This window comes from Dipodomys ordii, unplaced genomic scaffold, assembly GCF_000151885.1.
Source record: "Dipodomys ordii isolate 6190 unplaced genomic scaffold, Dord_2.0 Scaffold59, whole genome shotgun sequence".
Classification (NCBI taxonomy): domain Eukaryota; kingdom Metazoa; phylum Chordata; class Mammalia; order Rodentia; family Heteromyidae; genus Dipodomys; species Dipodomys ordii.
In genome coordinates this window covers 3004707-3076795 of record NW_012267275.1, presented here as the reverse complement: position 1 = coordinate 3076795, position 72089 = coordinate 3004707, and the positions used below count along the sequence as shown (strand labels likewise).

The 72089-nt window shown below is 38.3% G+C and overlaps 4 protein-coding genes across 10 annotated transcripts in view; 1 reads left to right on the top strand and 3 right to left on the bottom strand.

Moving 5' to 3' along the window:
- The first annotated feature begins 2558 nt into the window (after positions 1–2558).
- Spata9 (spermatogenesis associated 9) lies at positions 2559–29577 on the top strand. Its single transcript, XM_013022025.1, has 5 exons — positions 2559–2619; positions 2829–2917; positions 10413–10643; positions 24057–24152; positions 29293–29577. Exons 1-5 carry the CDS (start codon positions 2559–2561, stop codon positions 29575–29577), a joined length of 762 nt encoding a protein of 253 aa, XP_012877479.1.
- A 3370-nt stretch (positions 29578–32947) lies between these two features.
- On the bottom strand, positions 32948–43225 carry Rfesd (Rieske (Fe-S) domain containing). Of its 7 annotated transcripts, none has more exons than XM_013022009.1 (6): positions 43162–43225; positions 41445–41575; positions 41051–41167; positions 35510–35703; positions 35342–35376; positions 32948–33237 (listed from the first exon to the last, which is right to left on the bottom strand). In XM_013022009.1, exons 3-6 carry the CDS (start codon positions 41053–41055, stop codon positions 32974–32976), a joined length of 498 nt encoding a protein of 165 aa, XP_012877463.1. In that variant the 5' UTR covers positions 41056–41167; positions 41445–41575; positions 43162–43225; the 3' UTR covers positions 32948–32973. The 7 variants fall into 7 exon arrangements, with proteins under 7 accessions (XP_012877463.1, XP_012877461.1, XP_012877464.1 ...); XM_013022007.1 differs by having other exon boundaries at positions 41445–41610; positions 43162–43218; XM_013022010.1 differs by lacking the exon at positions 43162–43225 and adding an exon at positions 42076–42093.
- A 16143-nt stretch (positions 43226–59368) lies between these two features.
- On the bottom strand, positions 59369–60643 carry Gpr150 (G protein-coupled receptor 150). The gene has a single exon (XM_013022026.1). The coding sequence runs from the start codon at positions 60641–60643 to the stop codon at positions 59369–59371; it is 1275 nt and encodes a 424-aa protein (XP_012877480.1).
- Positions 60644–70125: 9482 nt separating this feature from the next.
- Arsk (arylsulfatase family, member K) overlaps positions 70126–72089 on the bottom strand; it is a 30033-nt gene continuing 28069 nt past the window's right edge. Inside the window, exon 8 of the mRNA XM_013022085.1 lies at positions 70126–70896. Within this exon, the coding sequence (XP_012877539.1) occupies positions 70598–70896 (299 nt within the window). The 3' untranslated portion in view covers positions 70126–70597. The remainder of the gene's footprint in view (positions 70897–72089) is intronic.

The window sequence follows — 72089 nt, the reverse complement described above, 5'->3', positions numbered from 1 at the left end:
GAATTATTTTCAGTTTATGCTACTCAGAAAAGAGCTCTCAACTCAGTCTTTTTACATGTTACTATTGAGAATATTTTTCATTGAGATACATTACAGGGTGACAACTGGCACTGGTTGTTATTAACATTTTCCATTAACTTAGATCTGCACAGTTTCAAAGCATGCTGAGAGCTGGAAGAGTATAGTCTGGAGTCCACTAGAACTAATCTTGTCAGGGAGTGAGCATCTGAAGGGAGTGGCTTCCAATTCAAATCCTCGATTTGGGCCAAGGACAAGTCTGAATAGACACGTCTGAAAAATCACATGGTGGTGTCTTGTTCTCAAACAATTCCCGTGAATAGGCCTCCAGCCACTGCAGCGTGGGCCAAAGACAAGGAGATGGTGGGTAGGTTTTGAAATTTAGTAGATAATGAAGCTAGGCATGCTGCTCTGTGTCAGTGGAGTTTGAAGTAGGTTTTATGGAAGGATCCAGTCAGGAAAGTTGTTGGGTTCTAGCCACTTGGGTACAAACGCTGAAACATAGGTGAACAGGGCCAGCTTACTGCTGACTTAGTCCCAGGTTATGTAAACTTTCCAAAGGCAAGAAAGTGTTGTATAACAATACTTTCCATTTATTCAGCATTTCATCTTTTAAATGTATGTAACTTTCTTAAATTGGCACAGTCTGGTTGACAACAGAGTTGAAGTCACCCATGTCTCACTGAAGCCCAAACTCCTTTACTTCTGTCATTAATTTTTTTTCTGTCACTGTTACTACTTTCATTGAACTATTTATTTTCTTCAAAACTGTGTGCAAATCTGAAGTTCTATTTTTCTGTAGTAAAGCTTTCTAAATACAGATAAACCTAAGTACAGATAAACTTGAAAGTATTTATAAGTTATCTAATTTATTTTGTAAGTATCTAGCACTCTAAGGCACAAAGGAGAATAACCACTGACATTATTTATTTTATCTAATTTTAATTAGATAAAATGCCTAAAATATAGGTGTGAAAATATAACTAAATGCCAACCAAACCATAGTAAGATCACAGTAGAAAATAAGTGTGACAGGGTAGAATTTTTTTCTTCTCTTCATGGAAACCTTTTTATTTATTTATTTTTTATTGTGAGAATACTGTACAGAGGAATTACAATTACATGGGCAAGATAATGAGTACATTTCTTATCAAACATTGTTGCCTCCTCTTTTGTTTCCCCTTCCCATCCTTTCCCATACTCCCCCTGCCCCAACCGGGACCTCCCCCCACCCCCCACCAAAGTTGTAAAGTTTGTTTTTCGACATAACGACTTGTACGTACATCTCATTGTTGCAATGGGTCCACCTGTATCCCTAGTTAAAGGATTTGTTTTTACCCTTCCCCTCCACAAATTATACCAACATCAAATACAGTGAAAGCATGGGTTATACCATGGGGGAGGGACATACAAAGCAACAAAGAAATCATCTTATAAATATGTTAGAAACAACTGCATGAAAGGAAAAAAAACAAAAAAACATTTGAATACTTATCTTGGGGTTCATTCCCCTAACATCAACTTATCTGACCTTTTCTGCTTGTCTCAGACATATACTAGTTATTGCAAATAAGGGAAACCATGGGACCTATGTTTCTTTGGGCCTGGCTTACTTCACTAAATATAATTTTTTCCAAGTCTTTCCATTTCCTAACAAATGGGGCAATGTCATTCTTTCTGATGGAGGCATAGAAACCTGGCTTTTTAAAAACCACACTTCTTTCAGGGAGAAGATCATTAAGTAAGAAAATCAAGGATCCAGTAAGCTTTATTTACCAGAGAAATCACATGATGATTTCTCATTTTCAGACAATTCCCATGAATAGGCCTGAAGCCACTGCAGCTTCAAGCTTATTGAAAATGGTCAAGCTACAAACAAGTATAAATTTTGAAATTAAAATATGATTTGAGCTCACCATCTCTTAACTCTTCAAAAGTATAACTAGATAGGAATCAACCAAATCTCCTTGATACAAATCTTCCCAGGTATAGTGATGATTGTTGCCACTGGGAGAGTCCTACATAGATAAACACTGAAGAAAAAAATGTGATTGCAAAGAAGAGGAAACCAAAAATTTCACCGTTTTGTCTTCACCAAATAAGAATTTGGTGAAGGACGTAAAATCCATTCAGAAGTTTTTCTGAATTACCTGCTTGTGTTTCCTTTCTGTTTAGCATCATATGGAAAATCTTTTTTTTTTTAAAGCACATGTTAATTCTTCAAAAGGACCTTTATTCTCAGATGATCCACTAATGGAAGTATCATTGCAGAATGTGGGACATAATTCAGTTTCTATTGTAGACTGATTTAGTGTGTTTCATTTTTCCTCTCTCTCCTTGCCTCATCCCTTCAAACACATTCTTCCTCCCACTGTCAGAATGACTTCAGAAGATTCTGTAACAAGTTCTCAGAGGCCCATTGTGCAGTAACAAAGAGTCCCAGCAGTTAGCTGCAGATTCTGGCCTTGCTGCTTTCCTGAGTTTCCTAAAGGCTGCTCTCATCCCAGACCTATAAGCTTGCTAAGCACTAGAAATCCACCATGCCAATCAAACCTGTTGGATGGATATGTGGGCAGGTGTTGAAGAACTTTTCTGGAAGAAGTATATACAATTTTTTTTTGTAAAGGGGATGTGGGTCTGGGAAGAACTAGGAATAGAATCTCCCAGTGGTCCCTAACTTTCCCAAACACCTAGGGAGTAGACTCTGTGTTCCACTTTCTTTTTAATATTTTATAGGGTATTTTTTAAAGTTTTATTTTTCCTAACTTTTTCTTTTCTTTTTTTTTTTTCTTTCTTTTTTTTTCTTCCAGTTGAGGGGTTCCAGAAAGCCATCATGGACCTTATAGATGAGTTTAAAGATGAATTTCCTGCTATCCTAAGATTATCACAATCTAACCAGGTAATTAGATATCATGTTTCAAAAGGAACACAGAAAATATTTTGTAAGTTGTAATATATATGAGTTATTTTGATATCAGTGCTTAAAACTAAAGAAAGAATGCTAATTTTGCTTCAGAAAAACAAATTTCAAATCTAATTCTGAGAGATTGTAGACTGGGAAGTGAGATAGATGAATTAAATTTAAAGGCAACCACGTTATCATTAGATGGAAGTCTGGAAGTCTTTTATAGCCACAAGAACAATGTAGCTTTTTAAGACATAGCAAAAATGAATGCAAAATTAGAAAAAGTAGCTTAGATATACTTTAATATCTAGGGCAGTTATATCAGTACAAACAATTGGCATAAATTGTTACAATAGAAAGATAAACGCTGTGTGTCTGTCTTAATCTAGAAAGAAAATACTGATATCTGCCAATTCAAACAAAATAACTTGAAATATTTTAAATCTCTGTTGAGAAAGGAGTTTGAAAAGTAGGCCAGTAAAAGCCCTGCTATCCCTTCCTATCTCCACTATTAGAAAAATTAGGATTTTATTTAATCAAAGAAGTTGCAGCCTTTTTCTAGAAATCCTTTTGAAGTTTCTACCTAGAATTCCCTTTGTATTTCTACCCTCAGAATAGCCTAGAGCTCAATCACTAGAGCTAAAAGCATAGCTGATGTTGATATAGATGGATAGTCTGGCCCCCAAAGAAAGAACTCTTCATTCCCATTTCAAACTCCTTGAAATCTCCTCCTTATAAGAACTGTACTCCACCCAGAGAAGAATAAAATCAACGTTTTTTTCTCATTCTCAAACACACTGTTCTTTTTCTCCCTGTTACTTTGAAGAATGTTTTACAGAGATTGGTGAGAAGCCTGTAGAACTGATATGTTATAACACATTTCAATCTATTTGCTCTTCAGTAATAAATTGTTATTTTATTAATTAGCAATTAGTGGTTAAGCCAAATAGATTTTTTTTAAAGGTCACATTGTGAGAGCTATACTTTTTGTTTTGGTAGTTTCTAACATGATCCACAGTTCTCAAGCATGGTGAAATGAATATTTTTAAGAATGCTTAGAATGCTTTATTAACTGGGGTTGAACTAAATTTTGTGATTAATATATAAAAGCTACCCCAACTATAGACATTTATTCATTTAAGAAAAGGCCTGTGTCCTCACTAGAAGTAAAAGAGATGTTGGGAATCATGGTGAAATGTTTATAGAGGAATATACCAAGAATAATGTTTGTTATTAAATAATTTTAAATGATTTCCCCCCCACCTCCGTCTTAGAAAGTTCATTTTCTAATCCTGACGTATGGTAACAATTTTTGAGGCCTGCCCTGTACTCTTCATACATTGTATCCCAACCAGTAAAAACCCCAGTACCTCTAGTACTACTTTTTAAATAAAGAGTTATGTAGCTGGGTGCCAGTAGCTCACACCTGTAATCCTAGCTACTCAGGAGGCTGAGATCTGAGTATCTGGGTTCAAAGCCAGACTGGGCAGGAAAGGCTATGAAACTCTTCTCTCCAATAAACCACCAGAAAACTGGAAGTGGTGCTGTGGCTCAAGTGGTAGAGTACTAGCCTTGAGCTGAAGAGCAGAGGTACAACACTCAGGCCCAGAGTTCAAGCTCCATGACCACCAAGAATAAAAAAAAAAAAAAGAGTAATGTTCAAAGGTTTATATTGGCTAACTGAAAATTACTTTCAAATGAGGACTTAGTATTTTGTATGTGCTGATACTGGATCTTAAACTCAGGGCTTTACATACTGTCACTTGAGCCACACCTCTACTTCCAACTTTATGCTAATTACTTGGAAATTAAAAAAAAATCTTAGATTTATCTACCTGGTCTGATTCTGAGTCCCAGTCCTCAGATCTCAGCCTATAGCATAGCTAGGATTATAGATGTGAGACATTAGTACCCAGCCAAGAACTTTAAAAATACAAGCTTTTAAATTTAAACACAAGAAAAGTTCACTACAACCAAAAGAACAAAAGATTATCCTTACTGGAATGAGAGAATTCTTTTGCAGCAAACAATCTGTTATTTTTTTTTCTTTTTTCTTTATTATAAAAGATGACCATATGGGTTGCTTTGCATGATTTGGAATTATAGAATACTGGCATAAGCCCTGTGTCAAAATGTTTGATTTTTGTATCTGTTAATGTACTTTTTTGTTTTTTTGTTTCTTTTAAGTGCAGGATCAAATCTGTTAACTATGCATTAATGTCTAAAAATTACTTTCTGATGGCATTAGACTTTGAAATATACAAGAATAGTACTGTAACTGTATTAAAGATATACTTACACAAATCTGCTCATACACTGGTGATAAGGTATGGATTGTGTATAGATATTGAGAAGTGTCTGAGCTTTTATTAGGTTCTTAGGAAAATGCTTAACTTGGACATACAGCCAGAAGCCCTCCCGAGAGGGGAGCTTTGCTTTAATTTTGTCAGTCGTGGGGCTTAAACTCAGGGCCTAGGTGCTGTCCCTGAGCTCATTTGCTCAAAGCTAGCACTCTACCTCTTTGAGCCACCTTACCTCTTCTGGTTTTCTGGTGGTTAATTGGAAATAAGAGTCTCATGGACTTTCCTGCCCAGGCTGGCTTGGAACCTCAACCCTCAGATCTCAGCCTCCTGCATAGCTAGGATTACAGGTGTGAGCCACCAGCACCCAGCTTTTTTTAGGGGGAGGGGGTCCTGGATATAAGAAGAAAGATTTCAACTTGATATCTGAACTTCACTTTGACAGAGTACTTAATAAGTTCAACAAATCAGTATGGAGTGAAAGGCCAAAGAGGTAAAAAAGCTAAAGTTGCTGTAGGGCCTATGTGTACTTTGCTTTTCTAGTTAGTACAAGAAGTCACTAAAGCAATTGAGCAGATACAAGATGTGATCTGACACGAGTTTCGGTTGGGCCTCTCTGGCTGATGTGTTATTGGAACAATGAAATCAAACAAGGCTGGAAGCAAGAAAACTATTAAGTGGCAAGCTCACTAATATGAAAAAGAGATAATGTTGTTATCTAAGTACAATGAACTGGGAGTTGTAGTACTGGGGGTAATGAGAAGTAGCCAGATTCTGGGACTATTCAGAGAAAGAATTGAACAAGATTTGCTGACAAGCTGGTTTTATAGATAAAGGATAGTAAAATGCTGAGGTAATAGAAATTGGAGTTCAGCATTAAAACTGCTGATGACAAAGAAATAGGCCTGGATCTAGAAAAAAAAAGAAAATGAGAAAGGATATATGTTCAGTTGGAGGAGGTCAAATGGAGAAATCTGGAGCATGCTGCTGTTTCTTTTCATTAATGGCCTTTGTGCATTTGTGCACAATGTCTTTGTGCATCTCTAAGTTGATGAAGATGGGAGCTGGAAGTTGTTCTCTCCTCCTATCACATCGATGATCATGGTGATGAACAGGATTATCTAAAATTACACACTTCATGACCAATTCCAAGCTGCTTAGGCTGAGTCAAAATAGAAAAAATCTGGGGAAATATGAGGATGTCTTTTTTATTTTTATTTTTTTATTGTGAAAATACCATAGAGAGGGGTTACAATTACATGGGCAAGGTAATGAGTGCAGTTCTTATTAAGCATTGTTGCCTCCTCCTTTGTTTCCCCTTCCCATCCCTTCCCATATCCCGCCAGTTTTCCTCCCCCCCCCCTCATTATTTACCATAGCTAAGATATAAGGATGTCTTAATTTAGGTGGTCAACATTTAAATTCATATACATGGTTTGTTAAGAGAATATATGGTATTGGTAGAAGACAAAAAGGAATTAAAAAACTAATATCTCAAGAAATTTTATTTTTAAAATTTCCTGTTACAACCAGTTGAACAAGTAATTCACTATTAGAATTAATTGAAATCAACATAAATTGGTGACTGTTATATGTAAAGGAACTCTCATTCTGCATCTAAAAGAGTCTAATTTCTTCTCTATTAGCACTTTTTTGGAGGCAGTATTGGGGTTTGAGTCAGGGTTTTGTATTTGCTAGGCAGATACTTGCTTGAGCCATGCCTCCAGCCTTTTTTGCTGTTGTTTTTTTTTAGATGGGATTTTTTTTTGCCAGAGGTGTCTCTTTTGATATTATATTCTTCCTATTTATGCTTTCCTACAGCTGGGATGACAGGAACATAATTTCTTTTTCCTGAGCTGGTCTCTAATTGAGATCTTCCCATCCTCAGCATCCCAAGTTTCTGGGATGGCAAATGTGAACCACCTCACCAAGTAACTGGTTGAAAATGGGGTATCATGAGCCTTTTTGCCCTGACTGGCTTTGAACCAAAATCTTCTTGATCTCTGCCTAGCTAAGATTACAGGTATGAACACTGATGTCTAGTTCTATTGTTACTTTCATGTCACCAGAATCAGAAAGAGCCACCACAATACATGCACACTGGTGCCTAGATTTGCTTTCTTAGAATATTCCCAAAATCAGTGAGGTAGTCTTGGGAAGGAATTGACCATATGTTTTATGATGGAGAAGATAAAGTTGGTCAGTAACATTCTGTTGTCAGAAGTAACTATTCTTTCAAAAGCCTACAAGAAGCTGGGCGCTGGTGGCTCACACCTATAAATCTAACTACTCAGGAGGCTGAGATCTGAGAATCTCGGTTCAAAGACAGCCCTGGCAGGAAAGTCTGTGAGATTCTTATCTCCAATAAACCACCGGAAAACTAGAAGTGGCGCTTTGGCTCAAGTGGTAGAGCGATAGCTTTGAGCTGAAGAGCTGAGGGACAGCGCCCAGGCCTAGAGCTCAAGCCCCATGACTGACAAAAAAAAAAAAAGCATACAAGAAAGTATTAAGAATCATGAAGGTAAGTCAGGAGGTCAAATTGTAACAACTGATATTAAAGGAAAATAAGGGTGATAGTCATTAGGGAACAGATTTAGGGGTTGGAAACAGCCGTGAATTTATGATGACACTAACTAAGATAACATAAACTATCAGTACTGTTACACACATTTTCATGAAAAAAAAATTGTTTATAAAAAAACATTGCTTATAATATATTTTGGTCAGCCCAAATTTTATGAGCCCCATGTGAGAGTTAATAAATCACCAATGACAGCCTTATTATTTACTAAAAAAATGAAATCAGAGAGTAACTATAAAAGAAGAGGAACATTGAGTGGATTGACTACTGAACTATTTTGGGAGAAGGAATTAAAATTGGTTAATAAAAATAGATATATAAACCTTCTCAATCTAAGTCATTTTATACAAAGCATCAAGATTTTGTAAAGACTGTCAGGCCTGGTGGTGCATGCCTGTGATTGGGAGGCAGAGGCAAGAGGATTTGTGTTTGAGTTCGGCTTGGGCTGATATAGAAAGTTCCAGGCCAGCCTACACTATGCAGCAAGATCCTGTCGCAAAAAAGAAAAAAAGGAAACCTAAACAAAAGGACACGGCAAAATATCAGCATTTTATAACTTCATAAATAAGAGTTCCCCAAAATACCAAATGCTTCAACAGGCAGACAGAGCTTTAGTACTGTTGGACTTGCACACACTCACTTCTTTGCTCTGACAATATGGGCCATTCCTCATGTTAATAAAAGATAATGAGGGAAGTCATAATCAAATTATAATCAATTAAAGCCCACTATCTCCTGTTGTTCTATGTTGAGGTAGAGTTGGGAGAGATTTGTGTAACAAAGCATAAAGTCACAAGAAAACTAGAATCTTTATGCGTGAGAGTTTTGGACACTGCAAACAACACAGATTCTTTTCCAGGTTTACTTCGAACTAAAAGTGGTAGATGGTAGAAAATAATACCAGGTGATTGTACCTGCGTGTTATTTTGCTTGTTCTGCTTCTATATAACTGCTTTCACAATTGTTTTTCTCTAAATGGCTGGGGATTGTGGCAATTTCAGCAGTCCACAATTTATATGATACTCTCTTGAGACCACAGATGGATAATGGACTTTTTTCAGTGCAAGAGGACATCAATTGCTACTAAAACATCTTCAGTGACTGACAAGAACAGCTTATGGTCACCAGCAACAAATGCTAAATAGTAAAAAAAAGTATTGAACCTTGATGAGAAATAATGGTAATAAAATTTTAGGATAAAAGTTGAGGGATTCAAAATAAATATATAGTATGCTACCTCTTAAACAATTATATGACATTGGTTATAGCCAACAAATCCATTTAGTATTTATATATTTAGAGTGATCAAATATTTAGGGATTCAAAGTTGATTATTTGCAGTCAATACTAATTAGCCAATACTTTGTGCTAAGTTATAACAAGCTAAAATAGCTCACAAAATTATGTAAATTCTTAATGAAAACTATGCTTGTTAAATTCCTAATGAAAACTATAATGTTTCCTAGAGTACAATTAAACCACATTGTAAAGAAGTTCTCTCTGTAATGTGTTTTTTATAGTAAAGCTGAGAAAGAACAATGTGTCATATGTTTATGATAATGTCACAAAGTTTTTATTTCTCAAAATATAGACTTTCTGAAGTTTTAGAACTAAGGTTTTCTTAAACTTATTGAATAGCATACATGATATTTGCTTTATTTGTCTTTACATTATAAATATAAGTTACGTGTACATATATTCTGCATTTAATCACTTAAATGTTTTAATGAAAACTAGAAAAATATTTGTAACATTTTCAGCAAATACTGTTGTTTTAATAATTCAAATAACTAATGTTTAAAGAAGAATCATTGTTTACCTTTTTTATTTATTTATTGTGGGTCATAGAGCTTGAACTCTGGGCCTGGGCACTGTCCCTGAGCTCAAGGTAAGCGCTCTATCACTTGAGCCACAGCGCTACTTCCTGTTTTCTGGTGGTTAATTGGAGATAAGAGTCTCATGGACTTTCCTGCCTGGACTGGTTTTGAACTGTGGTCCTCAGATCTCAGCCTCCTGAGTAGTTAGAATTACAGGTGGACTGGCTCGTTGTTTACTTTTGAAAGGACTCTTTTTTTTTTTTTTGCTGGTCCTGGGACTTGAACTCAGGGCCTGGCACTGTCCCTGAGCCTCTTTGTGCTCAAGGCTAACACTCTACCTCTTGAGTCACAGCACTGCTTCTGGCTTTTTTGAGTAGTTTATTGGAGATAAGAGTCTCATGGGGACTTTTCTGCCCAGGCTGGCTTCAATCTGCAGTCCTCAGATCTCAGCATCCTGAATAGCTAGTAGTGAGCCACCAGTGCCTGGTTAGAAAGGACTCTTTTAAACCGTCAGTGCAAAGAAGATATAAACCCTGAGTGAGAAATTTCAAGACTCCAAGTTTTGGCTAGTTACTTCAGTTGTAGATATTAATTCAAAGAGAAAAAAATATGTTCCTACAAAAACTTAAGTGGGGCAAGCGAGTCTTATAGGGTTATGTAATTATTGCACAGGGAGTATATGTAGGATACTGTACTCAATGTAGTTGTATTTTCAGCTCTGCTAGAAGTAGATTTTTAGCTATGCATTGACAAGTCCTAGAGCAGATACTTTTCGAAGGATTCTATTTCAGAAGAAAGAAGCTACGCAGAAAACATCCAAAGTCAAAATGGCTCTCGTATTAGCCAAGATCAACCGGGGAACACTGATTCAAGGATTAAACAGGGTATCTAGATCCTCCAAATCAGTGGCCAGACTTCTGCAGCCTCAGCTTACATGCAGGCTTTTAGAGCTAAGGGGCATATCTCACCGTCTGCTCAGAGATGTTAATGCACCAAGGCAACCCCTGTACAACAACGTGCAGGTAAGCATTTGCACCAGATGTGGATCCTTCTTAGGGGAATTGTTTTAAGTGCGCAAGATTTGAAAACTGAAAATGTAGTGCATCTGATTGTCTTTCATGTGAAAAAGATGTACTTGGATAAGAGAAATAATGGTTGGGCCTTTTCAAAATATATTATTGTTGCAAGGGGAAAAAATGGAGAATCTTGGAGTCTTTATTAAAAGGCCAACAACTGCATAGTGGACTTTTGTCTCAAAGACAAATGTCAGCAAATGTACCTAACAGTGTTAGAAAACTGAGCCATGAAGGTCAGAGAGGAAAGAACAAAAACAATACCAATAAACCAATTCAACTCCAATGGAGAGCTGAATTGGGACACCATGGTGAATGGAGAAGAGCCAAGAGCCAGGCGACAGGACACGAACATGGTGACATCGTGACATAATGGCGCCTGAGTTATTCCAGGCCTAAATAGGGTCAGACAAGGGGGCAGGGTCACAGGAAACTCCCAGTCCCAAGCACTGGACTGACAGGTTTAGTAGCCTATCATCTAAGTGGCCTCCCTGTTTCGATGGATTCAGGCACGCCCATCATCTGGGAGGTGGCTGCTTCAACTTTCCCCACCGTGAAGACAAGATGCCAGATCCTATTGTAAGGTAAATTAAAGAAGGTAGCTGATGAATGAGAACATCATACCATATTCAGGCAGGAAGAGAAGTTGTATTTCTGAACTGCTGCCCTGCCATGCATGGTGGAGATGCATATGGCTGAAAAGGGATGAGCCACCCCAGGGCCAGGACTTATCTAGGCCAGGGATGTGGAGGTATGGCCAGGTGTGGCCAGATAGGGGAAAGGTGTGGCCACATTGAATTCAATGTGACCTCAGGGTCTGGGACCCTCCCATGGTCCCATGGAGGGTATGACCAGGGGCAACCCAGGATGTGACCTTGGGGGGGGGGATGACTGCTTCCAGGTGTGCCAGTTACCTGGATGATGAAAGTACTGGGCAGAAACTTAGCCAAGAGGAGGGAGGAGACTGCACCACCTTCCTGGGATGGACCTTACACCCACCATCCACCATGTGGCCAAGATGGCTCTGGCCAGACCCGAATGCACTATTTCAGTATGTTTTCTGGTTTAAATAAGTCTGAAAAGAGAAATAATGATGATTTTTTTGTGTGATTGAACTATTTGAAATGGCCAATTTCAAATAATTCAAACTCAATATAAGCATGCAAATGATCACTTGTGTCAAACCTAAGAGAAATCCCTCAATGGGTTTTTATAAATGGTTGTGTTTTAGCTGGGTACCTGTGGCTCCTGCGAGTAATCCTAACCACTCAAGAGGCTGAGATCTAGAGAGGATCATAATGAAGAACCACCCTAGGCAGTAAAGTTCAGGAGATTCCTATCACAAAAAAACCCAAAACAGAAAACTAACAAAATTTGCCAGGCTGGTAGAGTGCTATCAAAGCAAGCCAATCAGGTGCACAGCCTAATTCAAACTCAAATACTGGCAAATAATAATAATAGTGCTGACGACGATGATGATGATGATGATGATGATGGTGATGATGGTGATACTGTGTCTCACTCCTGTCCCCCATAACTTATTTTCCAAAATAGTCTTTAACATAATATATTGAAGATATTTAACAATAAACTCACTTGGATAGACATTTAAATATTTAAATACATTTCAAATTCCATTTTCTACATTGTTTCCTTAAGGCTTTATTACATTTTTGGAAGGGAAACAGTCATTAACATTTTCAGGAAGAATTTTTCTAAACCTTTTAGCGTAGAACTCTGGTTATTTTAATCCAGATCTTGTAAAAAGTATCTTAAATTTCACTACAGACCTAGAATCTCATAAATCTAGCATCTAAACCTAGAGTAAATAAATTTCTCTAAGTTTAACAACTTTTCTCTTCCTGTAACATAAAGGGAGAGGAAAATCAGGCTTAACCTCATTGTCAAACAGTTAAATGTGAAAGAAGATGTATTACTTCATGTAAACAACTCAGCATTGTTAAGATTCCAGACATAACTGGGTATAGGTACTCAAATCTTGCCTTAGGAACCTGTTTCTTCCATTCTCTCATGTTTGAGTTTTTTCTGTGCTTGCACAGTTCTTAGACCGACTTTCCCCTCTTGATTGCAAGATGCCTCAAAACTATCTCTGGGACTCTACCCATCCAGGCTCACTTAAACAGAAAAATGATAGAGTCTGTGACCCAAATCTTCCTAGAAAATTCCTCAAGTTTGTTTTGGGGGAAGGGCTTACTTCTCAATGCTTGCCTCTAAACCAGGGAAATGGTATATTAATATACCTAGGACTCAATGCCCTCCATCTCTAGAGTTGAAGTTGGAGAGGTCTAGACCACATAGACAGAAAGTATTATCAAAGGAGTAAAACACAAATTAAAATCTATATGGTTTCTGAAAGGAAATTATCTTAGAAGATCACGTGGCCAAAGTCACATAGAACAAAGAGGTTTATTGCCAGCAGAGCTGACAAGGCCAAGTTCCCACAAAGTGAAAAAGAAAATGGCCCATGTCTGTCTTACACTAGGATTCTTATCCAGTGATGAGGCAGGAGGTGTGAGGTACCTCACTTGAGGCAAGAGGTGGAAGGTGGCTCACCTGCCCCACAAGTACCATCATTGAAGGCGGAGCTTAGTTTCAAGAAGACGATTGAGTGGATGCTAGATGACCCAAATCAACCAATAGCTAGCAAATAGCACATTATATAGAAATCTCTTGTTAGTCAAAGAGTTGATACTTCCAAGAGCCTCAGATAGTTCGACAATGAATTATCAGAGAATGGCTATTTTATTTTTGTTTACATGGTGCTGAGGAATCAAACCTAGGGTCCCAGGCATGCTAGGCAAGCACTCCACCACTAAGCCATACTCCCAGTCCAAGAATGGCTATTTTTGTTGTTGTTGTTGGTCATGGGGCCTAAATTCTGGGCCTGGACGCTGTCCCTCAGCTCTTCAGCTCAAGGCTAGCACTCTACAACTTGAGCCACGTGCCACTTACAACTGTTTCTACTTATGTGGTGCTGAGGGATCGAACCCAGGGCCTCATGCATGCAATGTAAGCACTCTACCACTGAGCCACCTATCCAGCCCAAGAATGGCTATTTTAAAAGGTTCTTTTACAATATCTGATAGAGAAGAAAACAAAAAATGTTTCGTGTCTGCTAACCACTGGATTCTCTAGGAACTCCATGCCCCATTCCTATATCATTACATCATCAAAAAGAAGCTTGTCTACACTCTATCTTAAATTTCCACTGAAATACCCTTCCAAATACAATTTTTATCTTGCTATTTCTTACCTTGCACTTTGTCAAACCCATAGTTCCAATAGAAGGTGGAGAGTGGGTATAAGATGTATTTTGAATAGTATTTCTGTATTTAGTATGAGATCATATTCATTATGTTATTCCTAGTCTTCCTTTTTCTTCTCTGCTAAATCAGAGAGGTAAAGAAAAGGGTCTGAGATTTTACACTACTTGCAGGCCAATAAGTTAGCCTGCTGCTCTCTCTTTCTCTGTCTCTCTCTCTCTCTCTCGCTTTGAGAGAGAGAGAAAGAGAAAGAGGTTGAGAGAGAGAGAGGAAAGAGAGAGATTCCTTGGATCAGAGACCTTTGTTATAGTAAAAGCATTAGCCAATGTCTTGTGTGAGTTTTTTGTCTTGATTCCTACAGGGCAATGAGATGAAGGTCATTTAATATCTATGAATGGTAGCAGGTTGCATCACATAGGAGAGGAACTTTGAAATGAACAGACTGAGCTTTTTATAGGGACACTGACTCATCTGCCCAGCCTACTCACTAAGGGCAGGGGTGTGTGTGTGTGTGTGTGTGTGTGTGTGTGTGTGTATGTGTGTGTGTGAAGGGTGGATTAGTCATACCTTGGAATGTAAGGAAGTATGGAAGAGATATTTTACCTATCATGGAGCAGTTTATCTTCAGTGACCATGAAATGTCTGGTATGGCCCATCTCTAGATCTTTCCAGAGGACACACTCTCTCAAGCTACCAGGGCTGTTTGATATTCAAACAGGCCCTTTGCTCAGAAGCCCCAGTTTGTACAGGGTGAGAAAAAAATCCATTGAGAATAGTCTTCCAACACTCATAAAAATGCAGTGGGAGTATAAAAAATTGTATCTTTCTATTCCAGTTGAACTTGTATCAATTTGTTTATTTTCATTCAGTAGTGGAAAAACTAAAAGTTACAAATATATTTGCCTTTTTGCCTCTACTGACATGATGAGTTTGTAAGCTAAATTTAGAGTTCGGTTGTGTTAACTTTTATTGATATGTGTAGCTAAAGTTTCACTTCCCAGTGCAAGTTTCACTTGCACAGTAAGAAAAATAATCCAGTTTATTTCTGGGCAGATGGATACTTCAGTTTCTCTCTCTCTCTCTCTTTCTCTCTCTCCTGTTATAAGCAGTGCTTGGTGAACAAGCTTGTTCATACATATGAGATTCTCTCTAAGAATATATGGAGACCTTGCTTTAACTTTATTAGCTATCATGCAACCATTAAAAGGGTACTTTTGTGAAAATCATTCTGGCTCCTGAATCAGAGGGAAAATTCTTTGTCTGGAAAACTCCTGGCAAATAATCCTTCAAATATTACCTGTCTTTATTTTCTTGTAAGTCCCTTTTTATCCTTTATAGGAATTTATCTTCATCATGCTTTCTTTCTATTCCTTTCGATTCATCTTGTATAATTAGTAATTTAAAATATTATGTTAAGCTGGGCACTGGTACCCTATACCTGTAATCCTAGCTACACAGGACTGTGGTTCAGAGCCACCTAGAGTAGGAAAGTCTGTGAGAATTGTTTGGTGGTGGTGGAGGTTGTGGGGTTTAAATTTGGGTCCTGAGTGCTGTTCTTAAACCTCTTTGTGCTCAAGGCTAGTGCTCTACCAATGAGCCACAACTCTACTTTTTTTGAGTGGCTTTTTGAGTGGTTAATTGGAGTCTCACAGGGACTTTTCTGCCCTGGCCAGCTTCAAACCATGATCCTCAGATCTCTTGAGTAGCTAGGATTACATGTGTGAGCCACTGGTGCCTCGCTTATGAGAATCTTATCTTCAGTTAACCACCAAAAAGCTAGAAGTGAAGCTGTGGCTTCAGTGGTAGAGCACTAGCCTTGAACAAAATGTTCAGGGACAGTGCGTAGGTCCTGAGTTCAAACTGTAGGCCTCATAATTACACACACACTCACACTTACACACATACATTCACACACAATGTTAATCTTTCTAGAACCTGAAACTGCTGTTTTTCCCCAAGTGTCTTCTTTTTTCAAAGTATATTTTACAAGTTTATTACTTAAAAAACAATCAGTAGAGGCGGGCACCAGTAGCTCACATCTGGAATCCTAGCTTCTCAGTTGGCTGCAATTTAGGAGATTGGATGGCAGAAAAATCCAGCAGGTTCCATCTACAAAGTGGCCAGAACAAGGCTGGAGGTGTGGTTCAAGTAGTAGAGCACCAACTGAGCAAGAATGAGGCCTAGTTCAAAACCTGCTACCACAAAAATTTAAAAAAAATCAATTTAATCATTTTAAACATACTTACATATGGTCTTTTAAGTGATTATTCTTTTTGAACTATTAAGAGAATGCTATTTTTTTCTGACTATTGTGATCCACACCATAAAATACTCAGAGTGGATCATTTCCTCTTATACTTTTTTTGAACTAGAGCTTGTCAGATTTTTTTTTTGTACTAGGATTTAAATCAGGACCTTGCATTTGCTGGGTAAACACTATACCACTTGAGCCTCACCTATATCCATTGTTGCTTTAGGTTAATTTCAGATACGTTTTCATTCACTTTTTGCTCTGGGTTGGCTTCAAATTTCAGTCCTCCCTATCTTCACCTCTGAAGGAGCTGAGATTACAGGCTTCAAGCATTATGCTTTGCCAGCTTTTGAGGGATGAGGAAGAAGCTTCACTCAAGTGAAGAAGCAGAATTGTCACTAATGGGAAACTAAGTTGTAGCAAATGAGAAAGGAACACACGACAACTCTGAAAGCTTCAGCGATGACAAACAGAAGTCTGAATATGAATACACTGGCCCAGACAGTCAAAGGCACAAAGGAGAAATATAAGGAATGTATGTGGCAGAGGTCAGCAGATTGCTTTGTGGATGGTGATCTATGATGTCAAAATTTGCTGAGACAAGAATCACATTGGTGATGGGAAGGTGGTTCAGTGGTAGAATGCTTGCCTCACATGCACGGGGCCCTGAGTTTGATTCCTCAGCACCACATAAGCAGAAAAAGCCAGAAGTGGTGCTGTAGTTCAAGTGCTAGAGCACTAGCCTTGAGCTGAAGAGCTGAGGGACAGCACCCAGGCCGAGTTCAGGCCCTACAACTGACAAAAAAAATCATAACATGGGGAAGCTATGACAGAGTTCATCTTTTTTAAAAATGTGTATTATTTTCAATAGTTGTACAAAAGAGTTTCAAGTAACCAAATCAGTTTGTAAGTATAAGGCATCTTGATCAATGTCTCCCTTTACATCATTCTCCATCTTTCCCAACCCCACACATACCCTCCAGTTACATGGTACAGTGTTAGTCTTAACCAGAGTAAATTCCAACATGAATTCCTACAAGAATTACCAGGTTGCCTGCATGATAGTAGAACTTTGTGGTGTGAGTAAAGAGGCACGAGAGCTAGAATGCAAAGGGACATGCTTTGTGAGTGCATGAAAGATATCACTGTACGAGAACTTGGCTGTAGGAAGGTAGGTAGCCTAGTATCCTGTTTAAATCATGCTCCAAAGATCTTTTTCAAGTGATCTGTCTGGTCACTGATCTGAGAATGATAAATGATTGAAAGATAAATTGGTAGCTGGAACAACTTAAATAGCTCTGCCCCAAACACTCTCATATCATATTCTCTTCTATTATATGTTTGAGAATACCATTGAAACAGATTACTTCTTTAAAAAATATGGAAATAGAGGAACATTTTCATTAGTGCTTTGACAATACCCACGATAATGTGTCAGCCCTTTTATGTACAGTGTCTGAGGTGAAGCATACAGTAATGATACTTAGGGTAAGCAGAGACTGGATGCTGGTTTAGGGGCTCCCTAGACAACATACTATGGGCCTTTCTGGTTGGATGTTCAGATCTAGCCAGAACATGTCCCTAATTTCTTAACATATTAAAATATGTACCAAATATGCTCCAAAACACACTCAATAGAGGTGAGTTGAAAAGATTCTGGTGGCCTTTCAACATGAGCACAGAGGGGCAGGGTCAAGCCTCCTCTCTAACCATCGCATTAGAAAAGGTTTCCTTTGTACCTGGCCACAAATACTGTGTCAGGGTTGCTCCTCAGGGTCTGCAGGGCTGAGGCTTCAGGGATAAGGTTTTGGCTAGTTCTGTGAGGCTTTGGGAATGGAAAAGCCTGAGCAGAGAATTCCCTGGAGGTTTCCGACTTTCCCATGCAACAATAGTGTATCTATCCATCCAGCTTTGTGAGCTGAGTGAAGCCCGCAGCTGATCTGCAGTGACCTAGATAATCAGCTTAGATGTGACTTCAGCCAAGCTATGTCAGCTCCTAGACATAGTTGTTGATTCGAGCAGGCCAATGCAGGGCCATGGGACCAGGAGCTCTTCCTGTGACTGTAGCATCCCCAATCAAGGCATTTGAAATGATCATTTCTACTTCATATAGATCCTGTGGACTAGAATAGGGCAAAATCCAGACAGAAGTGAGGTGAGTCCTGGGCTCCACAGCTGGCATTCTGTTCTACCCCAGTGAGCTTGTGCTGACACTTCAGGATGGAAGTTGGAAGCTTGCTGAAGTAAAGATCTCTTCTCACCTTCAACCCCCCTGGTAGATTCCAGTTTGGAATTTAAGTCATCAATCCTGAAAACATCAGGTCCTGCTGTGGGTTCTTCATGGGCCTTGCACAAGGCTAACTTGGCAGGTATGATTCAGACCTAGGAAAATAAGGTATTTTCCAGAAAGTAGAACCTCTCAAAGACAAACATTTCCAAATTGGCAGAGAGGTAGAGACATTTGACCCTCCCAAGACGGTCTGATTAAAAGCTTGCTTAGGAAAAATGTTCCACAGTATGTGAATATGGGTAAACAAAGTCATACTGCTTTTAAAACATTCTTTTCAATTTCTTTAAGTAGTTGTACACAGGATTTGTCACTTAACAAAGCAGTTTTTGAATGCAATGCATCTTGATCAATGTTACCCCTTTCAAATTCTCACCCATCCCTTCCCACCCACCCCTTCCTTTGCTTTTTTTAATCTTGTAGGATAAGCAGAACTCTTGACAGCTTTCTTTACTGTGAACTGCTAATAACTTTCCCCTTCCCTTCCTTCCTTTCCCTTCCCTTTCCTCTCCTCTTCTCTCCCATTCTCACCCCTCCCCTCTCCTCCCTTCCATCACTCTCCCCTCCCTTCCCCTCCCCTCCCCTCAACTCCCCTCCCCTATTGCTACGAAAATGGGTATATAGATTTTGTAAACCTGAAGGAAACACTCCTCCCCACCCCATCCCTTCAACTTGTCTATTATCAGAAGTCAGAATTTCTTGCAACATTTGTTAGTGAATTCTTGAGTTAAAGTTTACTCTATGACTTGCCTTGTATCCCTTCTTTAGGTAGTTTTATATAATTTAAACTGGTGGGCCTGGTAATTCTCCAACATTCAGGCCATATATAAGTGGTTCTTTATTTTCTCAACTGCTTGTATTTGGCTCTCTTGTGATTTATGACATAATTGGTAAAAAAAAAAATGTACTTTTGAACATAGGTACTTTTTGTTGTTGTTGTTGTTGTTGTTTTTTCCAGTCCTGGAGCTTGACATTAGGGCCTGAGCACTGTCCCTGAGCTTCTTTTGCTCAAGGCTAGGACTCTGCCACTTGAGCCACAGTGCTAATTCTGGCTTTTTCTGTTTTTGTTTTTCTTTTGTCGGTCATGGGGCTTGAACTCTGGGTTTGGGCGCTGTCCTTGCACTCTTCAGCTCAAGGTGAGCACTTTACCACTTGAGCCACAGCACCACTTCCAGTTTTCTAGTGCTTTTATTGGAGATAAGAGTCTCACGGACTTTCCTGCCCGGGCTGGCTTTGAACCATGATCCTCAGATCTCAGCCTCCTGAGTAGCTAGGATTACAGGCGTGAGGCACTGGTGCCCAGCTTTCTTTTTATGTGGTACTGAGGAATTGAACCCAGGGCTTCATGCATGCTAGGCAAACACTCTTCTACTAAGCTACCTTCCCAGCCTTCAACATAGGTACTTTTATAAGATGAGGCAATCAGAATTATGTGGGACAAATTTAAATACTGAAACATTTTTAATGTTCAATTATCCACACATTGTAGATATGAACACTATAAGCAAAAAGAATTATAAGAGAATTAAATGCACATAACATTGATACCAAAATGCCTTTAACTCAAATATGCAAATAGATTGAAATTAATGTAACAAGGTTCAGAGGATTTTCTTAAGTCAAGAGAATCTAAATAAAGACTCCTAATTATCAAGCTTCTCTTATTTGTTTCAGTTTCTACCATGCACAATTCCTGCTAAAAGTAAGCCAAAAATGAAGTGTAGTGGTTTATAATATGAAAAATATGTATTGCAAGTGAGTCATAAAGTTGAAATGGGCAGTTTTCCAGTAGCAACATAAATTTTGGAGAAAATATATTTTCTAAAGGGATGATTTGTTGCAGAAATAGAAGTTATTTATTAAAACCATTGAAAAAATCTCCCTTAGGCAATGCAATACATTAATTATTCACAAGCATATTACATATCATCTACATAAAATTCATCTTGAAGGTTATCAGTTCTAATTACCTTTAGGCGAAGGACTGAATGTGAGAAAGATGAAGTAAACTACTTTCTCATGCAGACACCACTTTTCTTTTTTAATAGATTACTTACTACTTAGGAATATAGACTTCCCATTATGCATTTATGTATTCACAGACTCATGAATCTTTCCACTCTGCTAGGAGGCATTTTGCTGGAATGTATCTGCTTTTCTTTCTCCCAAAGTGTCTGGTCTCCTTGTATGCTTATCTCCTTATAGTTGGATTCAAAGCCATGCTGTCATTTTGATGCTTCCAACAAGAAGAGGCAAAAACAAAAACAAAAAACAAACTGCTCCATTTCCTGGAAATTCTTTATGAAAGCCATGAATTCTTGAGAAATTTTCCATGTTGACTTATGGAGGAAATGAACTAAAATTTCCCTACTTATGTACACATACATCGGGGAGTTTGTATAGCTTGAAGAAAAAGAATGGACTCTTCCCCACTCTCTGAGCTAGCAGCTGGACAGTATTCCTGTTTTCTCCACTTCATGAATCATGTAAGAGAGAGGCAAGGAATTGTGATAAACATTTTTTCTTTATTTACTAAGCAAAGTAAGCCAAAACAAAACATACTACAACAGGATTCTATGCCCACTTTTATGTAACAATTTCACTTAAGAAAATGCTATGTGCTCTTTCAACTTAGACACTTGGGGAAACTAGAATATCTCTCAATTTTGTATACATATTTAGTAGATTTGTTAGAAAATAAAATGAAACTATATATATATATATATATGTATATACCCATTACAGCAGAACTTGGAATATAATGAGATTCTATGTATAAATCCTTTCCCTGCTGGGTGCTGGTGGCTCACACCTGTAATGCTAGCTATTCCATAGGCTGAGATCCGAGGATCATGCTTCAGACGAGATCGGGTGCATTCAGGGTGGTATGGCCGTAGACTGAGGATCATGATTCAAAGCCAGCCCAGGCAGAAAAGCCCATGAGACCCTTATCTCCAATAATCTACTTAGAAAAGGCTGGAAAGTGGCATTTTGACTGAAGGGGTAGAGGGCTAGCCTTTGGCAAAAGAAGCTCAGGGACAGTGCCCAGACCGTGATGTCAAGTTCCAGGACTGGAAAAAAAAATACTTTTTTTTTTGCCAGTGCCAAGTTTTGAACTCGGGGTTTTATATTTACTCAGCTTGTTCACTTACCTGGTACAATACTCAAGTCACACCTCTAACGTGGCTTTTTGCTAGTTATTTTGGAGATGCAGTCCCCTAAATCTTTCTGTTTGCGCTGGTCTCAAATCTTAATCCTCCAGATTTCTGTCTCCTGAGTAGCTAGAGTTATAGATCTGAGCCACAATACAAAACTGTATTTCTAATTCTCATCCTTGCTAGAACAACCATTTTCTAGATTTCTAACAACATAGATCAATTTGGCCTGGTTTTGTTTGAAATGGAATAGTTTGTTATGCTTACAATTTTGAACTTTACCTATCACATAAGACATAAATAATATCCACCATGTCCTTTCTTGCTAGGCATGTGCAGGCCTTCTGCTAAGTACTTTCCTAGCATTTTATTATATTCACAGCAAACTCATGAGGTAAATCTTCACTATTTCAGTATTTTCTTTTAGCACTCTTCATAAGCATGCCAAGCAGCACAGCTGTGTTAGCCACACAGCTTACTGATACCACTAGCATTTAGGCCCTGCAACAGGATCCAAGCTTTAACTCTAGCTTTACTGCTTCTCCTTCCATTAGCTCTATTTGTGCAATGTGGATAGAATACCAATTTCACAGGACTTTTAAAAGAACTGAATAGAACATTTGCAAAACACATAGTTCTTGTTTGCTGTTGTTTATGTAAGATGAGAATCTTTTTGTGCTGTCCAGACTGGTCTTGAACTTCTGGGGTTGAACTGTGGGCCCAAACCATCCTCTTCTCTCAGCCTCCCAAGAATCTGGGACTTTAGTAATGTGTCACAGCAGGTGCTTGGCTTAAAAAGCACATAGAAAGGGACAGTTACACAATCCACACAAGTGTTAGCAAGATATTATATGTTCTTCAAAAGTACTTTTTTGTGTGTGCCTATCCTGGGGCTGGAACTCATAGCCTGGGTACTATCTCTGAGATTTTTGCTCAAGGCTTAGTGCTCTACTGCTAGCACCACAGTTCAACTTCGGGCTGTTTGGTGGTTAAGAGACTCATAGACTTTTCTGTCTGGTCCGGCTTTGAGCCTCAATCCTCAGATTTCAGCCTCATGAGTAGCTAGCATTATAGGCATGAGTCACCAGCTGTAGCTCCTTTTATAAAGGCTGCACAACATATATTTAACCGATACAGTATAATTACCTAGCAATTCTTCTATCATTGGTTATTGAATTTCTCTGATGCTTTAAATACATTTTTTAATTTGAAACAAGGTCTTTCTATGTTGACTAGATTGGCCTTAAACTCCTAGGCTTCAGCCATCCTCTTTGCCTCATTTCCTCATTGCTCTTAGTTTTCTAAACAGAATTATGCCCACATGCATTAAAAATATGATATATATGTATATTTTATATATATATGTATATATATATATATATATATATATACATACACACTTTGCTGGGGATCAAACTGTGGAAGCACTCTATTACTGAGCTTTATTTCAGCCCCCCAAGGCTATAAATAACTTTTTAACTGTATTTTGGGGGGGTTAAACTGTATTTTTTTTTGTCTTTTCTTTTTTGGTACTAGGGATTGAACCCAGGACGTTGTACTTGCTAGGCAAGCACTTTGCCACTGAGTTACATCCCAGCCCTAAATAACTTTTTAATGAAGACGTATACACTATTCTTTCTAGTGTTTGCACATTTTCTATGGTGCATTTACATGATTTTATTAGTTACAGCCTGGACCATTTGGAAGTTCATTGAGGCCATGGACTGAGTGGTTTGGCTCGTTGGAGAAGCATGGCTAACTGCCATTTTACTGCTGAATGGGAAGGGATGTTTTTCCTAATGGGCAACAAAGGTGGCCTGTAAAGAAAAAATGTGTCTCTTTAACTGAATATATTATATGGGGATGTTTTAAAGCAAGAACTCTTATTACCAGAAACTAGAAACATCTGGGAGGCAAATTCATTTTGGGCACAAACTTTTCCTCCATCTAATGTCAGTTCTGGCCTTTACCTTCTCATGGTTAACATTTCCAAGCAGCTCATTAATCTCTAGGAAATGCTTAGTATTTTGATTGCTGTTTGTTTAAATGTGAATAGTAAAGAATGATTACATGAATCTGAACAAAGACTGTATCTTTCTAATATTACACAAGAAGCACCTCCTAGTGAGCATAGTTCATAATCATGAAAATAATTTAGATTTCATAAATGCAAGAATTTTATAGATTTGTCCAAGCTTTTGATTAGTAAAAGGAAGTATCTTCTTGTTGAGAACAGTAAACAAATATATTTTCAAATAGCAAAAAAAACAAAGAGTTTGGACATTGATGTCATTTTTTTAGAAAATATTTTTCATTTTATAGTAGTATTAAAAATATAATATTGAAAATTTTTACTTTAATAAAAAATAATTTCTGTTTTTACAGGTCAGAAGGGGTTCTTTGTTTGAAATCATTTCTTTTCCAGCAAAAGCTGCTTTAACTAGCATAATCTATGCTTCCTATGCAGCACTAGTCTATTTGGTAAGTTAAGAAAATCACTTAAATCTAGTAATAAATATACCTTAATAAATATACTTATTTTTAAAAATATACTTATTTTATGTGCTATGAGAACACCACACTATACTGTACAGTGTTTATCTTTAATGGGACTATTTGTAAGCTAACTTTCTGTATAACTATAGCTACGGTATAGCTTGCTATACAGTATAGTTTCATATTAGACATTTACTTTTCTGAGAGTCAAATCAATCCAGAAATTTGCTTAAATAACTCAAATTACTTTGTATCAAAAATTGATTACAATATTTGAACACCTATGTCAGGACATTTTTAGTTTTTGCTTTAATGTTGTTGCATTTGTTTTGTTTTGGCCAGTAATCCCTGATGGATTTAGTTCAGTATTCTACCACGGTGGGTCTCTGACTTCAGAGAACACAAGTATTAGTGACCAATATGTGGTAACAAGTGCTGTGTAGTACAAAAGTATGAAATTTGTTTATCAATTATAAGGGTTTTATTTCCTTTTAATAGTCAATTGTGTTTTATTTTTTAAACTAATGTACAAAATGCTCACAGCTTGATGAATTATCACAATCCATCATGATGTGTGTGTGTGTGCATGCTAATAATGGTGCCTGAACTCAGGAACTCATGGTTTTGCTCACTTTCTTGATCCTGGATGGCACTCTACCACGTAATCCACACCTGTTGACCAGATTTTTGTTAGTTAGCTAAAGATTAAGTTTTATGGACTTTTCTGCCCTGGCTAGCCTTGAAATGTTATCCTCCAAGGTCTCAGCCTCCTAAGTAAGTAAGATTACAGGTGTGAGCTACTAGTGCCTGGCTAATCTATTAATCAGAACTGAAGTTAAGAAACAAGATATTACCATCATGAAATAAGACTCTTTCTTGCTACCTTGCAATCGCTTCTCTCCTTTTAAAGGCAGCCATTATTTTAGCTTGTAATATCATAAAATGTTTGAATTTTTTAATTGTGTGTAAATACAATGCTCTACATTATATACGGTAATTGGAAATGTCCTGTATATATCTCTTGGTGAAGTTGCAGGCTGTAAGTGTGTTTGTCTCCAATAGATATTTCAAACATTTTCTAATTTTTTTTAACAATGTACACTCACTCTAGAATAAGAATCCTAGTTGTTCTATATCACCATTGACATTCAATATTGTCAATAATTTGCATATTAAGTATTTTTCATTGGTGATACCAGGTTAATTCTTGGCTAGGCAGTCACTGTACCATTGGAGTCATGCTCCCAACCCCATTTTAGTATTTCTGTGGGAAGGTGGTATTATATAACATTGGAGCTTTAATTTGCATCTCCTTGCTAATTAATGAGATTGATTATCTTTGCAGACATTAGTAGGATATTTTGATAGTGTCAATGAATTTCAGTTAAAGTCCCTTTCATTTTCCTATTGAGAGATATCTAATTTTTAAGATTATTGCTTGGACTTTTAATATATATTCAAGAGCATGTCTTTCTTTGATTTTTGTGAGGAATTTTTTCTAATATTATGGCTTACTTTTTATTCTTTTTATTCATTAAGAGCAGAAGTTATTAATTTTAATGCAGTTTAACTTAACATATTCTTACATGTTATGCTGGAGATGGTGTGTGTATATGTGTGTTCTGTGTGAATTAAAAAAAAAATCCTGACCTACACTCAAGGTCATGAAAACAGTTTCATCTATCTATTCTAGCAGGTGTATTATTTTTGCCTTTACTTTTAGATTATAGTACTTATAAAATTGGTAAGTAAGGGCCACATATTTTCTCCATGGATAAATTAAGAAATATTCAGGTTATCAGGAACAAGTCCTTTTCTAACACCACTAACACTTTTATTTAATAAATTGGGTGTTCTTTTTATGTAGGTCTGTTTATAGACTCTATTCTGCCTTTGTTCATCTACTCCTATACCAGTACAGAACTATGTTACAGGAGCTTTGTAAGATATCTTTATAACTAATAGAATAAATCTTTTCTCTAGTCAGTCAACGAATATGACACATCAGGAATTCATTTTGGACTTTTAAAATTTCTGTCAATAATTTTTATCATTTTGTCAGAGGGTATTATACATTTTTGTTACTTTTATCCTACTGAGATACAAAACAGTGTTAAAAGTTTCCCACAATTTATAGGTTCCGTGCAATTAAAATCCAAGCAAGTGTGTGTCTCTATGTGAAAGTTAACCAGCTAATTCTGAAATGTACAGGGAAATACAAAAGGACAAGAGTAGCCACAATATTCTTGAAAAAAAAAATAAAAGTAGAACTTAGTTTTAAACACTTTAGTTAGGGGCTGGGAAGGTGGCTCAGTGGTAGAGTGCTTGTCTTGCATGCATGAGGCCCTGGGTTCGATTCCTCAGCACCACATAACCAGAAAAAAAAAAGCCGGAAGTGGAGCAATGGCTCAAGTGGTAGAGTGTTAGCCTTGAGCTGAAGAGCTGAGGGACAGTGCCCAGGCCCAGAGTTCAGGCCCATAACTGGACCCCCCGCCAAAAAAAAGAACACTAAACACTTCAGTTAAAAATAAAGTAATCAAATATTTTGCAAGTTGATATTAAATATAAATACAAAATTGACATCAACTGAGCTCTGATATAAATAGACTGCAAAGGAAATGAATAGGATGAAATGGCTGTGGCAAAACAAAAACTAAACTAAAACCCAAATTAAACTTCAATTTTGAATTTTACAACTTGGGGAGTGGGGAGGGAGTAATTGGGGAGTAATTGGGGAGGTGGGGAGGGAAGGGATGGTAGGGGAAAAACAAAGGAGGGGGTAACAATGCTTGATAGGAAATGTACTCATTACCTTACTCGTGTAACTGTAGCCCCTCTGTATAGTATCTTTACAATAAAAATATATATTTAATTTTAAAAAACCAAAAAAACAAAATCCTGTCCAGGATGTAGGGAAAAAAGGAACTTTTGTTCCTATCATTGGTGGGAATGTAAATTAGTGGAGCTCCTATAGAAAATAATATGAAGAGTCCTCAAAAAAATGTGAAGATTCCTCAAAAAATAGACATCGAGCTATCATATGAACCAGAGATCCCCTCCCCATGAATATGTGCCAAAGAAACAAAGTCAGAACACATAGGAGATAACCTGCATGTGTTTTGTAGTTTTGTAGTTTTATAGAATCAGTCTATGTACCGCAAAACAGATGGATTTCCAAAAACAGGGTAAAAATACATATCAATCAAAAAGAGTAAAGTCATGTCATTTGCAAGCAAATGAACTAGAGGTCATCATGTTAGGCAAAAGTCAGATACAGGAAAATTTTGCATATGTTTTCTCATATGTGGATATTAGATTTTTTTTAAAGTAGATCTGAAAGTATAGGGGGACTAGTAAGAGAAGTAAGGGGTCAAAGGGAGGAGGATACATAAAGGGGAGCATGGGAGAGGGTAGTTGGGAGGATAGATCTGTATGATATATGCAGATATAGAAATGATACAGTGAAACACATTGATATGTACAATTAAAATGTATTAGTATTTGTGTGATTTCAGAATACAAGAAAGAAGGGAGGGAAGGAAGGGAAGAAAAAAGAAGCCTTCTGTTTATAGGCTATATTATGTCATATTGAGGCATTTCTTTTGTAAAAATAAACTAATTTAGGTTCTCTTATGTTTCATGGAATTTTCTATTCTCCTTGGTTGCCTTAACTCCTTGGATTATCTCCATCACTAGTTTACAGATAAGCTTAATGAATATAGTTTGTGATTCCATGTTTTGAAGTTATTTTTCTCTCTAATTTTGACTAGTCTTCTCCTTAAAGCATTGAATGGCATTTTTAAATTGTGAAAATAATGTACAGAGGGGCTACAATTACATGAGCAAGGTAATGAGGGGCTACAATTACATGAGCAAGGTAATGAGTACATTTCTTATCAGGCATTGTTGCCTCCTCCTTTGTTTCCCCTTACCATCCCTGCAACCCTTGTCCTCCCTTCCTCTCCCCCCCCCCCCCCCCCCCCCCCCCCCCCCCCCCCCCCCGCCAAAGTTGTAAAGTTCGTTTTTTGACATAGCATCTTGTACGTCTCATTGTTGCAATGGGTCCAACTTTATCCCTATTTAAACAATTTGTTTTTTTCCTTCCCCTCCATGAAGTCTACCAACATCAAATACAGTGAAAACAGGGGTTATACCCTGGGGGAGGGACATACAAAGCAACAAAGAAATCATCTTATAAATATGTTAGAAACAATAGCAAGAAAGAAAAACTCATTTGAGTCCTTTTCTTGGGGCTCATTTTGTCAAACAGGGAAAGTGGATCAAATGTTTAGAAATCATTTATCTACTAGCTTACTCATTTCTCATGAAAATGTTTATGTCCTTCTACTGTTTTTTTTTAATTTTTATTGTGAAAATACCATAGAGAGGGGCAACAATTACATGGACAAGATAATGAGTACATTTCTTATCAAGCATTGTTGCCTCCTCCTTTGTTTCCCCTTCCCATCCCTTCCCATCTTCTCTCCCTCCTCCTCCCCATGTCCTTCTATTGTATAAGCAGGTATACACAAAGGCTGGAAAGAAGAAAAACAAAACAAAAAAGCCCTACTTGGAGATAGAAACATGTTTGGGGAAATAATTCCATCTTTAAAAAAAGTTTCATGCAGGTGGCTCACGCCTGTAATCCTAGCTACTCAGGAGGCTGAGCTCTGAGGATCATGGTTCAAAGCCAGCCTGGGTGGGAAAGTCTGTGAGACTCTTATTTCCAATTAACCACCAGAAAACCAAAAGTGGCTCTGTGGCTCAAGTGGTAGAGCACTTGCCTTGAGCTGAAGAGCTGAGGGACAGCGCCCAGGACCAGAGTTCAGGCCCCACAACCAACAAAAAGAAAACAAAAAGTTTTATTTAATATGAAACAGCTAATAGCAAAGATGCAAAGCATATTTTTATTGAAGCATATTGCTGCTCAGATTGTGTCTTCATATATGTAGAACAGGAAATCAGTCTTTGAATGCTTATTGTGTGTCTGGAGTTCCTGAAAGGAAATGCTTTTTTATTGTGTGTATTAATACATATATTAACTATTTTATGTTAAGCACTATATTGACTTTATTTGTAGTTGTATATAACCTCAAAAACATTTTAAAATGTTTTAACTCCATAGGCAGTCTGTGTTAACACTGTGCTGGAGAAAGCAAAGAGTATTTTCAAAGAAGAAGAATCCATAAGGCAAAACCAAGAAAATGAAATGTGTAGAAAAGCCTTTTCTGAGCCTGTGCTTCCAGAGTCTGTGTTTCCTGTAGCTGAAATCAAAGCAAAACCTTACAGGTCACTGCCAGAGAAGCCAGACAACGTTTCAAATCAACCCACGCTTCCTGACAACAAGCGGAGTAATAAGATCCAGGTTTTACATTCAGTGTTTGACCAATCAGCCGAAATGAATGAATAAGCAAATCTGAATACAAGTATCACTGTAGAAAGCTTTAGTTACCTGCTGGCACATTTCATCTGGCAAAACCAGGAACTAGTTTCTGGTGCTCTGCTTTAGCCAAAGGAGAGGGCAGAACGTCTACTGTCATTCTTTAGTTTTAACATGGCAGAAAAAGTAAAATGAATCTTGATGTCAAAATGTATGTATGCTTATACAATATTCTCAGTTATTTATTTTTGTGCCACGGCTGGGGCTTGAACTCAGGGCCTTGTGCTCTTACTTGGCATTTTCACTCAAATCTTGGTACTCTACCAATTGAGCCACACTTGTATTTATGGCTTTTGCTGGTTAAATGGAGATAAAAGTTTCATGCACTTTTCTGCCCAGGCTTACTTTGAACCATGATCCTTAGATTTCAACCTCCTGAGTGACTAGGATTACAGACATGAGCCACCACCATCTGGTCAATATTTTTAATTTTAATTTTTATATTTTTTTAGTGGTACTGGAGTTTGAACTCAGGGCTTCACATTTGTTGGTCTATTACTCTACCACTTGAGTCAAAACCCCTGCCTGCTTTTCAGCGGCTATTTTTTAAGACAGATTCTGGCTTCTCGTATGCATTAGCTATGATCTGCCAACTTCAGATTTCAATTTCTCAATGGGATCAAAAGCACAAACTACTGTATATTATATCCCTTGATGGAGATTAAATCTCAATTGACTTTTCTGCCCAAGCTGGCCTGGATCCATGATCCTCCTAGTCTCAGCCTCCCATGTAGCTTGGATGACAGGTAAATGCACTGTGCCCTGTTGATTTGAGAAGGAGGTCTCAAGACATTTTCTGCCTTGGTTGACTTTGAACCAAGATCTCCTGTTTTTAGCTACCCAAGTAGTTATATTACAGGCTTGAGCCATCAGGGCCTAATTCTGTCTACATACAATATTATTTTTTGTATGTGTTGGTTGTAAGACTTGAACTCAGGGCCTGGATGCTGTCCCTGAGCAATTTTCCTCATGACTAGCACTCTATCACTTAGAGTCACAGCTCAACTTCCAGTTTTTAGGTGGTATTTTGAAGATAAGAGACACAAGGGAACTTTTCTGTCTGGGCTGGCTTGGAACTGCAATCCTCAGATCTGAGTCTGCTTAGCTAGGATTACAGATGTGAGCCACCAGTGGTCAGCCAAAAATTTTTAATGAACAAGTCCATCCACTGTTTGTTGGGTATGTTGTGTGTGTATGCCTATCCTGGGGCTTGAACTCAGGGCCTGGATACTGTCCCTGAGTTTGTTTTATGTTCAAGACTAATGCTCTACCACTTTGAGCCACAGTGCTATTTTCTGGCTTTTTGGTAGTTAACTAGAGATAACAGACTCTTGAATCTCCATCCTCAGAGCTCAGACTCCTGAGTAGCTAGGATTACAGGTATGAGCCACTAACACCAGGCATACAATTTTTTTTGCTATGATTCATAATATAGGCATCCTTATAATACATTTATGACTCTATGACTTATTTTGACTGTTTATTTGGGAAAGAAAAAAACCCTATAAAAATGCTACATATCAACCAGCCACCAGTGGCTTATCCCTGGAATCCTAGCTACTCAGGAGGCTGAGATCTGAGGATTATAGTTCAAAGCCAAACCTGGGCAGATAAAGAGTGTAAGTACCAGAACCAGCACCAAAAACAAACAAAACTATATTCCTTTTATATCTTTTTCAGAGATATTTATTTTCTGTTTTCAGGCTATCCTGCTTGAGTCTCCTTATTTATAATTCACTTGTAAAGTTATGAAGGACTTGGAATTCACAGATGCTATCAGTTTATCAAACAGTATTTTAAAACTTGATGAGAAAATTTCCATATATGAAGACAGGACATGATGAGGTTATTTGTTTTGTTTGCCATTAAGAGAGAGGGTCTTGCAATGTGACTTGGGCCTCAAACTCCTAGATGAAGTTTTCTTATTGCCTCAGACTTCCAAGTAACTAGGACATCAATCAATACTGCTACACCTAGTAATGTGACCTTTATTTCCAGATTTAAAGTATGAAATTTAGAATAAGAAACCAAGAGTATATTGCTCTATATTGCCCTGACACAATGCTTTCATAATTGGCTCTGCAAACTAGGATCATTATTTTTGTCTCTAGGAGGTACTTTAGCTTCTTCTAGACACTTTTAATTCTTGACATGGGAGAAGACATTAGTAGTCACTCATGGATTAGCTTCTGATATATATATATATATAATAGTAATATAACAGTATATAATATATGTAATTATGACACATATGTATGTATGTGTATGTATATATATCAGAAGCCAATGAGATACATATATTAGATGCTAAATATACATAAAATATATATTATATATATAACTATATATGTATCAGATGCTAACCAGAACAAGCTGAATTACCTACCACAGAGATGGCATAATTTCTGTATTTGGCAAATAGCTTCTGCTATAAACAATGCATGCTAAAAAGTGAAGCCTGGCCTGTTAATAGTCTGAGAAATGAGTAACAAAGGTATTATACTTTCTTGCTTCCTATATCCAACTGAATTGGACATGTGTGTAAGCATAGTCTTTGTTACCTGTTTACATACTAATTTATTCAGTCAAGGGAGAAAGTCCAGGTGGGCCCCTTAGAATGTTAAGTACTAGGTTTGGACTCTTAGTTCAGTCATAAATCATGATGATTACTATGCTTTGAATATGGTTCTATTCTTAACAATCCACCTGGCAAATTCACAAGGCACTCAGTCTTTTTGGTCCTATTTACTCCTAGCTTCTACTATACTGCTGAGTTTTGCAATGACAGGCCCCACACCATGTTATTCTAAATGTAACAATAGTAATTGGCCATAAATAAATAACATGGTAAAACCAGGGTGAACATCAACCCTGCCTGTGAACTCTGAGAAACAAAATCTAGATCAGGAAACAGTTGTGCACACATGCACAAAGTTCTCTTAAAATTATTTTTAGAAACTTTATTTGAAAATTTCATATAAGCAAAGTGCTTTGGTTCACTAGATGGGGAATAACTCACTTATGACTGGGCATCTGCTGTGTGCTTTCCTTACCTTAAGAATCTGCCTTGGCTGAAAACAAAATGATGATTTTGATGCAATCAAGATGCAAAAATAATGATATGAGAGATAGAAAATCCTTGGATGTATCAGTGAAAGGAGTGGAAGAATGAAGCTGTGAGTCAGCACTCTATTTTTACTTTGTACATATTAAAACTTTCCCAGGACAAAGTCAGCTATAATAAATGTGGATGTTTTTTCTCCTATTTAACTTTTTTAAACCTATTTTGGAAAAAAAAATCCATCTTTGTTGGTAGGTTTCTAAAATATTCCTAGCATACACATTTTTCATAGCCATCTATTTTTATCAGGAAGAACTTTTAATTACTTTGAAGTCTCCAGTGGCATAAAAATCAGAGTCACACTTAAAGGGTTCCTTAGAAAGAGTCACATAAATATTCCCATTGTCCACTGTCACTGTGTGAATCCTTTGCTTTATCCCTTTGGAGCACCATTTGGGTTTTGATGATGGATCTTTAGGGTTTATAGATTGGTATAATCCTTCTCCTGTTGCCAAAGTAATTTTGTATTTATGCCAGGGGCAAACTATACATGGTCGTCCATCGAAATCCTAGGAAGGAAAAATAACTGATTTAGCAATCTTGAAATTTTAAATATTCATGATAAATCTTAGACTTAGTATGTAACTAAGGAACAGGTCAGTGGTGTGGGTGGCATTCACCTATAATCCCCCAATTGGAAGATTATACAAATATAATCTCAGCAGTGCTGAAGCAGAAAGATCATGAATTCAAGGCCAAGAAAGACCCAGTCTCAAAAAAGAAAAGAAAAGAAAAAGCCTCCTTTAATTTCTTCCTCCCATTTACACATGATTCATTATAAAACAGAACTTAAAATTTGAGGACAGCCATATATATCCCTTATGCAGTTCGCTAAAATCCAGTGAGTTGGAGCTCTATCAGAATATGACTTGCTCAGGCAAATATACCTTTCCACTGCTACCTTGCTGTTATCTATGTTAATGTCACTTCCTTGACAGAAATGGGGCAAGGCCTTCTAAAGGAATTCTCAATAGTTGCTGGGAGAACTGTAAGTTCCACATATAAATTCAAGAAGAGTTCAAAGTCATGAGTACAGAATTTGAATCCACCTTAAGAAAGTACTGCTCAAATGGTAAGGAGCCTTGAATTTTCTAGCTCACGTTTCAATGCAGGTCTGTTGTTTAAATTGAGTAAGCTGGGGTGGAGCACAGCAATTTGCAAGTCTAAGAAGTCCACACCACTGCTATGCATTCTCTGAGCAGCAGTGTGCCTACACTGAACTGACGTGTGCTCCCATTGTTGTCAGCACTCATATTTGCATGATTTAAACATGGGAGCCAGTAGTGGAACCGGGTATATATCAAGTGCAGAGAAAACCAAGTTTAGGCTTGTACTTCACACCAGTTAGAGATAAGAGAGAAAAAAGAAATTAGGCAGCTAGTGTAGGAATATAAGAAAAAAGAGAGCAATTTCCTTATTCTTCCTCAGTTAATAATTTAAAGTGTAGTTTGTTTACACATTTAAAAAATACGTATTAAATTATTACATACTAACAATAAAAATTCAAATTATATTGTAAAGTAAAAGCCAAGTATTATTTTCAATTAAAAAATTAGATCTTGGATTGATAACCATGCCTTTTCAACAACAATATTAGATTTAGAAGCCAGACACAGTGGCTCATACTTGGACCACATAGTGGCCTCTGTGAAGCAAAGATCAAGGTTTAAAGACCACCTAGGTAAAAATTCCCACAACTCCGTCATCTTAATAAGTCATCCCGGCTGTGAGAGAAGCAGAATGAGAAGGACTAAGGTGTAAGCCATCCCAGACATAACATCATGAGACCCTAACTAAAGCTATAAACATTATGGCCAAAGTGGCCTATCAAACACAAAGCACTGAGTTCAAACCCAACCAAAAGTAGATCTATCAGAACTACTGTTATATTACATACTTGCTTTTTTATACCAACAAACAAATACTTAAATTTGTTTTTTATAGAATTAGATTTTAAAAGTACCCAAGTGGCACTGTGCACCACTTGGGCCATGCCCAGTCCTTTTTATATCAGCATTTTTCAGCGTGTTGTGCCAGGCTGACCTCAGACGTATACCTTCTACCTAGCTTGAGATCAAAGACATGTATCCCTATGCCTGATGTGAAGATAAGGCCTTGCTAACTTTTTGCCTTGAGATAAAATACATTGTTAACATCTTTCCATAACAACACAGAATAAATCTACTTGTTTACTTTCATGGTTGCCTAGTATTGTACAGCATGACTGTATTATAGCATATTTAACCAGCTTCCAAATGTTAAAACATTTGGATTCCCTTCAGCTTTTTTAATTACAAAAAATAATGCTGTGTTAGACTTTTCCTTTATATAGACCAGCATTTGTGTAATTATATCTATAGAGGGTAGATATCCCCCAGTGTAACACCTAGGTCAAAAGGCATGAACAATTCTCATATTTATCTGTGAAATGGTTTTCTTTATATTGTAGAGTTGTGAATAATACAATATTAACCATGATGGTAATGCCCTAAGCTGTAACATAACCCAAATACAAATTATCTCTGAATTAAAAAAATAAATAACATAATAAGAATATAAATAGGAAGCATATGAGTTTGCTGAGAATAAATTTCATTGTTTACTTGTACGTACCTCTATTTCTCCCAAATGTAAAGGTCCTCCTGAATCTGTAAAGGAATTGAATATGGCATCTATTCACTAAAAGCAAAAGCAAAACCAAACAAAAACCAATCCTCACACCCAGAATTTCCATTGTGTTGTGATAAACGCAAGCTGTACAAATGAGAAGTAAAGTCTCACGGTAGCAGCGGATATCCATTGCATGATATTCTCCTTTGTGGTAGAAAATGACTACTTCTCTATCATGGACAACAGCTGTTATTCTTTCAGATCTTTTAATGTCATCTTCTCTGCCAACACAGACAGAAGAGTATTTCTCCTCTTCAGAATCTTGCTCAGAGCTTTCAAGGTCCATGCTAGTTGTAAAACAAAAACTAAAAAGTAAAAACAAAAACAAAGAAAAATATTTCAAGCCATCTTCACTAGTTTAGCTACTATACCTTAACTTATAGAGATACACGAATAGTCTTCTTGACTGATATTTTTCCTAGAGTTATATAAAATAAAATGTAATACTAGGTTATAATTAGTCATTACTTTATATTAGCAACTCTTCTTGCCTGCCAAAACTAGGAACAATTCCTTACTCTTTAAGGTGAGACAGATTAATGTCAATGTTTATGATTAAGCTTAAGGCATGGAGCCTAAAACTGTACTACCCCTTTATTCTCTATTCAGTACTAAGTATCTGATTATTCTCTGCATTGCCTTCAGCCTTCTGTTCACCATGTCTTAGTTGGCTTGGATCCCTCGCTAGAGTTGTTCATTTGATTTTATCTAGAACACATAATCAAATCACCCCTTCCTACCTCTCTCCTCTTTGGTGGTACCAGGGCTTGAACTCAGGGTCTCACACTTGGTAGACAGGCAGTGTACTATTTCATCCACTCTACAAGCCCATTTTGCACTCATTATTTTGAGATAAGGTCATGCTTTCTATGCCTGGGTCTCTGTCCCTGGCACACCATTGGTCCCAGCTTTCCTTATAGCTGTGATGATAGACATTGGACTGTACCACTAAGTATTTTTTCCCCTTCAAACAGTGCTCCTCCAGATCTCTGCTTCCCAGGTTGCTAGGATTACAGGCTTGAGCCACTGTACCTGACTCATCCAGCCAATACTTATGGGCATAACCATATAACTATTCTATCAAGAAAGAATAGGTATGAATGAACTCCTTTCCTTTGCTCACCACAAATAGAAATGGTTACTCTTTTGCCTTTTTTGGAGCACTTAAATAGATGCCTTTCTCCTCAACACATCGAATAGCATTTTCAGGTATTTTTTTTCTTTAGCTTATTTGAAAGTGAAAGCTTATTTTCAGAATATAAAAGTCACAGCCTATTACCTCCATGTGAGAAATAAATGTCAAGATCCACCAGTTGTTAAGCTTTCAGTCACCTTTGCAACTGTTGTAAATGGAACTCACTCCACAGTGCAGAGGCTGGGAGACGGTCAACCAATGAGTTAAATCACTATATCATAGTAAGTGATACCTGAAGAAAACCTAGGCTTCTTAAGTAACTCTGACAGTCCTATGATTTTGTTGTTCTGTAAAGAGCTGGGTCATCCTGACCTTTCTCTCTTTGTAAATTCATTCAGTCCCTATACGTCCATTCTCTTAGAATCAAACACTGATCAGTAAGGATGCTTAGAATAGAACTATTTCAATGCTTTTCCATATAATTCTGAACTTTGTATCTTGTTTTACTCTTTAATATCCTTTTGGTCAAATGTAGAAATTAAAAGGCAAAGAGGGGAATTTCTCAGTATTGATCCAGTTCTTAATTCATATCCAGTCCTTAAATCAAAATAATGATTTAATATACACTACTGTGGCATAACATTTAGCAACCATCCTTCCAAATGCAAAGTTAGGTATACTACCAATCTTTAAAATGGCATATGTGTGTGTTTTCAACCCTTGACTTACTCTTTTTGTTATCTCTGCCGATTGTGGTACTTGAACTCAAGGTCTGAGTGATGTCTCTGACCCTCTCTGTGCCCAAGGCTAGTGTTCTACCACTTGAGCCACAGCACCACTTCTAATTTTTGAGTGATTAAGTGAGGATAAGAGTCTCATGGGGACTTTTCTGCCTAGGCTGGCTTCTAGCCATAATCCTCAGATCCTCCTGAGTAGCTAAGATTACAGATGTGAGCAACCAGCACCTAGGTCTTTTTGTTATCTTAAGACCTTGGGAAGTATTTATCTCAAACATAAGCCTTCCAAAGCAAAAGCTAACAGCCATTTTAAAAGCTGGCAAGTCTAGGTTTTATTCAGTATTTCCCTTTTCAGTTTAATTTGAACAATTTCATCATGTTATGGACTTATATTACCAGAATAGGAATCTACAGAAAGCCCCAAACTTAAGAGAGATCCAACTCTGCTTTATGCAAGATAGGGAAATGTATAATGACAAGGAAGTATGCGTATGCCCATTGTGGAGAATCAGCTGCTGTTGAAACTAAGACATTTTCTGTGAAATGCTCATACTATATGAAGTCGTTTAAATAAGGATACAGGTGGACCCATTGCAACAATGAGAAGTACAAGTCGTTATGTATAGAACGAACTTTACAACTTTGGTGGGGGGGGCGAGGAGGATTGGGTGGGGGGTGGAGGGAGGATGGGAAGGGATGGGAAGGGGAAACAAAGGAGGAGGCTACATGCTTGATAAGAAATGTACTCATTATCTTGCCGTGGAATTGTAACCCCTCTGTACAGTATTTTCCAATTAAAAAATTTTTTTGAAATGAAATAGTTATAATTGCTTATAATGAACATATTTATCAAAGTTATAAATGACATGTCTACTTCAAATAAATATTCCAATTTTGAGAAGATAGTCCTTTATAATCCAAAAGTAGTCATACTGTCATAGTTCATAGGAAATTACATGATGCACCTTTCCTTGGCCAATAGAAACCAGTATTTTAATTCCACTTAAGACTTAGGTTAACATTTTACATATAAACACAAATATCCAGCTTATTACTGCAAAGTCATTTCCCTGTGAATGAAGGGAAATTTGTTCATGGCAGTATCAAGAGGCTTCAGTCCTTCTGCAAGGAAATTTCCTCATGAATTTTCTAAATATTTATTTAATCCTATATGACTGAAAACTTCTTAATGTTAGGAGGGAAAGAGCAAGGCTCTTTTGAAAGGCAAGAATCTAAAACAAATTATTGCCTAAAAATAAAAATTGGTGTTCATCATGGCAGGAAACAATAGAAAAAAATTATAGGCCACAATTTCAAAAGGGTAGTTACTCTGAGCTGATTGGAAGACAAGTATGACATGTCTTCATAAGCCTGGGCTCCAAAACTGGAGGTCAGGGGTCAGGGGTGGGAGAGAGAAAAGGACACACAAGCATGCACACTGTTAGCGAGTGGAGGAGGTTTCAGTCAATGTATAAGGGAAAACATGACACAAATGAAGTTCAGGAAGTTATAAGGATTTGTACTCTGGAGTTTGCAGGGTTAATCCCTGCTCTAATTAACCTATTTGGACTGAGACTGTAACTCATTGGTACAGCATGTATTTATCTTGTACCAGTGTCCTAGGTTCAATACCCAGGACTAAATTTAAAATAACACATGCTGTTTTAAAAATTATTCACAATAAACCTATAATAAGAAAAGGTAAAGATTTTCTGAGTTAGCTACGGCTGTCAGAAAGCTGGAATACTTATCCCTCTAAATAGTCATTTGGTTTTGACAGGTACCCAAAGTACACAAATAGCTACATGGTTATTATTTACTTCTATAGATGGATGTGCATCCTTTATCAGATTTTATAACCAAATATACAACAATCTGTAAAAATGCTTATATATGAAGAGACATGTGACTAGAATTAAAGGAAGATGGTTGGAGTTGGGTTATGGGTTATGGGAGTTGGGTTAAAGGTTGCAACACATAACCCACAAAGGATTAAATCTATATTAAAGAACAGTAAGAAGGTGTCATAAAACTGTACAAAAATGCCCACAAAACCAGAGCAAACATTTTGCAGACAAAATGTAATAGCCACTACATAAATACAAAGCAAAACCACAAATAACATACTACTTTCCATCTACCAGATTAGCAAAAAGTTATAACAAGAAGGTAGAGCAACTGCTAGTAATGACATATATCAATGCTACTACTACAGTTTGGCATTACCAAACATGGTTCATGACCCAATAATCCCTCTTCTGGAATATACAGAGTTACACAAGGAAACATGTACAAGGATGATTGTAACAATGAAGTCATGAAACACCTCAAAATCCAACAGTAGTAAGATACACAATTTGATGTTTATCCAATGGAATGCTATACACACACACACACACACACACACACAATGGAATGCTATACACACACACACACACACACACACACACATGTGAATATGTATGCTGTCAAGAATTTTTGAAACATAAGTTAGATTTTTTAAAAAATATAACAAGCCCACCATGTTGGTTTATGTTTGTAATCCCCGCTGAGAACCTCTCATCCCAGCTGTGTGTGGAACATAAACAGGACTGCAGGCCAGGCTAGTTTGGGCAAAAACTGGAGATGCTATTCTAAAAATAACTAAAGCAAGGAGATATGGGGGTTTGGCTCAATGGGAGAGTGCTTAAGTACAAGGCTCTGAGTTCAATCCCCAATACCACTACCACCAAAAAAAAAACAAGACTACAAATGAAAACATCTAAAGATGATTCAGAGTATGCTAATGTTTTTTATCTAGTGCAAAAATAGGCAAAACAAAACAATGTATTTTTCATAAATACATATTTACAGGGCATATTTATAAAGAATAAATATCTTAGCTATCTCAAAATAGTTCTTATATTTAAAATGATTCATCACTATGTAAGATGTATCCTATATTTTTCCTCCTGAACTTTAAAAGGTGGTTGAGGTTTACAATTTAATATGCCCACTACTCCTTATCATATCCTGCTTTATGTTCAGGTGACCAAATTCCAAGACAAAAAGAGGATGAAGTTGCATTTTGCATCCTCAGAGAATGAGCCTGCATATGAATTATGAAAGAATTATTTGAGAGTTTGTACTGCTTGTATCAAAACTTAGCAGTAGTGAAGAAACTAGATAGTTGTTCTTCTTTCCACAAATCTATTCACAAAATGTATTCACAAAATGTAGGAGATATAGCTTAACTCCAAAAGTTAATTAAGGTCTCTTGACAAACCAACTAAATGAAAACCAAACACAGTCCTTTCTCAAATTTCATTCTCTTTTAGCAGTCTTCACAAAGTTGGCTTCCAAGAAAAACTGCAGTGAACTTTGAAAGGACTGATAAGAAATGAACAGAAAAGCCTGGGGCTAAATGATAAAGCTTTCAGAGAATTATGATGACAGCCTTGTATTGTGCTTAGAAACACAATATCTCATCCTTCATTCCTGTATGCATCATAAATGCTACCATTCATGATATCTGAAGACTATTTATAATTAACCTGTATTATTCTTAATACTGTAAATACTGTGAATGTCACCGTCCTTTCAGACAACAATGAGTTCATGTGCTCACCTTAATTACTGTTACTTTGATGAGCTACTCAAATACTCTTACACAGTTCCTCTGTTTTAAATTATGTTTGAATCTTTACAAATTTTTGTTTTCTTTATATTGACATATTATATGTATTTACATGTTTTGAAATATACTATACAATAAATTTAGCTAATTAACAAATACATTACCTCATGCATTTATCATTTTGTAGTGAGAATACTTTGTATCCACTCTTAGCTTAAAGAATACAATATATTATTAACTCCAGTCTTCCATGTTGTACACTAGAACCAAAATAGCAGAATCTGAATAAGAGAAGTAGAAATTAGGCCACTTACCAAGTTTGGAAGCTAATAAAAACTTTCTTTTGAAAAATTTAGCTATTCTAATCCACAACTGTTCTCAAAAAAAATCCTATAATTAGATTTCTAAAGGTGCTAACGGTATATAAAATGATTAATGAGCTAAATGGGTCCTTCGTCACTATTAGATAGATGCCTTGACAACACAGATACTATTTTAGATACTCAATTTTCCATAAGACGTTGGAATTAACAGAGACATGAGATTAAGAGTACTTACTTGTTACTATTCCTCTTGAGCAATGATTAAGGTGCTTGCTTGGTTCACAAACTATCTGAATGCTTATCTCCAGAGTGACACTCTTGCTGTTAGGTTCAGCCAATAGAAATGCTTCAGTAGTTTTTGTAACTCTTTGGATGACAGCATAAGCAAAAGATAAAACTAGCTGTGACAGGAAGGAATAAACCAAAGAAAACAGGAAAGAAAGAAAAAGTACTGGAAATAGTACAATAAAAAACCTCTTGCTTTCATTTCTTGGATTTCATGTGATAAGCATCATTTTATATGGTCATATATGCACATAGCTATTGAGCCCTTGCTATCCTCTCCTAAGGATATCCTCCTTTGTTCTCACTGTGTGAATGTATAGACTGCTGTTTAATTAATCACGTCCAAGTGTAACTGTCTTTTACTATTCATTGGGTTTACTTTATAGGCACATTCTAATGATTACAAATGAGGGATGCGCAGAAACAGTAAGACAAAGGGCGAACCAATTCAGAAATGAACCCCCTAGACACTACATTGGAAATGAATTATACAACTTGGAGGTGGGGGGAGGGTTAGGAGTGGAAAAACTGGGAGACAATGAGGGAATGGGTGACACTTCAAAAGGAAATGTACTCATTACCTGATTTATGTAACTGTTAGTCCTCTGTACATCACCTTTACAATAAAACTTTTAAAAATTAAAAAAAATACAATCCATGAAAAAAAACCAACTAGCTGTATATCAGTGACTACTTCTTGGGCATTTTGCATGTGTTAGTTTATTCTCATTAAAATTTGAAAATTATAGAGCTAATAATACATGGGTAGCTATAACTTTCATTTAGGTAACACCTATGGAATTATCTTAAAACACCCAGGTGATCTGCAAGTAAACCATCTTGAAGTACAAACCTTTTAGCAAAGCGAAAATGTAGTATCTTTATACTGATGGGACATCCAGGTATAAGAAAAGATAGCTGTGAATTTAAATTTAGGCATGCTAATGCACCAAGAGTTGTGTACCCAAATGTTTGAAATTGAGTACTCGCCTGGTTAGTCATGTGGTCTTTCTGGAAAAGACCACCAGGCTCTGATTTGGAGGTGTGGGATCACAGGTGAGTTCCACCTGGGTTGGAGGCAAACTGCGTTATTGTGCTTAGTTGCATAAGAAGGGCCAGTTGCAGGAGGGAGGGTGGAGGAGGGCCCTCTGCACATCCAGGAGGTTAGGGCCGGGCCTGAGCTCAGGCTGTCAGTCCCCCCTAGGTCTTGCGAGCAGATAGTGTCTCTTGACCTCAAGCTGCATTTAGCCCTTGAGAGACGACGGTCTGCACTTGTTCTTGTTCGGCCAGGCGTGGCGACCCGGGCGCAGTGCCCACTGGGATTGCCGGGGCTGCACAATCCCGGAGCAATTGTTCTGTTTTACTGGGTCTGAATGTCAGGACAGCAGGTAGAAAAAAGCCCTGCCCGGCTCCCCTGGGGCTGCAGCCCAATTCTCGAGTTAAACCGATCAGCGAGGCTCTCTGGTCCTCGGATGGGATAATCTCCCGAAGTTCACGGGGCCGGACAGCAGAGATCACCTAGGCCTTGGGAGGCCCAGGCCTTCAGCTGGGGCGGAAGCCGCTCCTGTAAGCCCCGCCCCGAGGCTAGGGCCACGCCCCCTGGTTCATAGCCCCGCCCCGAGCCCCGCCCCACATCTCTCAGTCCCACTGCGCCGACTGGAACTTACAGAGCTGAAGCCCTCGGGGTGAGTGCGCGTGGCCTGGTACAGCTTCTGCGATTTGCGACTGCCCGAGCTGAAGAGCTGCAGCAGCAGCCGCAGCACCTCCTCTGGGCGGGGCAACCCAGTCACGTGACCCTAGAGTCCTCGCTCCCCCCCCACCCCCTCCTGGGGCCGCCCCGGTGGTGTGTGTGGCTGGCTGGAGACCCCACCTGACGGTGACTTCCAGCCACTGCACTCTGCCAGCATCTCCATAGCGTATCTCAAACGTCTGTATGGCAAATGTGAGTGGTGGCTTTTCTTCCTGCTAGGTGATTATTGATCTCCCGATATATACATTTTAAATGTGCTCGGTCATCTCACGTTTTATCTCATGTGCAGGCGTTCATCACCACGCGTGCAATCCGCGTTGGTGACAGTGAAAGAGTAAGAATAGCTGGAGGGTTCATCAACTCAAGGGAATGGTTGAATTAAGGTACAGGGTGGAGATAGGAATAACTTTGTAGCCATATATTGTGTGCTCAAAAGGACCAATTCAATGATGAATATCTTTAAAAAATCACAACACTTATTACCATGTGCAGACACTGTTCTTAGTGTAAATACTTTATTTCTAGACATAAAAACATTCACATATGTATGTAAATATTTTCATAAAACTAAAGAAACTTAACAGTGGTGATTTGGGGACAGATGGAGTGTTTTTACTTTCATATTTCTAAGTTTTCCCCACATTACTATATGGAAGTATTTAAGGGAAAAAAAAACCCACCACAACAAAAAGTCCTCACATATGTGTTTAGAGATGTGTCTGGGATTCTTTAAGCTTTTCTTGAAGCTAGTATGATGTAGTCCCAGCTACTTTGGAAGCTGAGGTAGGACCCTTTTTAAAACAAAGAAAAGAAACAAGAGGAGGAGGACGAGGAAGAGAGGAAGGAAGGAAAGGAAAGGAAAAAAGTATGTCTCAGTATTCTAATGTAGTGGTTCTTAATCTTGGATAAGCCTTAGAATCACTTGGAAGTTTTTAAAAGTTATGTCTGGGGTTGAGAATGTGGCTTAGTGGTAGAGTACTTAACATGCATGAAGCCCTGGGTTCAATTCTTCAGTACCACATAAAACAGAAAAAGCCAAAAGTAGCGCTGTGGCTCAAGTGGTAGAGTGCTAGCTTTGAGCAAAAGGAGCTCAGGGACAGTGAACAGGCCCTGAGTTCAAGCCCCTGGACTGGCAAAAACAACAACAAAAAAGTTATGTCTGTTCTTCAAAACAATGGGAGCCTGGGTTCATTATGTTTTAATTACCAAGAGAGTTCACTGTGAATGTAGATGGAACACATCAACCTGTGTTTAATATGGTGACATAGTGATTTCAAACCCTAGTTTTCCAAATGGACCTAGCATTGACTGGGAATATGGCTTAGTGGTAGAGTACTTGCTTCGCATGCATGAAGCCCTGGGTTCTAATCCTCAGTACCACATAAACAGGAAATGGCTCAAGTGGTAGAGTGTTAGCTTTGAGCAAAAGAAGCTCTGAGACAGAGCCCAGGCCCTGAGTTCAAGCCCCAGTTCTGGCAAAAAAAAAAAAAATAGTTTCCCAATGGACCTGGGATACTGGAAACTCAAGGGTCTTGTCCATTTATCCTGGTGTGCTTTCCTCAACCTCCTGAGGATTTGGTATTACAGATAAGGTATTGTCACTTCTGGTTTTCTGGTGTTTCATTGGAGATAAGAGGCTCACAGATTTTCCTGCTTTTGCTGTCTTTGAACTGCAACCCTCAGATCTCAGCCTCCTGATTAGCTAGTATTACAGGTGTGAGCCACCAGCACCTGACTACATAAATACTATTTCAATAATGAGGCTTAAAATGCAAAATACTGAGAAGCTCAGGATAATGGATTTTAGTTTCTTCTGGTTCTATAGTGTTTAGTATAAGTTTAGGCGGATCAGTGATATTTTATTACATAATTTGCTTTATTGGCCAGAAAACAAGTGAAACATCTAGTTGATCCATCATTTAACTGACATAATAATAAAATACTTTTATTTATTGTAATTTCCCTTTTTCTGCTGGATATCCCAAAGTATTTTGTTGGCATATGGAGCATGTTAGCAGGACCTAGCTAGAGTCTACCAAAGGACTAAACAGCATTGCTATTTCTAAAGAAAGTTCTCTTTTACTTTGGCATAAAGGCTATATTTGTGCTGGCTTTGGTAGCACATATACTAAAATTGGACAATATAGGATTAGCATGGCCTTTGTGTGAAGATGACATGCAAATTTATGAATTTTTCTGTATTTTAAAAATGATGGAGGGTGAATAATACTGAGATATATTGTGTCTATGTATGAAAGTAGTATAGAGAGGGCTGTTTATAACCGTTGAAAAATAGAGGCTAGGGATAGGGAAAAGAGAAATGGAGGGGATCAATCTGATCAAAGTATAATATATGTGAAATGCCATGGTGAAACCTTTTTGTATAATTAATATACATTAATAAAAAGAATATCAATATAATTTTTTTCAGCAAGGCCCAAAGAAACATAGGTCCCATGGTTTCCCTTATTTGCAAGAACTAGTATATGTCTGAGACAAGCAGAAATGGCCAGATAAGTTGATGTTAGGCGAAATGAACCCCAAGATAAGGACTCAAATGTTTTTTCTTTCTTGCTATTGTTTCTAACATATTTATAAGATATTTCTTTGTTGCTTTATATGACCCTCCCCCACAGCATAACCCCTGTTTTCACTGTATTTGATGTTGGTATAATTTGTGGAGGGGAAGGGTTTAAATAGGGATACAGGTGGACACATTACAACAATGAGATGCACAAGACGTTATGTCGAAAAATGAACTTTACAACTTTGGCACAGGGAGGGGGGGAAGACAAGGGGAGACGGGAGAGGGGATGGGAGATGGGAAAGGATGGGAAGGGGAAACAAAAGAGGAGGCAACAAGGCTTGATAAGAAATGTACTCATTACCTTGCCCATGTAATTGTAACCCCTCTGTATGGTATTTTCACAATAAAAAATAAAAAATAATTTTAAAAAGAAGAAGAATATCAAGACAGAAGGTATATTTTAGATCCATAGGCCTCAAATTTTACTTTGAATAAATGCAATACCACGCTTCAGTAGCACACCCTACACCCCTGCACACAGAGAACTGCCTGAAACTATACCTGTACAGTCCCGCACATCAGGTAGTAGCAAGAACTCATGAAGTCCACTTCAAAGTCCTTACAGTTTAGGAATCCTACTGGTATTTCCTCCTTCCCTTCCTCTCTCCCTCCCTCCTTCCCTCTTTCCTTCCTTCCTTCCTACCTATTTCTGTAATAGAACAGTTCTAACCAGTGCAGGCATTGTCACCACTAAATACTACCTGTGGCTATCTTGGGTCAGTTTTTACTTCTCTACTTTGACCCAATTTGGTCTTTCATTCTCTCCGGGGTTTCTAACATTGGCCTACTAGTGACCCCTAGTGGTACCTGTGACATAGAGATGCCTGCTTTTTCTCTGATTTTTGAGTGTCTGGTTTTGATTTCATGTATAAAGACAGACAGTTTCAGCTATGTCTTCCCACATAAGGGACCTCTGCTCCGACCACAAGACTCTTTCTAGATAGGTATTTCAGGCATCATGTCCTTCTTCTTAAATAAATTAACACATTACCCTCACTAGTTTTGAGAGCTACTGGTTTCACTACAGGGAAGTTTGAAGGGAGTTTACCAATCTGGATTTCTTACTTCTCCTAATCAGGAAAAATTCGGTAGCATTGCTCTTCGTAGGCTACTGTGACTCAGATACTTATAAAAGTGGCTTTAAATGCCATAGATGCTATGGTTCTTAAACCTTTGTCTCCTCAGCCTATATATAGCAAGTGGATCCCTGATAGACTTTTCTACCTGGATATTGTGGCAGAAACATTGGGGCTCATTAACATCCCATCCACTTCTATTTCTACTTACAGTTGATTGAGTCTTGAATGGAAATGCAATGTGCAGACCTCTGCAGATGCCTCTTTAACTGTCATAAGAATTAATAGCATGGTGGCATCTCTATCAGCCTGGGTCTGTTAAGTGACTGTATGGAACAAAGACCACATGCTTTTTGCAATATATGCTCTCTGACTTCCCACCAAGCTCTGACAGATAGAACTTAATAGTAGAAATGTAAACCACTCTGGACAGAAGTCTGGAGGGTCCTCAAAAAACTAAACAGATATTTTCCCTACTCAACCCAGTCATACCACTTCTGGGCATCTACCCTGAACATCATGAGTCAGGATATGATAAAGACACCTGCACATCCATATTCATTGTTGCACTATTCACAATAGCCAAGATCTGGAAACAGCCCAGATGCCCCACAATAGATGAATGGATCCAAGAAATTGGAAAGAATAAAATTATGGCATTTTCAGGGAAATGAGTGGAACTAGAACAAATCATGTTAAGTGAGATAAGCCAAGCTTAGAAAGACAAACGATACATGTTCTCTCTGATACGCAAAAATTAGGTCTAGAATACACTGAAATATGATAAATTATACAGGATTCTAGATACATACCATGAGATTAAAAGAGGATACTCAGGAGAGAAACACAAAAAAGCAATGCCTATGTGCATCTTTTTATTTATATATGAAATAATACATATAAATTATATTTTATTTATATAAAATAATACATATTAAAATGAAAATATGGAAACAGATCTCAATATTGTTTTAGTTTTTGATGATTCTGTCTTTTTTAATGTATAGTGTATTCATGAGTATATCTTCAGGAGGGTAGTGGGGAGGATACAGAACTTGAGGGAAAAGGGGTAAAATAGTACAGCAGTAGAGCTCACTGGACATTGATGAAAGTGAACTATACAACCCATGGATGGAGACAGGAGGGAGGGTCTGGGAGAGAGTGAGGGAACAGAAGACATTTCAGGAAAGAAAATATACTCATTACCCGACTCCTGTAATTGTAATCCCTCTGTACATCACAATAAAGTAAATTTAAAAAAGAACTTAAAAATACCTTTTTGTTGTTTTTTTGGAGGATGGGATTTGAACTCCTGGCTTTGTGCTTGCTAAGCAGGTGTTTCATTACTTGAGCCATGCCTCCACAAAGGCATTGAAATTTTGAGGTGGTTTAGTATCACAATTTAGCATAGTTTCAATGGATTTCTTATCATTGTATTGAGTATAATATTCAAAATGTACATTTTTCACTTTAAGACATGTTTACTAGCCAAGTTCCAAGATGCTAGGTACCAAGGGTCAACCTTTCAAGCAGGTCCTGGGGCTTGAACTCAGAGGACTGGATGCCATCACTAAGCTTCTTTTGCTCAAGGCTAGTGCTATACCTCTTGAGCCATGCTTCATTGTTAGCTTTTCAATAATTTAGTGGAGATAAAGAGTCTCACATACTTTCCTTTCTGGGCAGCCTTTGAACTGTGCTCCTCAGATCTCAGCCTCTTGAGTAGCTAGGATTACAGGCATGAGCCACCAGCTCCTAGTGCAAGCAGACCTTTCAGGATAACAGTTTCAGTCAGTTTGGTGAGCTTTTCTTCATATGGGAGCTGAGATTCTCTACTCAAAGTCTAAAGAAGGTCAACATTATCACCTACGGAGATGGAGAAAGAAGTGCCAATTTATGAATTCCAGTAAAACTTTGAGTGCCATGTTTCTAGGGCTCAACAAAGACATTGCGTGCAGGTCTCTGGAAGAAGAGTGCACTCTGTGACACGCAGAGACCTCAAAGGGTTTCTCTTTCCTTGGGATTAGGATATCACTGGCTATCTTTACTACAATTGTAATTTTTTTTTGCCAGTCCTGGGGCTTGAACTCTAGGCCTGGGCCCTGACCTTGAGCTCCTTTTGCTCAAGGCTAGCACTTTACCACTTGAGCCACAGTGCTACTTCTGGCTTTTTTCTGAGTAGTTTATTGAAAAGTCCCATGGACTTCCTGCCCCAGGTTGGCATGGATCTCTGATTCTGTTCTCAGCCTCCTGAGTAGCTTGGATTATATGTGTGAGCCACCTGCGCTCAGCTAGTAATAATCTTAACATGGCAACTGCTACAATGTGTCTCTTGAGTCTTTCTAGTGAATCCCCAAATGTGTGGTGGTTAGGAACCCCCTGACATCTTCTCCAAATCAAATACAGCACTAAGTCTTGTGATTTCTACTTCTTAAAATGTACTTCAAATCACTGTGCTTTTTTTTTTCTGTTGTCACTATTTTATCATAGCATTCTCTTTTATTTGTGATAAACATTTTCTCCTTGCTGGAATTTGCAAAGAACTGAGAGATGAAAAAAAAAGAGATACAAATGTAAACTTACTTAATCCTAAATATTTCAAGTCTGCCAAACAACAAGTCCAATGGACTTGCTAACAGTCTCCTGAACTAAATTATGTGTGCAAGTCTCTGCTTTCCCCTTTAGAGCAGTCCTTTTATGAGAACTATCCTGTGCTCTCTGCAGGCACACAAATCTTTAGAACAAAGAGAAAGCCAAACTAAGCATATGAGAAGAAGTAAATAAAGGCTGGAGATTTTCAGAGGTGAAACAGTTCTTGTTCTCTCCTGATTTTTATCTGCCAGGTAGAATGCTGTGTTCTGAGCAGAAAGTAAAATAACACACTGTTGTTAATTGGTGGAGACAGTTCTGTGCTCAGAGAACACATGTAGTCTCTATAGAGCTTAAAGCAAGCTTTTGATATTTGTATCTAGCCCGGTTTGGCAAATAACCATAGAGCTACCTGGGCCCAGCAAAGGCACAGCTTTTGCATTGGTCTCAGGCAACCTGCAGCACTTCTTGCCTTTGAACAGTGCCATATTGGGTCTCAGTAGAAAAGAGAGACTCCAAAGACCTTGGAGACAGGCATAGCTAAAAGCAAGGACTAAATTGTAGAAAAAGAAAAGACTTTTGGTACTTGGAATTGCTATGTAGAAGTGGGTAGAGTAAGGTTGGCTGCAATTAAAGGCGATGATATTAATGAAATGGCAAACACTCCCTATTCCCTTGGGGAAGCCCAGCTGAGTTCATAAGCATCAAATTTACTGGCTTTTTCACTTGCTTTTTATTTTTTTTAATTCTTCATTTTATTTTATTTTTTAATTTTCGTTGGTTGGTTGGCAGTTTGAAATGGGGTTTCACTGTGTTGCTTAAACTAGTCTTGAATGACTCATACTTCCAAGTAGCTGGGACAACTGACTTGTGACACTTTTTCCTGGCTTAATTAATCTCTTAAATTGGTCTCTTTCTCTGTGAAAATCCTGCTTGTCAAAACTGAGTGCCTTCCTTCCTTTTTACTTTCTCCTTGCTTTTTATTTTCTGAATTTTCCCTCAAAACATCCTGTACAGACAAAATTCTTCTTAGCTGTGTAAAAGCAGCAGGAGATAGACTCCCATTAGATCAATGTGTAAGCCAGTATTGAACTTGCTCTGTTTTTTACCAACTGAATCTACTTTAATGTTTGCACATTCTTGTTTGCACCTCAGAGCTCCAAGCTTTGGTAATACCTACAATAACTGATTTCTCTGGTCTTCCCGTCCCTACATGACCAAATTTATAATCATTAGTCATTTTTGCAGTAGTGTTTAAGAGGATGATTCTAATAATGTAACCAGGAAGATGGGTTATGAAGTTAGTATGTAACTTCTGGTGCCCCCCCCCCCGTGTGTGTGTGTGTGTGTGTGTGTGTGTGTGTGTGTGCGTGTGCGCGCGTGCGCGCATGCACATATTTATGTATGTGGATTGAAGGTGGGAACAATTCCAGAAGAACACCATGTTGTGAAATTGGCAGAGGTGCCTAAAAATTGTCCACATAACCATTTTGCATATTTACATATGAAAAGGTATTTCTGTCAGGGCTGGAGGGTGCTTGCCTCACATGCATGAGGGTTCAATTCCTCAGCACCACATAAGCAGAAAAAAAAAGCCAGAAGCTGTGCTGTGGCTCAAGTGGTAGGGCCCTAGTCTTGAGCTGAAGAGCTGAGGGACAGTGCCCAAACCGAGTTCAGCCCCCACGATTGATGAAAGAAAGAAGGAAGGAAAGAAAGAAAGAAAAAAAGGAAGGAAGGAAGGAAGGAAGGAAAGATTTCTGTAAAGACAACCAGGTTGAGAAGACAGGAATTAGAAGATTCCATGGTGAGACATTTAGAAAAAAAAACAGACTCTGGGATATCTATAAGACAACTGGCTTAGTCCCTTAAAAAATACAAAATCATTTTTAAGAGAGCAAAAGAATGTCTTAGAACAAAAGAGTTTCAAGAGACATAATAACTAAATGCAATGGGTGAATTATAATAGATTTGAGTTTACAAGAGAAATGTCTATTCCAAAGAGAACAGTTGAATGTGGATGGGCTGAATATGTTAGGATATTAGGGAAAATTTATTGTAAGTTTTATGTGATAACACTTTGTAGTTATATAAGAATTCTTAGGAGATGCATGTTCTAAGATTCGGAGATGAAATGTACTCAGATGAGATTATTGTGTCTGCAACTGATTTTCAGTTTGCAACCACTACCAATATATATATAAAAGCAAATATGACAAAATGTTAACAGCTATTGAATTCCAGTGACGAATATGTGGGTGTTCTTTTGTATTATTCTTTCAGTGTTTCTGTATCTATTATAATAAAAAGATTAAAAAGGAGAAATGTCTTTTTAACTTACTTCACTATTAAACCACCACAACCACCACCCCCTCCCCATGCCGACCCCCCACTATAATAATAATCATACCACTGCATCTGCTGCCTCACGGAGCATAGTCTGGAACATTCTTGTTTAGGGAAAAAATTCTTAGCAACCACATTTTAAAAGAATACAATAATGATACATATGCAGCAGTACTCAATAAAATATAAAATATAAAAATATTTAAGATTTCAAAACTCACTTTAAGGGTGGAATTGGGAGAGATGGGAGAGAAAGATGAACGGGGTGACATTAATCTGGATGCATTGTACTCATAAACTGACACATTGAAGTAAAATGCCTTTGTACAGGTACATACTAGTAATAATAATAATAATAATAATATCCTTATATTAAAACTCCATCTTGATAGCAGAGAAAGAGCCAGTTTAGTACTCAGAGATCAGGACCATAATGTTCATAGGTTGCATAATGATTCCTGAAAGTCTTATTGTACATTACTCAAATCTTTTTTCTTCCTATAAATTCAGGATGATGATCCAGGCCACGTTTTCACTCAGCTGTGCATTTCTTTGTTTACAAACTAGGTGAAATTAATGATAAACCACTTCTATTACTTTCAGAAAGAAATGTCAACAACAATGTATACTTCATGTAAGGTACAAGAGATTAAGGTTAATAAATTTGTTTATAACCTGAATCCACAATATACACGAATGCATATTTCCTTAATTGGAGATTTGGAGGCATGTAGTTGACTTTGGTCTCAATTGTTTTATCTTCTGGCAAACTTCCTGTCTCTAACTCTCCTTCCATGAGGCCCAGAAGTCCATATAAGCCTCCTAGATTATTAGAAAACAAAAACAAAAGACAAAAATATGCACATAACCCAGCTCTAACCAAGCTCCCAATTTGGTATCTTTGGTCCTAAGAGTTTTGCTAACGTTATTATTTCTGTTGACTTCATTAACCTGACAGAATCTGTTGTTGAAAGGCCCTTTGTTATTATGGGGACTGAGACTGAGAAATGAAAGAAATTCCTGATGACATATTTTGTGCAGTGAGATCCAGTTCTATCTGAAACTATTTTATATTCTTGGACTTTATTTACTTATTTTTTCACTCACTCATTCATTCATTTTGTGCTAATAGTGAGGCTCAAATTCAGGACTCTGAACTCTCAGTTGGCTTTTTTTGTTCATGGCTAGACTTCTACCACTTGAGCCATGCCTTTTTTGCTGGCTGTTAGGAGATAAAAATCTGGAAGGCTGAGACAGGAGAATGAAGATTTCATAGCCAGTGGGAACCCTGTCTCACAAAAACAGTAATATAGGAGCTGGGAAGGTGGCTCAGTGGTAGAGTGCTTGCCTTCCACGCATGAGGCTCTGGGTTCGATTCCTCAACACCACATAAGCAGAAAAAGCTGGAAGTAGCTCTGTGGCTGAAGAGGAGTGCACTAGCCTTGAGCTGAAGAGCTGAAAAGCTGAAGGACAGTACCGAGGCCCAAAGTTCAGGCGCCATGACTGAGACACACACACACACACACACACACACAAACCAGTAACATAACACAATCTGATTTTAATATATCAGTTCCAATGTTCTTAGAACAAAAAGCACTGGTTCTTAACTAGTTAAAACAGTAGTGATGGCAATAATAGAACTTAAATAATAAGCTTTTTAAAATAGTAACTTCCTCTTTGTACTTAACAACTCATAAAATTAAGATTACTTATTAATTAATATGACCCTTTTGAAAAACCAATAATTTCTATTATTATTATTATAATCTTCATGGAACTTTTCAGTCATTTATAGCTCAGTTATTTTTCTTTTTATACTTCATATTATAAATGTAATCTATAATCTGTTTCTTCAGCACCATAAGTATGACACTAAAAATGATTTTTATCACAGCATTAAGTTAACTGCTCCTGAATTATTTACCATCTAGGGAATAATAGTTCTCCTTTAAATTCCTGCAAAAGGAATCTTGATGATCCAGGAGGATTCAAGCCTCTTGAATACAATATCTGTTTTCTAATACTTGTTAGGATTATACCCAGAACTTCCATAGATATTTTACTAAAATATTAAGGAAACATCATGATGGGCCAGACATTGAAGTGATTCAGACTCCCCAACCCTTCTAAACTTGAGATATCATCATACCTATCTCAATTTTCTCTTTCCTAAAGATGGAGTTCCCTTTTCTAAATAAGCCCTGGAATATTGTTCCTTACCAGTTTCCTCCAGCCCACCCACTTGCATCCACTGGGGTGAGAACATGCTCCTTCCCTCATTTACAGAGAGAAGGAAAGGAGGAAGGGAAAAAGGGAGGAAGAATGAGGAGGAATGTATTAATGGGGATGTGCTGCTCTCCTGGCACTCCTAACAGATGAAGAGCTTCTTTCCTTTATGCCTACCCAATCCTTCTGTGTACTTTCATTGACTTTAGCTGATTGAATGATCATCCTATGCAAGACTTGGTGGTGAAAGGGATAGAATTATGATGTTGGGATTAGGCTAATGAAGGGGGGGGGGAAGGAAGGAAGGAAAAGAAAGAAAGGGAGAACAGAAAAAAGGGAGAAAGAACAGAAAGAAGGAAAGAGAGAAAGGAAAGAAGGATAGAAAGAAAAGAAAGGTAGTCTTAAGGTAATATTTACTTTTGTTGTGTGATAAGAATACTATACTGTTTCTTCCAAGTATCTAAATCTGAAAGGCAAATTCTCCTTCATTGCAACACAGTTAAATCTCTTGTCTGTATAGAGGAATACAGATTCCTGGGGTCAACACAAGGTGGCCATTTCAAGGAATGTTTCAACTTTATTAACCTACAGGGCTTCCATGGATGGTAACAGCATCACTTAGGAAGATTTCAAACTTAATTAAAATTAGAGGAACTTCTTTACTTATAGGAAAGAAATATTTCAATATAATTTGTATATAAATAGTTTATGAAACCTAGGGAACAATCAGTCAGTTTAATAGGATTTTAAAATAATTTCCTTAGTTGGTATTAAACATTTCCAACACAGCTGGAGAAGTTTCAAAAGTTGTAGCTAGTAAACAGCTACAATTAATAAAAAGCAATCACCTTAATACTTATGCAGATACTTAAAGGTAAAGAGACTGGTTTTTTTCCCTCTACTCCATATAATTCATATCCTCATTCCCTTGTTCCAGCTAAACATGATGGCCTCATTTTCCTTGCAATGATGCACACAGACATATGATATTGTTCTGCTGATAAGCCCGTAGTACTGTCTCCTGGGGGCTTCTGAGGAATATTTCTTCATACTTATAAGGAGATGAAAAAGAAAAAGTCTTTTTTATGGTCATGGTTATGTTTTAATGTAATTCCTGGAACTGCAGCAGTCATTTTGTCACCTTCAGGGTCAAGTCCATGGTTCAGGATGGTAAAATAGGAAGATGAAAAACAGTTACAGTGTTCCATAGAATATATCGGTGTTCTCCATAGAAACATAACCAATAAAAGCATTTATTGCACACATATATGTATGTATATCACACACATATAAATATATGTTATATATTACACATTATGTATATATAATATATTATGGGTTTTGGCTCATGCGCTTATGGAGGGTGAGACATCCCACAATACATTGTGTGAAAGCTGGGGAAACAAGAAAGCTTTGGTGTCATTCAATGCAAGTGCAAAGGCCTGAGAATCAGGCATGGTTATGCAAGTGCTACTAAGTAAGTCCTATGATCTACACACTCAGAAATAGGAACTCTACTACTGTTCAAGGGCAGGGGCAAGATGGATATCTCAATTCAAGATGGGATAATAATTCCCTGTTCTATTTGGTCTTGCCCTCACAAATTTGATGATATCTAACATCATTGGTTAGGGGCCCAAAGGTTAACCTGTTCTGGAAATATCCTGAAAGGCACACTCACAAATAAACATTTTACACATATCTAGGCATCAGTTCACCAGTTGAGGTCAACAGGTAAATTAATCATTGCAGTATTGTATTGTGAAATTGAGCTACTTAATTAACCAACTAAACAACTAACTAAACCTGGATCATCCTTACCAGTAGATTTCTGATATATGGGATTAAAAAAAAAACTTAGGCCAGTAGAATCCACTTTCTGCCAGGGTTCTCTCAACTGAAGACAGAAGAAAAAATCTACTTCAGCTGACTGGAATATATTATTTCGCTTGAGAGCATTCTAAATGGTACAACATTACAAGTTATACTTTGAAATTTCTCTGAGCCTCTGTCTTGATCTCTGCCTCTAGGCAGTTCTGCCTTTCCAATTTCTTGGTCCTTGCCATTCACACCACCTTTTCACAACTCAGATTTGATCATACTACATTGCTGATTAAGTTTTTTCAAAGGTTATTATTATTATTATTTGCTTTCTTAGTCTGGGTCACAGACCTTTGCTCACTAGATACAGGATGGATGGTGTGGCATCATGTTCCATCATGTCAGGTCACACAGATACTCGAATGCTAGACATTTCAGCTACTGTTATTCATTGTTTGGGCATTCTATGTTCTGTCTCCTCCGTGCTTTACAAAGGCTGTTCTCATTATCTGGCACCGTTCCCTACCTAATGGATTATTCCCAATTTAGCCTTCAAGACTGAGTATGTTTTGTTGAGTTCACTGCCAAGTTTCCCAGGGTTGTCAGATGCACCTTTACAGTGCTCTCAGCACCTCCTGAGTGGACCCCCTACTAATGTACCTGACACTTCAGTGTAGTTGTCACACTGTTTCCCATATCTGACTATATTGCCTGGAAGTGGGAAATGAGTTTTATTCATCTTACCACTTCTAGTGCATAGCATATCACCCAACGCAAAGTAAGTAGCAAATGTATATTAATGAATATCAAAATAATGATAGATTTGGGCTTATGAACATACTTCTATTCTATTTGGGTGACCTACTTCAGGTATTATATAAACATAACATCTTCTTCAAGGTAGGGGGCAAAAAAGAGAGGGAGGAAAACCTATAACTTAGTAACATTCATTGTCAAAATTCTAAGGAGGTTGGCATGGTGGTACGTGTCTGTAACCCATAGAGGAGTTGTTGGTTCAAGGCCAGTCCAGGCAAAAAGCTTAAACACTTTCTCTATCAATAAGCTGAGTGTGGTAGCATGCATCTGTTATTCTAGCTATGCATGAGGCCTAATTAGCAGAATTGATGTCTGAGACTTCAGGAAAAACACAAGATTGAAAGCTAACTAGAGCAAAAAGAGCTGGAGACATGGTTCAAGTAGTAGAGTATCTGCATAACAAGCACAAGGCCCTGAGTTCAAATCCCAGTACTACTTCTAAATGAACAAACAAAAGTTTCTGGAGGAAGGAAAGTGGTTTACAAGACCTGATTTTGCAACCTGTGTTCTATAAGAGAGGCCCATTCCTAGGCAGCATGAAAGAGGGTTTGACTTAGTAAGAAGCCTATGTAGAAGTGCAGGGATTTCCAGTTAAATCATTTTTTACTAGACTAGTGAGACCCAGAGGCTGGTAAGAAATATATACATAGTCAATTTAAACAGGTTGTCATGGACTGTCATGTAGCTAGAGTAAACACAGTGAAGGTTAAGAATCAAACATCCAGTCAAATCTGTTTAGAGAGAAGAACTGACGTCCTCATGTTGGAAAATGGCAGCCTCCCCCTATCTAGATCACCTGGAGGACATTGGGAAACAGCCTGCAGGTGTAAAAGACCTGTTGGCCAGAGCAGGCCTGTAGCATGATCTCTCCTACCCACTGCAGCTTTCTTTTGGTGTCATTGTGAGATCCATCTGATGGAAAGAGGGTGAGGAGATGTTGTCAAATTCATGGAGAGCTGATGCAAAGATACATTCTTGCTGGGTGAAGACCTTACCCATGTCTTTTGTCATTGTTGGATTGAGCAGGTGGAATGAATACATCTCCTTCCACTGGCTGTATTTATCTCCCCTATCTCTTGGCAGCTATCTGCTATATGGGTCAGCCTGTCTGGAAAAGATCATGCCAACCCCAGAAAAAGCTGAGTCCCTTCTGCCTGCTGTGGGCCAAACTGGTGACCATACAAGAAAAAAAAAATATATATATACACTATATATATAGTGTATATATGTGTGTATATATATATATATGTATATATATATATTTATACACACACTAGGGGAACGTAAGTCACAATAAATGAAGATTTCTGTTCTTCTACTTTTATCCCTCTTATACCTTACTTAATGAAATATGCAACAATTATGTATTGAGTGCCTACTATGTGTCCAGTGTTGTTGGATGTGTTAGGGAATGTATTAGTGGAAAAAATAGTCTTCAGAAAATGCTAGCTCTATAAATTAGCTTCAACCAATCATTTCATCTTTCTGAATCTTTCCCTTGTATTTGTTTATGAACCATTCGCATCTTTGTGGGCTCTTATGTGAAAGTCATGGCTAAGCACCTGGATATATTATTCATATATTATTCCCTCTAGAACCAAGGACAGTTAAGAGGAAGTCATGAATCAAATTTGTTTCTTTGTTTTCAGCAATCCACACTGATAGACCTTGAATTGATTTTTTTAACAAGAGTTTCATGGACACAGGCAGTATTCAGTCATCTCAGCTTCCCTTTACCTGCACAATGCCTTAACACTCCCTCAGGGGCAATGAACACTGTCCATATGCACAAGCACAGCTCATCTCTTCTCTGGTTTGGTCAAGACCTTCACTGACAAGCTCCATTTGGACACTATACTACTCTATGTGGACACCAAAATTTAGAAGCTAGTCTGAACAAAGGAATTTTTTTTCCTATAAAATTCAGTCAGCCATGTCTGAAAGGCACTAAGGGGAGTCTTTATGTTCCTCTCCCACAGTCTCAGATTCTGTTGACGTGGAAGCTAGACTGGAAATAAAAGCAACACTGATTTTCCTCGGAGAGAAAACACATCACCAAGCTTTTTTTTTTTTTTAAGTCTTGATTGTTCAGTGAGATTTTTTTTTATTTTACAAATCATGTGACACTGAAGTGGCACTCGGATTACATTTCTGACACTATTACTGGGTACAGCTTCTAGTCTGTCTCCCAGATAGAGCTATCTGAGGGTTTTTCCTCTTGGTAGAAACAGCAAGATTTCTGGTCCCCAAAGTACACAATCTGATTTAAGCACAATTCAAGAGAACTACCAGCAGATGATACAACAAAGCAAATAACAGGTTTGTCAATTTAGCTAAAATAAGTGGTTTTACTCAGAACACAAGGGGAGTGTGAAACACAACTGCAAAAATAATAACTATGTAAGTTTTTTTGTGTGTGGGGGGGGCTTCCCCGGGGTATCCTTTCATCTCCAAAAGAGAACTCGAGAGGAACTGGAGGGAAGAAAATAAATGGGAAATCTAGGAACATGTAAACATTATTAGGAAGTACAGTAGGAGAAAGGGGGCCACCGTTCCTGTCACCTAGAGACCTTGCTGCCTGTTCTGTAAATGGCTGGGCGCCGTCCACGTGTAGCTTTGGAGTCTGAGCCTCCGGGACAGATGACCTCCCGGAGCCGAGGAAGTATCTAGAAAGCGCTTTCGCAAGAGCAGGGCAGCGGTCTGGGAGGCGGCGGGGGTGGGCGCAAGCAGCCCTGGTTTCCCTGATCCCGCCGAGCGTGGTGATAATGGGGATGGGGCCAGCGGTGGCGGTGGAGTGCCTGGTGGTCTCCGATCCCGCCGCTGTCCTCGGGGACTCCCTCCCGCGCGCCACACACAGAGGCCAGATGCCTTCGCAGCCGCCTGCAGAGCCGGCCGTCGCCCGCCTGGAAGTAGAGGTAGACGAAAGGATTGAGGGCGCTGTTGCACACCCCGACTACGCGCACAGCCACCTCCAGGCCCTCTCCCTCCCAGTCTCGAGTGGGGCCGTACGACCACGCGGCCACCAAGCGGGTGGCGAAGTAGGGCAGCTCGCAGCCCACGAACAGCAGAGCCAGCACCAGGCTCATTTTCAGGCTCTGCACCTTGGCGCGGGGCAGCGCGCTGGGCGCGGAGGCTGGGGCCGGACTGGCTGAGCCGGGAGCTGCAGCCGGAGGTGCCAGGGGCCGGCGCTGCCACCAGGCACGCAACAGGTGGCTGCCAGCGACGCCCATGACCGCGACGGGCGCCGCGAAGCCTACGAGCACTTCGTACAGCGCGTAGACCTGCAGGTGCCAACGCGGCAGAGGCGCGAAGATGCCACGGCAGCGACGTTCCCCCGGCCAGGCGCGGGCGGCGGGGGACGCGGCGGGCGAGTCGCCGCGCACCACGAAGGTCGGAGGCAGCGCCAGCAGCAGCGCCAGCAGCCAGCCCAAGGCGGCGAGGGCGCGCGTGGACATCGGCGGCCCCAGCGGCCGGCGCACGGCGCGCTGGCGCTCGAGGGCAATGAGCGCCACGAAGTGGGCGGAGGCCCCCCGGCCGGAAGCCCGCAGCAGCTGCGCCAGGCGGCAGGCCAGGTTGCCTGCAGCCGGGCTCGGCTCGCCCAACAGTTCCCAGGCTAGTTGCGAGAGCGCCGTGCCACCGCACGCGTACAGATCGGCCACAGCCAGATGCACCAGCAGGAAATCCATCTTGCGCCGCTTCGGCCCTGCCCAGGACCCGCGGCCGCCACATAGGCGGCACAGCACCGTGATGTTGCCGGCCACTGCCGCCACCAGGATGATCCCCAGGAACACCAGATGGACCCGGTGCCCGGCCGGTAGTAGCTGCGGTCCCGGGGTCAGGACTCCCTGTCCCGAAGTTAAGTTGAGACCCCAGCTCAGCAAAATGGGTACGGAGAGGTTGGGCGCAGGCGGCACCGTGGAGGGGTTGAAGGGATAGTCCATCCTTCGCCGACAGCTAGCGGAGGCACCGAAGAGGGCGGGAAGGGTACGAGCAGCCAAAATGGAGACGAGGTGGCGCTGAGTTCCCAAAGTTAGTTGAAAACAATAACAACAGCAAAACAAACACTGAGAGGGAGATGGATTCCAGTGGATTTCCCGTTCGTTGTTTTTGTAGGTTGTCCTTGTCGTTTGTCACTCAAATGTGGGTTGTACATTCGAGGAACACACATGATTCTTGTTCTCCACCTTCCCCGCGTCTAGACCCCCCAATCGAGCAGATTCTCTTCCAATCATTGCTACAACCCCCCTACACTGTCCTCTGGGCACCTCATCCAATGGCTGTTTACTGGTAGAGCATAGAGAGATGTTTGCTTTGGTTGGCCATTGTAAAGGCTAAAGTTACCCAGGACCATCATGCCAGCTTCTGAGAATTCTCCCATCTCAAAGAATTTTGCGATTGCCAGCTAGAAAGCAAAAGAAAGACGGAAAAGGAAGGCACAGGAAAAAAGAAAAGGAAAGGAGCTAGTTTTGCTTTAAAACAGGACACAAACGTTCTGAAATACCATAGCTATGCACTTAGCAGGGACATAGGAAACTCAAAGGTTGTTCTCCAGTGTCTCTTGCACAACCTTGTTGGTGATGGAAACTCAGGCCTCACACATATTTGGCAAACACTGTACCACAAAGCTACATCCTAACCCCCAACAGTGTTTTGAGCTGGGGGCACGGGGAGAGGGGCTCGGAGCGGAGGGGAGAGGAGTCATTAGATGCATCTTTGATGAGGATATGTGCTGCAGCAAAAGAGAGCTAAGGGGCAAGACTGTTGCCAGACAATTAGGAGTGACAGTGGTTGGCACTCCTTGTTACTAGAAACATCCGATGACAGCTGTTCTCGCCTCTCAGTCACATTCGTTTCATTAGTCTGAAGAGGGCATTAATAGGTTTTATGCAAATGTTCACAGAGGCACTTCCTATCCCCTAGTATTTAAATCCAGTAAGGGATGTGTCACCAGGCTCCTCTTTGCCCGTTCTGTTTTCCAGCAGATGGGAGGTTGCTAGGAGAGACTACGCCTCCAGTAAGCCTAGAGAAAAAGTGACTAAGAAAACGATAAGGCAGCCAATTTTTTTTTTAAGAAATCCAAGTCACAGGAAATGCTTTACATTTAATGCTGCCTCTTTTAGCGGAGCGCCTTCACAAACAAATTTTAGTTTCCCTGCTGTAAGCATCATTTTATCATTTGTGCATCCTCCACATTCATCATGGTAAAAGTAGAGTTTCCTGGATTACCTGGTCTGGGGACCAGGGAGGTGTGGCTATCTCCTGGGGTCCCCATTCCCAGGCTGAAGAAACACTTGTCTTTGAAGGAGGCTTAGATGGGCTATTGGTGACAATTCTATGAGTTGTGGGAATCTCACTTTCTAAGGTCTTGTTCATCAAGATAACTTTAATGTCTCATATTGGGACCAGATACATGGCTGATATTGGTGAATATGTGTTGTTGGTGAATCAGAATAGAATGCATTTCAGATAAAGCAAATTCTTACCTTGACTATAAATCCATCACATTAGGAAAATGCTGTGTGTGTGTGTGTGTGTGTACACGCGTGTGTACTGGTGCTTGAACTCAGGTCCTTGAGCTATTGCTTAGCTGGTGCCCTACCACTTGAGCCACACCTTCACTTCTAGAAAATGCTTTTAATATTCATGCAGGAAACACCGTGGAGTCGCTATGGATGGGAATGTCTTGGATGGGTATTTAAGAGTTACAGTCAACGCCCTGCAAAATATAAAATTCTAGTTGGATTTCACAATCTTTTCTTAAAGAGTTTCTTTACAGGCCCTTTCTGTGTAATGTGCACCATTCCAGCTTATGATCCACTCTGGGCAAAACCATCGTTCTTTGATTCTCCTATAAAATGTTAGTTCAGTGTCTCTCAAGATAATTCTATAGTTTATTTCAGAGTTGTTGGAATGCTCTTGTGTACCAAAAAGCAAGACTTTGAATTTGAAGCTTAGCTTTAGTAAGGCTCCACCAAACCATTCATTTAAAGAACTAACCATTTATTTTAGTACCAGGAATTAAACTCAGAGGCTTCTGGCTTGCTTGTCTGGGTCGCTCATGGCCGGTGCTCTAACAATTCCAGATCCTCTTTTTGCTGGTTAATTGGAAACAGAATGTTTTCTTCCCTGGCTGAGCCATTGATACATCTTAAAATTAATTCTTATAAAATGATACATGTATATAATTTTCTAAGTCAGCATAGAAATAGAAAGCCGTTATCATAAAGGGTACTCATCCTCACATATTCTCCTTTTATCTACTCCCTTCTAGAGGGAACTTTAGATCTATTATTTTTTTTTGGCATTTACTTAATTTTATATTCCTAGTGTATAATGTTATTGACCAATATTTTTTTCTATTAACTTGCTAGATATAAAGCTTTCATTTCTTTTTTTCTTTTATTTCTTTTTTTATTGTGAAAATACTGTACAGAGGGGATACAATTACATGGGCAAGATAATGAGTACATTTCTTATTAAGCATTGTAGGCTCCTCCTTTGTTTCCCCTTCCCATCCCTTCCCATCCTCCCCCTGTCCCCCTACTCAAAAAGCTTTCATTTCTTACCTTTATCTCCACTTGTTTCCATTTTCTTAGTATTACCCTAGTTCAAGGCCCACGACTGACCAAAAAAGCAACAAAGACATAATCTTATAAATATGTTAGAAACAATCCCATGAAAGATCTCTCTCTTTTTTTTTTTTTTTGGTTGGTCTTGGGGCTTGGGCTTGGGTGCTGTCCTTGTGCTCTTCAGCTGAAGGCGAGCACCCTACCGCTTGAGCCACAGGGCCACTTCCGATTTTCTAATAGTTAATTGGAGTTAAGAGTCTCACAGGCTTTTCTCCCCGGGCTGGCTTTGAACTGTGATCCTCAGATCTCAGCCTCCTTAGTAGCTAGGATTACAGGTGTGAGCCACTAGCACCCGGCTCCCTAATCTTGTTAGACCTATATCAGGGTTTCCATTATGGAAAAATGGAAATATTCTGGGTATTTTTGTATATTTTAATGATCATTATTATCTTTCTTCTTTTTTATTTTTAGTTCTAGGATTTGAACTCAGGGTCTTGTACTTGCTAGGCTGGTGTCCAGCAATGATCCATACCTCCTGTCTTGTTTTTCTTTAAGTTAACAAGTGCCTTTTCTTAATTTTCATTGCTACAACAGCTAATTCTATGCTTTCATGTAGTCACTTCGTAAAATTTGTATACCATCAGATTCACAGCATAATATAGCAACTCCATTCCCCTTCCTCCCCACACAAAAACCTTTCCAGACATCTCCATTTTTCTCCTAATTGGTGTTAATTGTCCCCCCTGCCCCTCCCCCACTGCAGCAAAACTATAGCCAGGGTCTTCTCACTGTGGTCCTCACTGAAACTCTGCTTTTGTCTTGGGTTACTATGGTTCCTTTTCCTTGGAACTGTGCTTTATTTTTGTTGTATTTGTTGACTTCTCTTTTAGTACAACAAACATCTCATAAGGCTTAAAAAAAGTTTGTACAGAGGTGAGGACTAAGCAATGAGAGGCCTCTTTGTGTTTATTACTGGACTGTCTTGGACAAGTGGTCCTTTAGCCTATTCTCATCCTGGCATCTCACTTCACCAACATCCTACAGAGTCCTCTCACCTATGTTAATTCTAGTTTCTTATCTTGTGTGTGTGTGTGTGTGTGTGTGTGTGAGAGAGAGAGAGGAGAGAGAGTTTTCTTACTTGGTCTATCTCCCTGATTTGGCAGAAAATATCCTTAGAGATTGCTTGAGAAAGGGTAATGTTTAGCTGACATATATATGTTATATACATATAAGTTAGCATTAAATGGTTGTTCTGAGGCAAAGATTGTGACTTTTCATGTTATAAATGAAGAACATCCCTTCGCATATGCCGCCCCTCACCCATATTCCCCCCCCACACCAAAGTTGTAAAGTTCTTTTTTTTTATTGTGAAAATACTGTACAGAGGGGTTACAATTACAAGGGCAAAATAATAAGTACATTTCTTATCAAGCATTGTAGCCTCCTCCTTTGTTTCCCCTTCCCATCCCATCCCATCCTTCACCCCCCCACCCAATCCTCCCCGCCCCTCCCCCCCAAAGTTGTAAAGTTCGTTTTCCACATAACGACTTGTACATCTCATTGTTGCAATCCACCTGATCCCTATTTAAACGATTTGTTTTTCGCCTTCCCCTCCACAAATTATACCAATATCAAATACAGTGAAAGCAGGGGTTATACTGTGGGGGGAGGGACATACAAAGCAACAAAGAAATAATCTTATAAATGTGTTAGAAACAATCACATGAAAGAAAAAAAACATTTGAATACATATCTTAGGGTTCATTTCCCTAACATCACCTTATCTGACCTTTTCTGCTTGACTCAGACATATACTAGATATTGCAAATAAGGGAAACCATGGGACCTATGTTTCTTTGGGCCTGGCTTACTTCACTTAATATGATTTTTTCCAAGCCTTTCCATCTCCTAGCAAATGGGGGAATGTCATTCTTTCTGATGGAGGCATAGAATTCCATTGTGTATATATGCTACATTTTCTTGATCTATTCATCTACTGAGGGGCATCTGGGTTGTTCCATATCTTAGCTATGGTAAATAATGCTGCGATAAACACAGTCGTGCTGGTAGCTTTAGTGTGGTCTTGTTTGTAAACATTTGGGTAAATGCCCAAAAGTGGGATTGCTGGGTCATAAGAGAGCTCTATGTGGAGTGTAAAGTTCGTTTTTTGACATAACGACTTGTACATCTCATTGTTGCAATGGGTCCACCTGTCTTTGTACATAGCATTTAATGAGTCCCTTAGGATAAAATATTAAAGTATTTTTAATACATGGTGCTGAATTGCCTTTAACAAGAAACTCAAAGCAATGTATGTGTTTTTCTCTATTGTCACAACAATATGGGCATCATATCATTTTTTAAACTTTTCATAGTTGGCAACAAGTGTTTATTAACTTTATAAATGGAGTATAATCCACATACCATAAAATCCAGCCTTTTAAAAAATATTTTTGACACTTCTAGGATTTGAGCTCAGGACCTTCCAGTTGCTAGGCAGAAATTGTCTACCAGTTGACTCATGCTTCCAGCCCTATTGGCTGTAGTTATTTTTTGGATAGGTTTTGTACAGTCTTATGCCTCACTGGGACAGAGATCCTATTTATGCTTCTTGTATAGCTAAAATGACAGATATGCATCACTGCACCCAGGTATTGGTTACAATGGGGTCCTGTGAGCTTTTACCCAGGGCTGGACTTGAATTGCTATCCATCCCGTATCTCTGCTTCCCAAGTAACTATAGTACAGATGTAAAAATTTAGCCTTTTAATGCATACGGTGCAGGTTTTTCTTCAGCATATTCACAAATTTGTACAACTAATTCCAAAGTGTTTTCATGATCTTCCAAAAGAATAGTATAGTTGTTCTTCCCACCCAGCCCTGTGAAGTACTACTTTGTCTCCATGGATTTGCCCTATTCTGGACATTTCATATAATCATACAATAAATTGCCATTGTGTATACTTTCTTTTACTTAAACCAACTTTTAAAGATTTATGTTGTAATATATAATAGTAGCTTATTTCTAAATAATATTCCATCATATGGCTATATCATGCTTTGTTTATTCATGCTTTTAGCCAGTGTGTATTTGTGCTGTTCCCCCAGTTGATATACATAATTTAAAAAAATGAACATACAAGTTTTGCTTTTGAGACAGGATCATGCTATGTATGTGGCCTGGCTGGCCTTGAAACACAGTTCTTCAGATATCAACCTCCTGAATAGAATATACTTAGTGGCATGAGCCACTCATGTCTGGCTGGCAGGGAAATGAGATTTTAAGATTAGATCTGTTACTATAGCCCCTGGTCATAAGATCTGGCTCTGGGTCCAGATGGGCATTAAGAGTAACAATAGAATGTATAAAAATGATAACTTGGGTTATACTTTTGGACAAAAATTGAAAGAAACCAGAAGATATATACATATATCCCTATTATAACTGGGACACAAATCTTTCTCCTGGTACTAGGGACCAGGGCATTTTGGAGAAGGCAATTTTCACTCCTAGTATGACATTTCCTATAGGAGGTGGATTGGAAAAACTATGTTGAGAGCTCTGAGTGATGGTGCCTGTGTGTAACCTTGGCCAGGAGGATGGTGGCTCAGGGCCAGCCTGGGTAAAAGTTACTAGATCCCATCTCAAGCCAGGCACTGTAACACTTATATGCAATTTTAGTTATTTGGGAGATGGTAGCAAGAGGATCATAGTCCAAGGATAGCTAGAGCAAAAGCACAAGATCCTATCTGAAAAGTGCTGTCATGCTTGTATAGGAAGTATGAGCCCTTGACTTCAGTCCCCAGTACTGCATAAAGCAAAATAACAACAACAAAAATCAGTGAAGATAATTTATTCAGTTCAAGGTGTTATACAGTGAAATTATATTTTTAACCGATCAGGCAGTCATTTACTTAATAAAAGGTCAGTTACACTGGAGGCCTGGCTCAAGTGGTAGGTAGCTGTCTTGTATGCAAAAAGCCCTGTGTTTAATCCCTAGTACCACAAAAAAAAGAAGAAAGAAAGAGAACATGGGAAGAAGAAGAAAAGGAAGAAACAAAAGAAGAGAGGAAACCAAAGTCAATTGGGTAATCATTAAAAACAAGCAAATTAGCTAAATTAAGACCTCTAATATGTAATGTCTAGATGAGTCAAAGATCTAAGGACAAGAAATAAAACTGTGGAAGAAGGTAAGTGTGAAGACCATTGTAAATATGACAGAAAATTCCAAATCACAAAAATATATTCATGTAATTTTAAATTAAATATTATTTTAATTAAAAATCGTAATTGTATATATGGTACAAATAGCTACAAATTTGATAACATGAAAATATAAATTTCTGCAGGTTAAAACATCAGAATAATATAAAAAGACAAATGACAGTGACAAACTAGAAAGAAAATATTTGCAGGCTTTCTTACAAGTAGCTAAAATCTAAGGCATGCCTGTAAATAGAAAAGAAAGAGTAACAACCAACAGGAAAACAGGCAAAGAATAGAAATAGTAATTCATAGTTAAGTTCAACTTTCTAATGGCTATTCAATATATGACAATTTATCAACTTTATTCATAATAAGAAAAAATAAAAATATTTGATATTTATCAGGTTGGCACTTTATACAAAGGCTATGCCTTTCTGAAGAGTATCAATTTGGATAACCTCTTCAGAGGTAAATTGGTTGTATTTACAATAATATTGTAGATAAACTCTTGACTCAACAATGTCACTTCTAGATATTTACTGCCAAATCTGGGAGAGGGAAAAGAAATAAGGAGAAAGATAGTATATAGCCTGACACCATTGGAAAGACTAGTGGAAAGAAAACATCTATTTGTGCCTAAGTGTATGGCCCGTTAATGAAAGGATGAACATGAAGGTGGTTTCAGTAATCCCTTCTTGGAAGGGACTAGGAATGGACAAATATTTAATACCCTTCATGCTTACATAATCCTTTTGTACCTTTTGAGTCTTTAACCTCATGCATATATTGCTTGTGTGCACAAGAGTAGTAAAATCAGCTATATCCAGGGGCTGTCTTCCATTGAATATTTCTAGTATTCCATCAACTGAGTCATTAAACTCTTATCAAATACTCACAGAATTGTTTTATGGTTGATAAGCAGTAACACATTTAAAATATTTTCTGTTCTGTATAATTTGGGGAACAAATTTCTATTATAAATGTCTATTACAGTTTTACATCAGTCTCTTTGATACAATCATTAAATTGTTAGAGATGCTAAGATTAAGGTCTTAATAATAACTAAGCATTTTGAAACTATGTAAGTCTATGACCATTGTCAATTAGATATAGTACATTCTTTAAAAGAAAATAAGTAATCCTGTGTAATGCCAAGCACTCGGAATCCTGTGTACACAGGAAAAGGCAAACACACTTGCAAGTTTTCCTCTGGTATCATGCTTTCTTCCACACACATTATCCACTCTGGCATCTACTCATAGCTCCATGGGAATCTAGAGGTCTCCATAGTTTGAGATGAAACTGACTGAGGTCAAAGACAGTATACTACTCAGTAAAGAAAGAAGTGTACAAGGGAAGAATCTGGGTAGGAACAGATTAGGTAAGGGAGTAATGCCCATCACTAGTGAGCCATGGGAAGGAAGAAGAAAGGCCTTTGATGACGTCTGGGAATCAGGGACCACGTGACATAGACTCACAGCTATCAGAAATTCTTGTATTTAACGCTTTAAAAAATAACCTTTACTACTTAGGAATATTATATTTTAGGCCTATTCTTACCTGAGTTTTCCCAAAGATGTTTAGAAGACTAAGAAAATTTAATTTTCTTTTCTATTAATTTAGTAAGTCAGTAATAAACTGAGATAAATCCATTGGAATTACTTTTTTCATTCATTCAACAAACCAAGTGCTGTTCCAAGATACAGGGAAGTAATGGTGTACAAAGCAGGCAGTTCTCTAGTTGCTTACCTTCTAGCATGGGAAAAAAGTCAAATATGTCATATGGTAACAAAAATGCAAGGAGAGAGTTTGATGGCAGTCATGTGTGTATGTGCTGTTTACATCTCGTATTCAGGGAAGGCCTGTAGGAGAAGGGACAGGCAACAGGGACCTGAGGAAGGGACAGATAGTTAGACTTATATATAGCTGAAGATAGTACTCTTTGTTATCCCCCAAGGAAGAACAAGTGCAAAATCTCTGATTCAGGAACCTGATTGATTCCTCTCTTAAATCTCAAGGAGGCCTGTTTACACGAGCAGAATTAGGGACAAGTTGATGAGGGGAAGAAATCATATTGGCACCCAGGTCCAACTGAAGACTTTGAACTTTTACTCTTGGTGAGATGGGAAATCCATAGAGTATTTTGAGCAGCAGTGTATGCAATACAATATGGTATTAACAATTATGTGATAGATTAAAATTGAGTAAAAGCAGAAGATGGCAGAGACTTGGGAAACCATAGCAGGAATGTAAGTAAATATCTTCCTAATCTTATAGGTAGAATAATATTCTTTGTGCTGAAAAACAGATCCCATGTTAAATATCTATTTCTTTATTAAATAATTTAAGTATTTATCAATTCTTCCTGTGCATCTGGACACTAGTTTTCATTCTCATATATTTATGGATGATTTCCTTGAAAACACTTGAGCCTTAAACTGCTGTTGTATAATTTTTGTGGTTTAAAAATCAATTTCATATGTATTTCTCTAACAAATTTGTCATTCTAATTTCATTTTAAGTAAGCCTCACTTTGACCATATAAGCAAAGATTAGAAGTAACTTTAGGTTTCTTAATAACTTGAGAGTGACTTAAATTTTAAAAACCAATAGATCAAAATATAGGTAGATATATAGGTAGGTAGGTAGGTAGGTAGTTAGATAGATAGGTAGGTAGGTAGGTAGATAGATAGCTAGATATCTAGATGATAGATATGATGATATCCTGAAAAAAGATGCTATTACATTCTTCCTGAACCTATCAATACATAGGACTAGATTATGACAACAATGTAAATTATATTCATTTTGTAGAGTATACTTAGGAAAGATGGAAAGTGTTAATGATATTTTTATCTAATATTCAATTCTTCACCATGTTCCAGGTGTTGTTCTAAGTTTATATAGTCACCACTATTCTTCATATTTTTATTTATAGAAAAGTGAACACCAGAGATGTTAGTAACTTGCCCAAAGTCACACAGTTGTTAATTACTGAGACAAGGTTTGAATTTAGACAGTCTGATGCAAGGATCTCTATCCTCTTTAATAGTATACCATTACTATAACTTTCATTTAAAATACATATTAACATACTTCTATGTAGCTCTAAAACATTATTAGTTTTGTTCAAACTTTTTTTTAGTGGTATGGGTTTTAAGCCACTGATTGATCGCATTTTCATATTTGTTTGGTTCTTTCAGCCACTCCTGATGCCACCTAAGGTTTGCTATAACATTTGAATAATTTTTTCCTGTGCTTTCTTTCCATATGATAAACTGCTCTTTATTATATTGGTGGACAGAAGCAGAAACTTTAGGATAGTTTATAATGGAACGAAGCCTCTGATCCAAAGAAGAAGTAAAGTCTGGATATTTTGTAGCAATATTTATTAGTTCATCTGGATCCGTTGAAAGATCTGAAAAAGAAATTAAAGTACTTGTCAAAAGTTACTTTCTAAATTGTTTTTTAAAATATCATTATGACAGATAATGTATTAGAATTTATTTTCATTTCTTCTTACTATAGTAAAAGGAAGGACAACATATAGCCAATATGTGACATAAAGATGTGTTAGTCAACAAACCCATACACATTGGTGGTTCAATAAGACTGTATCACTTAGAGATATCACAGACATCTTAGTTCTATGATTTTGGTATAACAATGAGATAATCTAATGACACATTTAGAATATATCTCCATGATTAAGCAATGTATACACACACACACACATACATACAAACACACACACACAATCTGTATGGGCCTATTTGAAGTGAGGGGCCTGTAGACATACATGGCTTTGCTATGTAAAGTCAGCTAGCATCTCTTCATGAACGAGTAATCCATAAATAAGTCCCATAGAATACAGTGAAGCTGGACATGGTGTAAGAAAACAAATTTAGCTTAAAGATCTAATTGATCTTTTATCCAGCAAGTCCTGAATTGGGCAGCATCCCCCTTAGTGAATTAGAAAAAGTGCTCCCATGAGCTGAGGAGAGGAAGTGAGCTTTATAGGCTGAAAAAAGATGAAGAAAGCAGAAACAAGGAACTTTTCTAGGGTTAACATAGAGGAAACTTCCTTTTTTTGGGTCTGGTAAGTAAACTTCACATCAGTTACACAAATCTCCTGTTTTCTGTAAACATGACCTGTCTTAAAGTTCAGTTTGATTGTTTGGCATTTAGCATGATCGTTCTGGTTGGTCAGTTTTGTTGGGCCCAATGGAGGAGCTCAGTATAAACAACGAGCTCCCATAAATTCCATTTAACCATGGCCATTAAAGGAGTAAAAGATGTTCATTATTTAAGGACAGTAGTTTGGCCCTTAAAGGCTTATTTGGAGTTAACAATTCTGACATTTATAACTAGGAAGAGAACTTAGGGAGAAAAATGTACAATATGGGACAAATAAGTCAGAAACTATTTTTAAAAATTAGTTCCCAGATTAGTGAAGGTGACAGGCATATTTACTGGGGAGAAAAAAGACTGGATTTTGGAGTCAGACCTAGGGTTAAACTCTTAATCCTACTTTTTAGCTTTGAGATTCTGCAAAAGTATCCAAATTTTTCTGTTCCCCTAGTCTCCTTTTCTATAAAAAACAATGAGAAT

Coding starts and splice junctions, on each gene's coding strand:
- Rfesd (XM_013022009.1), bottom strand. Junction 35,377..35,509: donor AATGGATATCCGCTGCTACC/GTGAGACTTTAC, acceptor ATTCCTTTACAG/ATTCAGGAGGACCTTTACAT. Junction 33,238..35,341: donor TACATTTGGGAGAAATAGAG/GTACGTACAAGT, acceptor TTTCCTTCCTAG/GATTTCGATGGACGACCATG.
- Gpr150 (XM_013022026.1), bottom strand. CDS start 60,643: ATGGACTATCCCTTCAACCCCTCCACGGTGCCGCCTGCGCCCAACCTC.
- Spata9 (XM_013022025.1), top strand. CDS start 2,559: ATGCCAATCAAACCTGTTGGATGGATATGTGGGCAGGTGTTGAAGAAC. Junction 2,620..2,828: donor GAAGAACTTTTCTGGAAGAA/GTATATACAATT, acceptor TTTTTCTTCCAG/TTGAGGGGTTCCAGAAAGCC. Junction 10,644..24,056: donor CCCTGTACAACAACGTGCAG/GTAAGCATTTGC, acceptor CTGTTTTTACAG/GTCAGAAGGGGTTCTTTGTT.